This window comes from Hemicordylus capensis, chromosome 3, assembly GCF_027244095.1.
Source record: "Hemicordylus capensis ecotype Gifberg chromosome 3, rHemCap1.1.pri, whole genome shotgun sequence".
NCBI classification, from domain to species: Eukaryota; Metazoa; Chordata; class Lepidosauria; order Squamata; family Cordylidae; genus Hemicordylus; species Hemicordylus capensis.
In genome coordinates, this window is record NC_069659.1 from 146,481,652 (window position 1) to 146,553,740 (window position 72,089).

The 72,089-nt window shown below is 43.8% G+C and overlaps 1 long non-coding RNA gene across 4 annotated transcripts; it reads left to right on the forward strand.

Annotated features, from left to right (window-relative positions):
* The first annotated feature begins 1,286 nt into the window (after window positions 1–1,286).
* Window positions 1,287–50,137, forward strand: LOC128352398 (uncharacterized). Of its 4 annotated transcripts, XR_008320376.1 has the most exons (6): window positions 1,287–1,570; window positions 17,151–17,239; window positions 26,433–26,461; window positions 28,039–28,154; window positions 41,109–41,188; window positions 45,202–50,137. It is a non-coding gene; the product is annotated as an uncharacterized LOC128352398 (long non-coding RNA). The 4 variants fall into 4 exon arrangements; XR_008320375.1 differs by lacking the exon at window positions 26,433–26,461; XR_008320378.1 differs by lacking the exons at window positions 26,433–26,461; window positions 45,202–50,137 and having other exon boundaries at window positions 41,109–41,444.
* Window positions 50,138–72,089: the final 21,952 nt, after the last annotated feature.

Sequence of the window (72,089 nt, forward strand, 5' to 3'; positions counted from 1 at the left end):
CCAGGAGTCATCCAAGAAACTGAATGGCAGGAGACTGAGGACAGGCAAAAAGAAGTTCTTCACACAGCACATAACTATTCTAAGGAATTCACTGCCACAATATGTGGTGAGGCACATAAAATATTCTAAGGAATTCACTGCCACTAGATGTAATGATGCCATTAGCTTGGCTAGCTTTACAAGGGATTTTACATATTCATGGAGGACAGGCCTATCAACGTCTAGTGGTCTTGATGACCACAACCTACTTCCAGGTTCAAAGGCAATGCACCTCAGTCTGAACACTACCAGTTGCAGGACAGCAATGACAGGGGGAGAGGGGGATGTCTTTATCTCCTGCTTTGGATTTCTTAGTCCTCTGACTGGTCACGGTGGGAAACAGGCTGCTGGAGCAGAGAGGCCTTAGCTTTACCCAACAGGATTCATCTTATGTTCTTAAGTCCAGAGCAGTTACCTGTAGAGGATTTTTTTTTTAAAAAAAAAAGAATAGCTAGAAAGCCTTCTGGGAATTTTCTGATGGAAGTATTCTGTGTCTAACTGACTGAAAGTGCAGACAGTTACATGATGTAAAGGAAATCCAACCACAAAAAGCATATAGACTGATGGCAAATATTCTATCCTCAGCTGCATCCAAATCTAGTAGGACACTTGCTATTTTTCTGGAAGCTTATGTGTTTTATTTGCTATTTTATGTGTATTGTATTATATTGTATTATTGTTTGCCATCTTGTGAGGTCATTTCACATGAAATACGGGTTACAAATATTTTAACTTACTAAATAAGTAAGTTATAATACTCTCTTACTTGGTTGTATTATTTTGTAGGGGAAATGCTACATGTGAAAGCCTTCCTATATTCACTGATACCTTGTACATTAAAATACATGGAGACTTTCTCCACACAAAACCCCTACCCTTCTCTCCTTTTGTTACTCATACAAAAGGAGAGATGGGCAAGATGGGCAGGCAGGGCAGGGCAATAGCTCTAGTAATATAACTGCAGTAGCATACAGATGAGAATCGAACAGGCCAGAGGCAGCAGAAAGAATGAAACAAGAGCCAGATCAGATAGACAAAGAGCAAAGAAGAAACGCCAGAGGCAAAGTCACGGTCATGGACACGCAGCAAGCAAGACTATGCTCTTGCTCAGATAAGTGACATTGCTCAGAAAAATGAAGAACCAAGCCTGGAGCAATTGTTATACAGGGCCAGCAACTTGATCCTGATTGGTTCTTCAGGTCACCTGAGCCAAAGAGCTGCTGTGCTAGTTCCAGTCGTTATGTGGATGGGGTTGCACTGCAGCCGAGATCAGGCTGAAAATGGCCTCTGCTTGGGAGCTGCTGTAGTGACGCAGAGAGTAAGGAACCTAAGCCCTTTTGCCAGAATCCTCTGTTTTACAGCCCTGGCACCTTACTTCCAAGAAAACTTGCTCAAACACTTCCTCTTTGGGCCTTGAAACACTGGTGGAGGCACTTCTGACTGTAGCTTTTTATACCTAAATTAAGAACTCAGACTGATTCCACAATCTGAACTGGAGCTCATTTTGGAAAATGACACACAGAGACTGGAGGTAGGAAAATACCCCCTGAAAAATACTCCCTGAAATCTGCTGCCTGAAACAACCGTTTTGTGCTGCTTTAAGTATGGCTGGAACTAGATAGAGGATAAGAAACACTGCAACTAAACAGTTGGGGAAACTGGAGTAGAAGGGTTTAACAGTAATATAAGAAAGGGCATGTTAACTTGCTTTGGCAATGAGCAGGGACAGGAAATTAAAGAGACTGAAATATTGTAAACTTGAGAGCACAGTAGTGGTCAGCTTCATTAATGGCACAGAAAGTAGTGAGGCTATTTTCTTTCTTTCCCCCCAGTCCTTAAGATTTCTGCACGAGTTCTTAAGATATTTGCCCCTGCACTCCCAAACAAGCCTAATTAAGAATATTCACATAATGGAGGAAAGCATTGCCTATGCTTAAGCACACCAAAGTGCCCTGTTTTGTAATACATAATTGAACCAATTTCAGTTTAACAGGTGCTGATACTTTGACAGCAGGAGGGGTCTTCCTTAGAACTAGGAGATCCATTGGCTCAAATATGAATTGTTTAAAATTAGAGGTGTGATTCCAGCAACCTGAAGCAATTTTAGGTCTCATTTATTTCAAGAGTGAAGCGTTAAGCAAGTGCTCATGTTCTCATTAAAATGAATGTGGGCTCTTAAAAATGCGTCCGTTTGGTCCGTTTTGGTCTTTGTGCTGAAATGCTTCAGTTTTTGCCCTGGGTCTTGGTGTTGGACCAAAACCGGTATGCAGATACTTCTTAATTCAGAGCAAAAGGTTTCTGTTGTGCTGGGCAGTCATAGAATAGGCAATTGTCATGCATATCACTTGTACTTTATTGCTATTTATTATTCAACGGTACTTTATTGTTGCATACTGTGACTGGAACAAAATGGCACTCATCCGCCACTGGACCAAAAGACAACTACAGAAGCCTAATAGTTCCAAAAAGGACTAACATGAAACACTGCACCTCTTAGGAAACATGCGAGATTTGACTTCCTGCCTTTTGTTCTGCAAAAGGGGCTCACAGGAGTCTAAGACAATGGAAAGATTTTACTCCATGCCAAAATTCATGGGATAAGATTATTATTCACTACTATCTAAAAGGAAACGGTGCATTGCTTTTGCGCCTAATTTTTTTTCCATATTTCTCATCTAATTTAATCTAATTTTATTGCCCTGGGGTCCCAACACAAAGGGCAGTATATAAATGCCAATAATAAATAATGGGTGTTCAATTGCCATCTCATGTGGTGGAATATTTGGGCGTGTATTAATGTTAAAATTTACCTCAATTCCTTTTCATTATGCATCTCCTACTTCACAAAAAAGAGCAGTGCAGTATCCATTAGGTTCAGGCACTCCATGCCTGATCAAACAAACTTTTAAAACATTATAAAGCAAATTGCTTTAAAATGAGGGTAATTGAACTGTGCCAGATTATAATAAAAAGCTGGAGAAGCCAGGTCTGAGGAATGCAAAAGGAAATGCAGTTTCCCTTGCATATTGTAATTTGAATCACAAGTGGATCATATGAATTTCCCCAGGCTAAGTTAAGGAATGGGAAAGAGTAAGAGAGATAGTATAAATGCTTGGTGTTGGTGGGGTAATGAAATTAAGTCTTATTCCAAGGCAATCCTACAGGCCTGTGTTTCCATGCACTGGCCACCTGTATGGAGGCAACAACTTGCAGTGCGGCCATCTCCATGCAGTACTGCACGCTTCCACTGCAGTGAGCAACTCCTTTATGGGAAACTGAGCCCCACACTGCCCTGGTGATAGTTGGGATGATCAGCAGGGTGTGTGGTAGGGGTATTCCTTCCATGCGTTTTCCCTATTCACCCCTACTTGGGTACATTGTACCCTGTTTTAACAGGGGAGCATTGCTGGTCTTGTGGAAGTGGACATGAATTGTCCCCTTTGATAAGCAGGGTTCACCTTGGTTTGCATTTGGATGGGAAATTGGTGGGCCACTGTGTGAAACAGGACTGGGTAGGCCTTGGGCCTGATCCAGCAGGGCTGTTCTTCTATTCTTAACTGCATATGAGCACTGTAAGATATTTCCCTTAGAGGATGGAGCCAGAGCTCTGTAGAAGAGCTTATGCATGTTTGAATGCAGATGGTCCAAGGTTCACTTTCTGGCATCTCCAGGCAGAGCTGGGAGAGACTATTGCCTGGAATCTTGGAGAGCCACTGCCTGTCAGTATAGACCATGGATTCTCAATGTTGGGTCCCCAGATGTTCCTGGACTTCAGCTCCCATAATTCCCACCCAAAGGCCACTGGGGCTGGGGATTATGGGAGCTAAAGTCCAATAACATCTGGGGACCCAACGTTGAGAATCCCTGTTATAGACAATATTGGGCTAGATAGACCAATGGCCTGACTTGGTATAAGGTAGCTTCCTTTGTTCCTCACAACTGAACAGGGCTATATTTGCACCAAAAGAAGAGACAGAGATCTTATAGAGGTAATGTTGGCCAAAAGTATTTCTTTTACAGGGTCTCTCAGCCTAGAGTGCCAATGGAGATAAAAGTTAATATTCCAAAAAAAAAAATAAAAAAATCCTTCAAATAGACACCGTGGGAAGGGTATTCAAATCTCAACCTTGGAAATAATTGATTTATCGGCACTGGAAGTATGAATTTTAGGATTCTTACAAATGTAACTCTGTTACAAGTTATAATATATAACTTCTAATATATAATTCTGATATATTGCCCACACTTGTTTTTCTTTGTTGCATTACCAGCCAAAACACAAGATATAATTGCTTAACAATCTTTCATTTGCTTCACTTTAGACAAATGGCCCCAGGTAAAATACTGGAGCAATAATTATCTTCTCACCAGTGCCATATGCTGAGTTTCTAATATTTCAGGATTCAAAAATTCAAAAATGGGGAGCTTTAAATGTCCTGTGGAGGATTTCATTATCAATATCATGCAGAGGACCAAATGAAGGACAGTTCCTAAAACGTGGGGTCAAAATGCAAAGTTGCAAATATAAAATGTATAAGTGTAACAATAATCTTTCAGTTTTGAAAACTCCACAATTTTTAAAACTTTAAAAGGCAGAAATGAAGAGGCTGACAGGCATTCATTTATTTCTTTGTCAGTTATGTCAGGTTAAATATTGACCATAATATCCATTTCATGTAGCCTCGTCTACATTTACATCTTTGCCCTTACTGCTCCTGGAGCAGATTTCTAACACAGGAAGATAAAAGCTATCATCTCTAGTAGGAAATGATGATACAGAGTGTGATCAGTCACTAAGAATAATTTGAGAACCAAAGTGGTGCCATGGATGGACCTGGACTGGGAAGGCCTAGATTCAAATTCCTGTTCCACTATGATGTGACCTCAGATCAGGCACTATCTTTCAGCCTAGTTTACCTCACAGGATGGGTAATATGGGATAACCCCATGGAAGAACTCCTTTGAGGAAGGATAGAATGCAAATGTGAAAGTGAAAAGGGGGAAAATGTATATTTTGCAGTTCCAACAGGTTCTTTTAACAAAATAACTGACCTGTCAGGGTAATGCACAATATGGAACTAGTTCTCTTCTTGACTGGGATCCACGTTCACAAACAAGTGCTGTGTGCTCCCTTGCCATCCATAATCAGCACATCTAAATGTCCTGGTTTAACCCACCTTCATATCTATGCCATAACATTCTCTCTGGCTTTCAAAACATGGGAATATACTTTAAATGATTCTTGGACATTCAAATCTATACTTTTGGTTATTCAGTTGTGCTAAAATAGAAAACTTCTGCATGTGGAAAAAATTATTCAAGAAAGCCAAAGCCCCAAAGACAGTTGCAGAAAATTACATTCAATAGCAACTACTACATGTAGCAAAGTGAACAACTAAAGCTGGTAACTCAGCCTGTCTCAAGTGCATCTCGCTTTAATAAGGACAAACTTTAAAAAAATTCATTTTCAAGATTACCTTAAATATCTAGAAGGTGTTGCAGTGAGCTGCCTGGTTGTATTACACTCTCCTCTGTCTCCTGGATTCAGTGTCCCCAAAGTGGAATTCTGGAATGTCAAGCAACTGGAAAAACAGAGAAGAAAAACAATGAGGTGCTATTATACATATCAAATCCAAATAGATCGTGATGTCACCAACTGGGTAATCAGTCAGTCCAGAATACAGATTTCGCATTCTCATAACATACGACTGTACAGTAGTGTGACTGTACAGACACCACTCTCCCATATGCCTTTTGTAGCTCAGATAATAATTCAAAGAATTCTTCTCTCCTGCTCCCATATACTTATTCAACCTGACCTGGCTGCTCTTGTAGCTATAGCCTTAAGTACTGACATCAGATAAAGGTAAAGGTAAAGTTGTGCTGTCGAGTCGGTGTCGACTCCTGGCGACCACAGATCCCCGTGGTCTTTGGTAGAATACAGGGAGGGGTTTACCACTGCCATCTCCCACGCCGTATGAGATGATGCCTTTCAGCATCTTCCTATATTGCTGCTGCCCGATATAGGTGTTTCCCATAGTCTGGGGAACATACCATCGGCATCAGGTACCCTAACAAAATAACTTTACCCAGGGACTTTGGCACTTTCAGGTGCCAGGGAAGGAGAAACCTCTGTCTCTTACATCCCCACACAGGCAACTCTTGCCACCATCCCAGCAGCCAAGCAAGGGGGGTTGTGGATTCACCGCATAGTAGATTGGGGACGAATCTTGATTCCCATCATGCTCCTGATGAGGTTCTCAGGAGTATGATGTGGCCAGAAAAAAATTTATCGGCTGAGGCTCCAAAATGATTCCCTTATTTCTTAAAATGGCAGCAGTCAAGCTAAGCACAAGTCCAACAAAAGCCCAGCTTTCCTCCAAATAGCTTATAGCAACCTGCATGGGGTGACTGACTGTGTTTTTATCCTGACATCAATTCTTTGAGAGAGATTAAGATGGGAGATGGTAGGACTGTTCACATGATCCTAAGCAGCTACTGGGTCAGATGACTCCCTCCTGAATGAAGTAGAAGGGAAAGCCCTCCAGCCCAGCTGCTGCTTAGCACATGAGCAGTTCCATGTGTAGGAACAGACACTCTAACCTTTGTTTTAACGGACAGATGATGGGCAAACAGAAGCACACAAAGCTCCCGAATTAGGGTAGGAGGCTTCTCCTGCCCTAACTATGATCGTGTGAGCTGCCCTAGTTCCTTGGCGAAGAAGGAATCTGAATACAGTTTAGCCACCTTCTTCCAACTATCTATATGAGGTATCAGACTGGTTTCATTAAAGTGATTCTTGGAATCCGCTATCACTTTTTGGAGAAAAGGAACTGGTTGGACTTTCTTCCTTCCTTCCTTCCCTCCCTCCCTCTCTCTATCTATCCAGTGTTACCGTGCACGATTTCTTTTGTCTTCCCTGCCAAATTTACATTAGTACTTATTTCTATCCACAAACATTCCCCAGGATCTAAACCACAAACTGAGCAAACTAATACTTCAGTAAATTGTTGCTGCCTCCTGTTACATCTGTTGTGCTCTATTCACTAATTGTCTGTCACAGCCACTGAGCCTTCATGCCAGCCACACTGCCACTTCCTGTTTGGTCAGCTTGTCGTCTCCTATTAATCTGATTCCTACCACTTTTTCCCCAAAGCAACTGTTTTTGCTGACAGACATAATGAACATCTATTACATGGCACAATATGAAATCCACTAAATTAAATGCATAAGAGGGAAAGAAAAACATTATATTCTGAGCCCTATCATGCTCTCACTAACCCCAATCAAGTGGCAGTGGTGTGGTATCTCATCCCTGCATACAAAATGCTGATAGCCTTGATGCAAGAGGATTACTTTTATAGTGATCGCCATCTTTTATATAGTACCACAAATGAACATAGTGTTTTACACAGTAAAACCAAGATTACAGTTCTTTGCCCGAAGAAGCTTACAATTTGGTGGCTCTCTTCTATTCAGTATATTATATACTTCAACTGCCCTGTTCAGTCCAGCATCAATCCTAGTCGCTCTTGCTGTTGTCTCCCTGGTGTTTCTTTTCAGATTGTGATTCCCTTTGGGACAGCAAGCCATCTTTTTGTTGTGTAAACTGGTTTTTTTGTTTTGTTACATTTGTATACCACCTCTCATTAAAACAGTCCCGAGGTGGTTAAACAATCCCAAGGCTTTGAACATTTTGTTGAAAAGAGATAAATTCATGTTTTGAACAAAAACAATAAAATTTGACATGGGGTGCAGTGGGAGAAGATTGTTGTCCCCTCTAAAAAAAAATCAAAGTAGTGCAGATACGTGCTTTAGTACTGTTGAGTAGGGGTACACATCTTGTAAAGACATTAATAATGCCTTTATGCATAACATTTTGTTTTGGATCTGGTGGGGAAAAAATCAGGTGTATAAATTATTCCCAGTTGTTGTTGTTGTTGTTGTTTGAAAACTTCCAAACAAACAAATCTTGTCCTGCCATGTACATAACTAACTGCTTTTGTATATAGTTTTTCTCACCTCACCTAAAAATACATAACACAGATTTAATTATTTGTTGACTTGAAATTAATATGGGTCTAACAGCATATGAGTTTTTAAAGGGTTACAAATATCAGTTTTCTTATGGTCTGTTTGGTACCCGGTGTGATAGAACTGGACTACACATACTATAGTTCAGACATAATATTAAAATATCACATGTGTAATAAGATAGTATATTTCCATTAACTTTGCCAGCCAATCCAGATGCAGGCAAATCAAGCAATATTCTAGAAAGGAATGTCATTTATAATAACTCATTACTTGTTGAAGAATAAATTCTGAGAATGACTGGAAACTAAAAGTATGATGGCAGAAGAAATGACTTTATTTGCCGACTAGCTGAAATCCTGGCAAGGAGCAAGTGAAAAGGGCTATTTTCTGTTCCATTTATCTGTTCTTGGGTTGCATATCATGCCTCTAGCTAACCCAAGCCTATAATTTAAGGAGTGCCCTTTCTTTGGGGCTGGTGGGTGGGTGGAAATGTGAGAGAATGTTCACCTTAGTTTCAGTCTGAATTCCACCCCCTGCAAAAAGAATGGAGTTCTTTGTATTTTCTGAACAGATTTGTAGAAGATATGCATTCCTTTTTGACACTATTAACTTTAACAGAGTGTGTTAAACTTAAAGAGGAAGGAGCAGTCCAAAGGCATCTCTCTGCCTAGATGGCCCTTGTGCTTCAGAGCTCAGGAGGAGTTTTTCTAGCACTCTTGTCCTCCTCCAAAACCTGGTCGTCGCTTTAACCTGGCCCCAGGAGCCCAGGCTCTCAGTCTCATCTGGTCAAGCACCTCTCAATCCTCCATGCTGTCTCCATTAAATAACTCGGGACATTATTCCACGCACATCCTAAATCTGCTTCTGGTTTCCTGGGAGGCTTCCATTTGCCCTTGCAGTAGCGTCTACATATTCCATCTTTCCCTCTCCTCCCAACTCATATGCACACTCTTACTCTACTGCTGGCAACCATAAACTCTGCTTACCTTGTTCATCAGTTTTGCAGCCATGGACAGTAGCAGTTGGATCATACTCCTCTTCCCCTGCCGCAGGTGAGTCCTGCCACATTGGTGGCACATAGCCCAGACAGGCGGGAACTTTGTCACATGAAGTTACTTTATACTGAATCAGACCACTGATCCATCTAGCCCAGTATTGTCTAATCTGAGTGGCAGCAGCACTCCAAGCCCTGTTAAATATGTGAGAACAGCAGCGCATACTAAACTGCTTCTAAAAACTCAATTATTTATTGATAAAAACTAACTGGCCCATAGCAGAAAAACTTAAATCAGTGAAATAACAGACTAAAAATATCCTGCCCTGGTTACTTGCTCATCTGGCCTAGGAACTGCTCAGGTCTCTGAGGACATTATGCAGCTCAACCACTCATACAAACCTCTGTAATACACTCAAACCACCTCTGTTGCAAAAATAACACCATTTTCTTCCATTCTAAACATGTCTTGTCTCACCTTGAGGCCTTCTGGGCATGCCTCTTAAAGAGGCAATGCACAACACATTTTTGCCAAGTTCCTACCTAAATTTGCCTGAGATTCTTTAATTGGAGCCAGCATGTGCACTTAAGGGCTAACATAAATTTTCACTTTAATATTGTCCATCCAAGGAAGACCGTCTTGGAGGAAACTGATCATTTAGAGTAATTTCAAACTGGCTTTTGAGCGGGCTATGGGGTAGAGACTGCCTTGGTCAGCTGATGGATGATTTCCAATTAGGTAAAGACAGACACAGTGTGACTCTGCTGATCCTTTTGGATCTCTCAGTGGCTTTCGATACCACCAACCATGGTAACTTTCTAGGTTGCCTGAGGGAGGTGAGATTAAGTGGCACTGTTCTACAGTGGTTCCATTCCTACTTATCTGGTAAATTCCAGATGATGTCACTTGGAGTCTGCTGATCTGCAAAATGAGAGTTACGGTGTGGAGTTCCACAAGGCTCCATATTGTCTCTCATGCTCTTTCATTTCTATATGTAGCCACTGGGAGAGATCATCAGGAGATTTGGTACAGGAGGGTGCTGTCAATATGCTGATGACATCCAAATCTATTTCTCCCTATCAACTTCACCAGGAAATGGCATAACTTCCCTAAATGCCTGCCTGGGAGTGGAATTGGGTTGGATGAGGTATAAATGGCTTTAGGAATATTTAAGATAATGCTTCCTTTATCATGAACCCTGCTGCCTATTAAGATCATCTGAGGAGGTCCGGTCACGGTTTCCACTGGCTTGTCTGGTGACAATTCAGGGCTAAGCCTTCTCTGTGGCTGCCCCAAGGCTTTGGAATGCACTCCCTGTCAAAATAAGAGCTTCTACATCCCTTCTGAAAAGACCCTTAAGACACACCTATTTTCTCAGGTCTTTAATTAAAACTAATTTTAATGGTTTAATTGTTTTAATCTCTGAAATTATTTTATTTGTTTTATTCTGTGTATTGTTTTAAATGGTTTTTATTCTGTGAAATATTTTAATTGTAACTTGGGTTTTGTACACCGCCTAGAGAGAGAGATATGAGGCAATATATAAATTAGATAGATAGATAGATAGATAGATAGATAGATATTTTGTGTGTAATGCTTAGAAATACAGAACAAACTAGGATAAGAAATCATATTGTGGGTGGATTGCACAAGCAACTGCTAGGATCAAAGAAATCACATAGTACAGATATGGCTTTAAATAAAAGCTATATAATTTTATATGCAACATCTAAGACTTAAGTCTCTGCCATGACCTTTTTCTTCAAGTCAATGGTTTCAATAAATTCTCAGCTTCTACAGCCTCCAGCTGTTGTTGGACTACAACTCCCATCATCCCTGACTATTGGCCACTGTGACTGGGAATGATGGGAGTTGCAGTCCAACAACAGCTAGTAGACCAAAATTGTGCAGGCCTGTTTTAAAGGTTTTGGCAACATCACCCATGCCTCTAGTCTCCCCAGTCCATTATTGATCCCAAGTATGTTTTCCAGCAAACAAACAAAAAAATACTAGTCAGCCTTCTTTTTTAATTCGACAATATTAAATACTGTATAGGGAAAATAGACTTTTTTCATTGGCCAATATTAAATCATCATTCTTCCAACCACTATATGTTTATATTTATTGCAGTTGCATAAACCCCTATGTTCATATTTACCAGATAGCTTTCCTATTCAGTTACCATCACAAAGGCTGGAAATACAAATACCTTTCAATTTCAGCAGGGATCTCTTTGAAGAAAATCTTGGTTCCATCTAGAATTCCCTCAACTACCACATTGCTTAATTGTTGATGGCAGGGAATGAAATGGAGCTGGACAGAGAACAAATTGCTTCATTAGTGACACAAACCCAGTACCTGAGAAATTGTAACCTGCATCTCAAGCAAATATAATTTGATCATTTATCCTACATAACTAGACCATGTGAATGGAACGACAGACCTGGAAAGTACCATTTACAGTAGCAAAGGGCGTAGCCTTGCTGTTGGGATCTGATGGGATCTGAGCTGTTGGTGACTGACCAGGAGAGGGATCTTGGGGTCATAGTGGACAGCTCGTTGAAAGTGTCAATTCAATGTGCGGAAGCTGTGGAAAAGGCCAATTGCATGCTAGGGATCATTAGGAAGGGGATTGAAAATAAAACTGTTAATACAGTGGTCCCTCTACTTACGAACTACTCGACATAAGTATTTTTCGAGTTACAAACGGCAGTTTTAGATCCGGTTTTAGATGCGGTTTTTTCGACTTACAAATTTTTAGATGGGGTTTCCTCGACTTACGAATTTTACATGCGGTTTCCTTGACTTGCCTGCCTGTTTACTGCCTGTTTATTCTTGAAAAGAAATGTTCCTGTGCAGTTTGCAAGCCTTACTGGGGGTCTGGGTCTTTTTTCTAGGCTCCGGAACGCATTAATCTGTTCCCAATGCATTCCTATGGGAAACCGCTTTTCGACTTACGAACTTTTCGACTTACAAATGTGCATGCGGAATGGATTAATTTCGTAAGTAGAGGGACCACTGTATTATAATACCCTTATACAAAACTATGGTGCGGCCACACCTGGAGTACTGCGTACAATTCTGGTCACCACATCTAAAAAAGGACATTGTAGAACTGGAAAAGGTTCAGAAGATGGCAAGCAAGATGATCAAGGGCCTAGAGCACCTTTCTTATGAGGCAAGGCTACAACACCTGGTGCTATTTAGTTTAGAAAAAAGATGACTGTGCGGAGACATGATAGAGGTATATAAAATCATGCATAGTGTAGAGAAAGTGGAGAAAGAGAATTTTCTCTCTCACACACGTAACACTAGAACCAGGGGTCATCCCATGAAATTGACAAGAAATTTAGGTTCAACAAACAGAAGTACTTTTTCACCCAATGCATAATCACCTTGTGGAATTCTCTGCCACGAGATGTGATGTTGGCTACTAGTTTGGATGGCTTTAGGAGGCGTTAGGATAACTTCATGGAGGAGGGGTCTATTAATGGCTACTAGTCTGGGGGCTATAGGCCACCTCCAGCCTCAAAGGCAGGATGTCTCTGAGTACCACTTGCAGGGGAGTATCAGCAGGAGGGGGGCATGCCCTCAGCTCCTGCCTGTAGGCTTCCAGTGGCATCTGGTGGGCTACTGTGTGAAACAGAATGCTGGACTAGATGGGCATTGGGCCTGATCCAGCAGGGCTGTTCTTATGTTGCTCTTCCAGCTTCATAGAAACTTGCTCAGAAAAGAATATTCTACAAAGAAGTCTTCAAAAATAAATAAAGGTTTCCAAATGACCAATGTGGCAAGAATGTAGGAAGGGAACAATATGGCCTTGCTGGTGTTGGCCACTTAAAACAAAATAGATGACCACTGTAGCTCATCTGGACTTGGAGTCATATGACAGAGGGAGGCATGCATACTCCATAAATAACTGAAACAATAAGCGAAAAATAAAACAAAAAGTAGTGCTGGGAGGCTGTGTAACTCAGCATTAATAATATCACAGGCAATATCAAAGGAGTAGTGTGTACTACTTGCACAGCATTAGTGATGAATACACTACATGGCAGAGATAATGCATTTTTCAAGATGCAAAATTTAAGATGCCTTGATATCCCCTATAAACAGAAGTTCAACCTTGAGAGAAGATGTGTATCAAGGACTCTGGTCTCTGAAAGAGGAATCTTGTCAGCCAAGGCTAATATTTAATATAGTGAAATTCCTAGTACTGTGTAAGCTACTGTACAAGCTCTGTGCAGTTTATATGGCACAAGCATGGAAGTTAAGTTGGAAGGTACGGCATGGAAGTTCAGACTTAACTTGCAGTCTCCATGCTTTTAGAGCACAAGTTCAAAACTGATAATGGTAGAAGGTGGAAAAACTCCTCATTTTAACTATACTGGTACTACCATGTCAGTATAATGATGGAAACATTATAAGTCAGTATTATGGTGGAAGTATAATCGTGGTACCAGTATAATTGTGGAAGTACCAGTGGAAGTACCAGTATAATGGTGGAAGTACCAGTATAATGGTGGAAGTATAATGGTGGTACCAGTATAATGGTGGAAGTACCAGTATAATGGTGGTACCATTTCTAACTCCTAATCCCACCTACAACATAAATTAATTTGCATGTTATGTTTTTGTAGTCCTTCTGAATTTTGTTAGCAAGCCCCGAATACCCACCTAGGCTTTTGGCACACAAATTTTGCTTTAGTGTTGTGGGTAGAGCCATGCCAGATCTGGCCAGATGTTCAGGCCCTTTGTTCTTCCAGTGTGATTTGCCCTAACTATATGGACTCTGTGCTCCATCCCAATTAATCCACCAAAAATAATCAGCTTCAGCAGAACTTGATAGAAAATATATGCAGTGCATTGAACCCTTGAATGCCCAGAAGAAACCCCTATTCTGTCTTTAAAGCAAAGGAGAATTAAGAAAATGGGGGGATCCTACAACACCTATATCGGGCAGCAGCGATATAGGAAGATGCTAAAATGCATCATCTCATACTGCACGGGACATGGCAATGGTAAACCCCTCCTGTATTCTACCAAAAGACAACCATAGGGCTCTGTGGGTGCCAGGAGCTGACACCGACTCGACGGAACACTTTACCTTTGCATGAAGAAAGCCATAATTTCATTTGTCTCTCATTTCAGAGGTAATATTAATTCAGCACAAGACCAGTTCAAGTATTAACTTTTGCCTGGTGTCATTGAGTTTTGATTTAAAAACATTGGGAAAATTACTTTCCATCTGTTTAAAAAAAAAGCAGAAATACTCAAGGCATACAGCAGCATATGTAATAAAGTTTAACACCATTTGTCAAAACGAGTGGACAAGTAATAACACAAAAACATACATATCCCCGTGAAATTTCAATCAAAACCCTTCCTGACAGGTTTCTGTGACAGATCTCTATTTGTGATGAAAAAAAATGAAGATTAAAAGAGAAAGTGGATTGGGTTATTTAGCCCTATTACATATTTTAACCTGACATCCACAAAATTAATATAATATAAATTATTTAATCGTATAACTTATCATTCTGATAACCCACAAAATCTCCACACAATATCAAATGATATTGATCAAATATCAATATCAAATAAATTTCACAACTGGCTTCAATCTCTTTTTAACTCTCCATTTCAAAATCCTCTTCAGGTCACCGTGAAAACTTGAACCAACAAAAATGAATTTTTGGTTGATTTGTACTATAGCCAGTCATGGTATTCTATTATATCAAACACACATATTATTTTGAAATTATTAAACTTTATTTAATGTTATTTCTATCCACACCCTGATCAATATTACAGGCATGGCTCCAAGAAAACCTGTAATTCATGCAAATATGCTGAATTACAAACTCTGTCTCCTTGGATAAAACTCTGTATTATGAAGGTATTATGAGAAGCGTAATACCTGTATTACGACAAGCAGGGGCAGGGGGAGTCTGTAATATCTCTCTATTTGTTTTAATTTTTTTCAGTGTTACTCCACCACATGTCTGGTCAATGCAGCATATACACTTTTAAAAATGTATCAAACAAGACATACTTTAAAAGGATAAATAAAAACAACAGAAACGTTTTTTTAAAAAAATCAGCAACAAAACAAGCAGAAACACAAACTCCAGCTACGCTGACTAAAATGAACTTTACTGATTAACCCCTGCTAATTGGGCTAAGAAGCCACCTAATGGCACAGCAGGGAAATGACTTGCCTAGCGAGCAAGAGGTTGCTGGTTCAAATCCCCAGTGGTATGGGAAACACCTAAATCGGGCAGCAGTGATATAGGAAGGCGCTGAAAGGCATCATCTCATACTGCATGGGAGAAGGCAATGATAAACCCCTCCTGTATTCTACCAAAGACAACCACAGGGCAATCTGGTCTCTTGGAGTCGACACCAACTCAACGGCACAACTTTACCTTTACCTGGGCTAAGAGGCACCTTTTAAAGTTGTGGCAACTGTTCCTTTTTATCCCAGTACAGTGTCCCTTCAATGGCCATTGCTGATGTTTCCCTTGTGATTCTTTTTAGACTGCAAGCCCCTTTAGGGACACAGAAAAAAAAATTTTCATGCTCTTTGCTACGTAAACCACTTTGACAACTTTGTTGAAAACTGGAAATAACAACAACAACAACAACAACAGTTGTGGGGTTGGAAGGGAAAGCTGAGGAACATTTCCTCTTCCTCAGCATTAAGGGGAGAGAGAAAGGGAGAATTTTAGAGAAGGGCTATAATGGAGACTTAAAGCTATAGGAGGGAAAGAAAAGGAACGATTTGGAGAGTGGACCTACATGGTTATTTAATTATTCATGAATACCTGCTCTTCATGATCCTTTGGGCTTTGTCAGAAATGATGCTGGAAAACCATATGAAAGGTCTATGATGCATTCCCTTCAACAAAAGCTTCACAAGCGGCAAGACACTCCCACAAGTCTAACCGGAGCGGGGTGGGGAAAAGACCAAGGGGCTCTTCAGCTCCACATCTGAAACAATGTCTGAACATCTGAACCAATGCCATGCCACTGGACTGCATGACATCTAACTCCCAATGTGGGATAATTAGATACATTTTCAAGATGACTGTTTTTTTTTTTAAAAAAACCCACCAATATTCCTAGCTTGTTTGGGATCTCAGTGAGGGCAGCAGGTCAGAAAGGGAATGACTATTGCAGTTCCTGATTGGTCTTGGGTCTGTCGCAGTACGGAGCAGATTCAGCAAGGGGGAAAACATTGAGTGTCTCTTCCCAGACTTTATCATTATTCTCCAAATGGGTCAGCCAAGGGATAACTTCTGTTTTATAATTTTTAATTTCCTGCAAAAGGGTGAATTGGGAGGCTCTTTGGAGTATTGGAGGACTAAGTATGGCACCATCTGAAATTATGTTACCGACAGCATTTAAGTCATAGCTATATGTTATTCAAAGAGAAGAATGCATAGAGCTTAATACCTGAAGAAGATTTTGCACCTCTTGATTATCAATCTTGTATTCCAAAACTGAGGTAATTTTTAATTTTGGCTGGAAAAACAGCTTGGAAAGATAAATGCTGTGCCCAGTGAAGAAGAGGGACAGGAAGAGATTGGAATGGTCAGAAATAGTTCTTGGGAAAGTAGCTATTTTATTGTAATAAGGAGATGGACACATTTTTTCTATCCCTGTAAATGGAAATGGGATTAAAGGCATGCATTAATCATCACTGGCTCCTCATCTTCTCATGAGGCACAGCTTCTACTATACTAGATGCTGAGTTTGTATGATGTCCTCATAAAGAGATATGGGAATAAGTGATTCAAATTTCTCTTGTAAGAATGCCATTGGGAATTTCCTGAAGAAGCAAAGCTGCTTTTCAAGCAGCTGTGGGATTTTGGATGCAAGACCTGAATTGGCTAGGTTTAAGGCTCTTTGATTCTTATCTGAAGTAGCACACCTAATCCTATTTAATATTACTTCTAAAATTAGGTGTTAACAAATGGATGTCTATCACGGTTCACATTATCTTTAAGTAAAGAGGTAAAAAAACTAATCAGAAGTCCTCAAATAAGCCACCTCCAACAATTCTTGTTTTGACAGATCTGCGTCAGCAGGGGTAAATGACACAGATGGCGACCTGAGCAAGCCCAAGAAGACTACATTGTTATTTTGAAAGGAGTGGGGAAAAGGTGCTATAATTTTAACATTGGTACTTTATTGAAAATTTCTCTGGTTTTTTAGAGAAAATGGGGGAAATATTGCAACAGATCAGATTAATGCAACTATTTCTTGACAACAAATATTGCATTAGAAGTAGCATTATCATGATTGTTCCAAAACGTAGGATAGTCATGATTTCCCAAAAGATAATAGAGATTAAAGATCAGCACTGTAATTATGCAGGATTTTGCTTGACATATACTATTAACCGTTTAATAACAGAAGCAGGGGCGTAACTACCATTAGGCAAGGAGAGGCAGCTGCCTGGGGCCCCCACGCCTCAAGGGCCCCCCCAGAGGCAAGTCACATGACTCCCCAACACCCGCAGAGCTTTGGTGCCGTGGAAAAGCCAACCCCAAGTTCGGAGCAAAGGCGGCATGCATGCAGCAAAGTCCTTGTCTGCAGAAGCAACTCTGAGCTGGGAGCGCTCTTCCCCATGGGAAGGTGGAGGGACGGGGTTAAAGCGAGGGAGTGGAGTTTTCTAGAGAAGCTGGCATACTGGGGATGTGAGTGTGAGTGCACTATATATTGTGAAGTGTGTGTGTATCAGCAAGGGGCCCATTTTAAAATTTTGTCTCTGGGCCCACTCCGGCTTTGTTACGCCCCTGAACAGAAGGCTGCCATTGTAAACTTATTTTCTTTTTCCTAGAGTCCATACTGCAGACACCAACACAGAAATGAATTCAGAGGCAGTAAAAAGAAATGAATGCTTGCTCTTGGCTCTCTCCCTCGCACTTTTCTAAAGAAGGTTGGGTGCAAAGGCCCATCTTCACTTTTTGTCACAGGGCCCACAGTTTGTATTCCACAAAATAGATGAGGCAGATTCTCAGGCTTCTCTGCTGTTTCAGGACTCAGTCTCTTAGAGCTGGTTCTACAGCTGCTTGACAGTGGAAAGCTGCCACTCTCTAGGGGTGTGAACAGACCCAATTTGGAACCAAACCCAGCCCACAAACCAGTTCAGTCAAACCAACTGGGCCAGCCATTTGATTCAAACCATCTCAAACTGGTTCAGTGATTCGAGTCAGGCTTGATTGAGGGCAGCCAGAGGGGTGAGGGCGAGAGAGGTGAGTGCTGGGGGCTGGATGAGTCCTGGAGCTGTGCCACCATGTGGGCTGCTTGGAGGAGCGCTGCTGCTTCAGGCAGCTTCGGTACTGCTAGACCACCACCAGTTAGGATTTCAATTACTTTTAAAGATGCCTCTCACCATGCCACCCTCACTCTCTTGCCTTCACCCCTGTCACTGCCCTCAATCGAGCCTGGTTCAAACCTTCAAACCCATTTGCTTCTAACCGGGTATGGTTCAGTTCGATCATGAACCAGCTGCCTTTCCTGAGGGCCAGCATGGTTTACAATTGAACCAGATGAACACACACCTACCACTCTCCTCTCCTTCCAGTTTCCCCATCCCTGTGCCTTCTCAGATCCCCCCATTCAATCCCTTCATATTCTCTCAGAATCCATTTTCCTCTCCTTACAAAACTTTGTGTATTCATTGTTTCCTGGTAGTTGACTGTGCTTTATATCTCTTTCTAGAAGACCTTAATTTGGAGCTATTCCATATATGTATATGAATAATTTTCATACTACAATCTTTCCAAAATTTATTTGTCTGGGATATACAGTATAATGGAGCATAATACCACCTTCAAATCATTTATCATGAAATTATTAATATCATGCCTCTCTTTCAGTCCAAATACTGGTTTTTCTGTCTGTTGCCAGATCCTGTATACGCTTATTGTCCTTACTTTCAAAACTCTCCATGGCCTCCTCCCCTATGTCTCTGAGGTCATTTCTGGAAGCAACCCTATGACATTCACTAATCCAGTTCTAGGGATGTGCACAAAATGGATTTTGTGTTTCATTTTGAGCTCAAAATGAAACACAGAATGCTCAAAACGTTTCATCGAAACTGTGGCCTTGAAAAACTGCAAAAGCACACAGAAAAGGGGAATCTTGTCCCTCCCACCACAGAACACACATTTCAAACACAGTCCGAATGGCCAAAAAAGAATCACTGAGCCAGAATCCACTGCCAGCCAAAATGCCTGCGTTGCAGTAACATCATTATCACAAGTTGCTCTTTCTCACACAATTATGTTTTTTGAGCGCCTCCAATTTGGCACTTGAAACACTCGAAATGTTTTGACTCAAAACGGAATCATTCTGTTTCAAGCTCGTGACAGGCCATTTACTGTAAGGGTGTTCTGTTTCAAGCTTGAAACACTCAAAAAGGCCCATTTCAATTCGAAACATTTCAAGCTCAAAAGTCTTTGCATATCCCTATCCTGTTCCAGCATCCTAATCCACCCAAAGGTGTCCTGCTCCATCATATGTGTTGTATATCATGTTCAGGCTCGGTGCCTAGAGGCTGTCAGGACCTGGACGGGTCAAGACAAGCTCAGGCTTAATTCTTCCAAGACCAAGTTGCTCTTGTTCAGTATGCGAACTTGTTCAGTTTGCAATCTCGCCAATTGCTGTGTGTGAGTTTATCTCTTGACAGGGTTGCGCTTCCCTGAGAGAGACGGTTTGTGATATGGGGGTCCTTCTGGACTTGCAGCTCCTGCTAAAATTAGTCCAGAATGCAGCAGCCCGCCTCCTCATGGGTGGCTTTAGATTTGATAGTTTTACACTTCTTTTACGGTTGTTGTACTGGTTGCCTGTTTTGCTTCTGGGTTCAATTTAAAGTGCTGGTTCTCACCTATAAAACCCTTATGGGCTTAGCACTTGTATGTCTCCAGGATCGCCTCTTTCGGCCAGTTATATCCTGTCCTGTGAGGTCTTCTCAGTAGGCCCTCCTTAATGTCCCTGGTCCTGGTGTAGTGCGTGGTGCCTGGGCCCATAGCAGGACCTTCTCTGTGGCTGCCCCTCTTCTTTGGAACACCCCACCCCGATTTGTTCAGCCCCCTCCTTAGTGGCTTTCAAGGTCCTTCTCAAGACCTACTTTAGCAACCCATGGAGGTGGTTGGCACCCTCGCTCTGGGCCACCCCAGCACCCCCCAAGTGCAGTTATGGGGCTGCTGAAACCTGCATTCTTCCCTATGGAGAAAAACCTTAAAGCCACTTGTGGGGTGCTGGGGTATCCCAGAGTGAGTGGTGGTCTAGTGCAAAGAGGGTGCCAACCACCCCCATGGATTGCTAACCCATGGGGTACTGGGTTTTGTTGTTTCTGAAGTGTTCTGAGTGTAGATTCTTTGGTAGCATATAAGATTTTCAATGACAAACCATGAATCCACTCTCATCTGCTAACCTTAAAGACACATAAACTTCAAAAATCACTTAAAAATCAGCCCTTTACCCAATTCCTTTCAAATAATTCTGATAGCTTCCTGGGCCCCCTTGGGCACTACCACCCACCACACTCTGCTCTAGGCCACCCCTTTGCCCCTGACGTGAAGCTACACATTTGCTGGCACCTCCATGCTTCTTTATGGAGAAAAACCTTAAAGAAGCATAAACTTCAAAAATCACTTAAAAATCAGCCCTTTGCCCCATTCCTTTCAAATAATTCTGATAGCTTCCTTGCACACCTTGGGAACTACCACCCACCACACTCCACTCTAGGACACCCCTTTCTCCCTGACGTGAATCTATACATTTGCTGCAATCCTCATTATTCTCTATGAGGAATTCCAAAATACTTTTAAAATTCACCAGTAATCAGAGGAGTGTCCGATTGCCTTGGAACTTTGTGGATAGTAGGCACCCCTGGTTGTCTACCACCCACCCCACCTTTGTGCCCCTAGGTGCTCCATAATAGGGGATATAGGCTGGTTCTGGTCCCATTATACATTATGAGAAAAATAATTAAAAATATTTCAAATATTCTTAAAAAATCAAAGGGGTGTCCAATTGCTTCAGGGTTTGCATGCTTGTTGGCACCCATAGGTGCTCCTCAATAAGGAGTAATAGGCTGGTTTGAGTCCCATTATACCCTATGAGAAAAAAAAATGTTCAAAAATTCATAAAAAAAATCGTACGAGTGTCCGATTGCTTTGGGGTTTGGGTGGCAGGTACCCCTGGGTGTCAGCTACCATCCTACCAATTTTTGGATCTCCAAACTGGTTTGAATCGAACCACCCCCTGGTTCGGTTTGAATTTGAACCTGCAGCTTGAACCTGATGGCTGGTTCGGTTCAAATTCGAACCTTTGAACCACCCTGGTTCGGATTTGAACCGGTTCGAATTCGAACCGGTTCACACATCCCTACTGGTGGCTACTAAGGACAGGCCTTCTCCATTCCTGCCCAAGGCGTTGGAATGCACCCCCTGTTGAAATAAGAGCCTCCCCATCTCTGATAACGTTTAAGAAGGCAGTAAAGACACATTTGTTCATCCAGGCTTTTAATTAGATTCATGGTTTTAAATTTTTAATGTTGATTTTAAATGATTTTAATGTTAATGATTTTAATGTTAATGATCTTAATGTTAATGATTTTAATGTTTAAATGATTTTAATTGTTTAATTGATTTAGTTTGATTTTGATTTGATTTTTGATTTTTTAGTTTTGATTTACAGATTTGAACATTGCTTTAAATTTTAATGTTGCTTTGATTTGTGCTGTTTTATTGTAAATCAGCCAGAGACATGAGTTTTGGGCAGTATATAAATATGTTACATACATACATACATACATACCCCTTCTGTTTCAAAGCTTCAGCTCTGGCACGCCATATAAACAGCCAAGAATTGTGACCCCCAGAAGTAAATATTTCCAAAGCTGGTGCAAAATAAAGTACAAGTTAAGTGAATCTGCCCAGGAATGAGGTAAAACACACAGACATATCCTAAGCCTCTAACTGTATGCTGTGGCTTCCTTCCATCCTCTGGAGCCTCATGGCCAGAACTCCACAGCATACACCTGACCTGATCCCACCTCTCCCTCCTTCTCAAAGCAACTGGCTGCTCAGCCCAGCCCTCTCTTCATCCTGACTGACAGGCTTAGCAGCAAGGAAAATGCCAATCCTTTGTCAAGTTACCCCTGCTAACTTGGCAAAGAGACACTTTTTAATGTGGTGATTTCTTTATTTAGCAAGGGGAGAGTAACTGGCCCTATTCACCCCCAGCACAGTCCCTCCAGTGACTGTTGCTGGTGTCTATCTTGTTTCCTTTTAGATTATGAGCCCTTTGGGGACAGGTATCCATCTTATTTGTTTGTTATTTCTCTGTGTAAACCGCCCTGAGCCATTTTTTGAAGAGCGGTATAGAAATCGAATAAATAAAATAAAATAATAAAATAAATCCTAAGCATCAGCCAACATTTCCCTTGCTGCCAAGTCTATCAATCAGGCTGAGGGAGGGTGGGCTGAGCCTGAGCATATAGCCAGTCAGTGACAGGGAGGAAGAGGGAAGGAGGGATGCTGCCTGACACTCCTTCTCCTCCCCTCCTGGAGAAAGAGCCAAAAAGGCAGCATGTAATTGAGTTGGGGAGGTGAGAGGGTTCTGTGTATCCCATGTACACCCTACAAGGCTTAAAAGTACCCCCAAGGTATTTTCAACCCCAGTTGAAAACTCTTGCTATGCAGTGACTAAGCTGAAATAAGCATAAAGTAATTATACATTCTTCTGTAGTGTTTCCACGCTTCGACTTCATTTCCCTTCCTTTGTTGTTTGTTGTTTCTGAAACAATCCTCATTTCATTGTCTCATTTTTGACTACACTGTAATTTAACCAATTTTGCAACATTGCAACATTTCTCTCAAATCCATCTGGGTGCACTACATGCCCAGAAGCAGGGTTCAACAACAGATCAAGTGTGCACTGAATCTTGAGAGCAGCTAGGACTCTATATGTTGAGCTCCTTCAAAAAAGTTAAAATCCCACTCATCCCCCCCCCCCGACCCATTCTCCCCCAACAACTGACTGGTTGTATTTATTTCAAACGTTTTTGACAACTGTCAGTGTGTGCTCTGCCTCACCTGCTCTATATGTGCTCTTGTTAGATTGAGGTGTTTGTATTTAAGAAGAATCAACAAATAGGTAGTGGCCACGATTTATTTGTTATTACTGCCCAATTTCCCCATGGCAGAAATTGCATTTGAAGAATGTTTTAGCTCAAGTCAATTACAGCCTGCTTCCCAGCCTACTAAACTAAAATTGTAAAGGAATCTGCCTTAATACATGTACTCTGGCTTAACTACTTTACAGGACTGTTTTGTTGAAATTGCCATTACTCTAGAATTTATATAGAAATTGGCTGACTTTACACATAGCCTGACTTTATTCTGCAGTCACCTTAAACTCCTGAAGAACTGTCATCATAATTTCCCCTTTTCCATGGAGCTTTCCCATGCAACCTAAAAATTCAATATGCTGATGGAGCCAAAGTAAATCGAAACAGTGAAATGCATAAAGAGCCGGATTCCGAGCACAACCGTAAGGATTTCTAATAGCTGAGATCTCATTAAAAGATAGTGTTTGCATGTAAAGCCCGACAATACTAAGGCCTCATAGGCCTAGTGATTGACAGAACAACTGTACTCCTTGTCCACTAGAGACCTCCATGTTTATGGTTCAGTAAGCAAGGGCATCATGCTGCTTAATTTATATTGCCGAAAACACAACACACTGGTACCAGTTTTCCTCAACTACTTTATTCCTACACATTGGTGACCAGGGCAGGGAATAGGGGTGCACGACTTAAAAGCCCCAGTAGGCCAGAACCAACCACAACTTGGTGTGCAGAACCCAAGGTCAATTTTCAGCACATGATTACAGTAAAATTAATTATTAAAATATTAATAAAAATAATTATTAGTTACTTATGGATCTTTCCCCCTGTCAAGGGACCCACAATTTTAACAAAGCGCAGTGGACATAAAATAGACCCTGCCCCTGCTCAATCAGTGGCACCTGGAGTGCGTGCCGGCCCCAAACAAATGTCAATGTTCTTCCCTCTCCATAACTTTTTGTTGCTTTTAGGCTGGAATCCCAGGTATGCAATCCTAGAGGTTTCCATGGCTCCTGCTGTTGCTGCAGGATATTTCTACCTGTGAGTCAGCAAAAAAAGTTGCAAGTTACCCCTGCTAACCTGGCAAAGAGGCACCTTTAACATGGTGATTCTCTTGATTTAGCAGGGGGAGAATAACTGGCCCTATCCACCCCCAGCACACTACCTCCAGTGACTGTTGCTGGTGTCTATCTTATGTTTCTTTTTTAGATTGTGAGCCCTTTGGGGACAGGGATCCATCTTATTTATTTATTATGTCTCTATGTAAACTGCCCTGAGCCATTTTTTGGAAGAGCGGTATAGAAATCGAATGAATGAATGAATGAAAAAAGTTCCTGTAAGCTGGATCCAGCCATGGGTCTTATGCTGTACAGCCTGTCATAGAGAAAGACAAGCATAGTCCTTTCAAGAGCTTCTTGAGTCCTTTCAAGTTTCCCTTGTGGGTAATTTTGAATGAGACACCATCTCTGTTCCGGTCTGTGGTAGCAATAAGTGAACCTCAGCCTTAGTATCTTTATTAAATAAGGCAAAAATAGTCTGTAGAAACATTCTGTGGCCTCATTATTCAGTTCACATTTACCTATTAAATTTTGTGATATACAATTTGTTGCAAGAAGTCTGTTTCCACCTAGACTGAGCCACTAGAGCTATTACATTAGTTAAGTTTGGATGTGACCAAGACATGAAGACTGTGGCCAAGTCATTCTTTTTCAGGAAGTCTAAGCTGGTAAAACACTGAGCCTGTTCTCATGACCAGTGTTCCCCCTATGACATGTGCATGTTCTCTCTAAGACATGTGCACACAAGTTTTTTGACGTCCACTCAGTTAATTTTAGATCCCACTCAGGTTGAATCGGGAAAGCCCCACTCTGAATGCACGTGTGCACACACTGCCTAGATACTGCCGCTCAAAATAAAACTCATTCCCCACACAGATGGAAAAAATTAGAGGGAACACTGCTTCACAACCACAGATCCCTAGGTAGGATGGTATTAACCCTGGAACTTGTGGTTGTCTGGGGAGCCAGGAGGCTCCTAACCAAACAGCCCAGGTCTGCTAACCAGGTTAAAAGCTAGGTACGTGGGAAATTGACTGTCCTATCTTATTTTCTGGTTGTCTGTGCTGCTATGCAAGTTTAAAATGCTCCTGGGCAGCCAGCAGCCATGTTAACCATAGAGTCCTGTGGCTTTCAAGACCAGGGAAAGGAGAGCTGCTGCAGTACTACTGAGGGCTGCCTCTCCGTCCCTCCTGCAATGCATTATGGAATATGTGGAGGCCCCAGCTCTCAATTTCAGCAATGGAGAACACCACTGTGACAGTCATGTGGGCACACAAGTTGCAGAGCCCAAAGGATCTCTGGTCATCTGGGAGGCACAAGCCTTCCCTCCAGCCCACCCCCATATGGTTGTGAGAACAAGCCTTGCAGGAGATCTGCCTTCCAGGAAGGACCTTTACTCACTGCAAAATAATGTCCTGTTACAGACCAGGCCTGATTTATATACTAAATATGCTCATTGGCTAGTATACAAAAAAAGTCTGTCTCATAAATAGTGTCACCAACGTGACCAAGTTCTTTTATATTAGTGACCACGTTGATCTGGATGCAAGGAAGAAAGGAGATCAAACCACTCAAAGATTCAATGGGCTTTATTGAGTATAAAAGACTAATCTAGAAAAGCAGAAAGCAGAACCCTCTATCAATATTAGCAACAGTATTTAAACAGAACATCCTAACCTGTACCAATATTCACCCGTGTGCCTAACTAACATATGTGTGTGCAATTAAATCTTCCTAGTTTTAATACAATTCAGATACAGGCAGAAAAGAGGGGGGGGGAGACTGAGGGCTGGCATGGTTTTGGAATTAGTAGGGGGAAAGAAGTGGGGGAGGAGAAGGGAGCAGGGAAAGGGGGTGGGATGAGGGAATTCCAGGCAGCATATTTACCAGGATCAGAGACTTGAGCGGAGATCTTTTCAGCTGAGGTCTTTGGCAGAGACAGGAGTTGTTGCAGTGCTCAGATCAGGCATCTTGGGCAGCAAAACTCAGGCATTGCTGTAGTTTCTGTTCATGGACAGAATTCCTGCTTTGCCCCGCGGCTTAGCAGCAAACTCTGGGATCCTCGTGAGCAGCTTTTGCTGTAGGCAAAAGATTGCTAAACTCTCTGTCTAAAAGCCTCATTCTTATACTGTATTTCTCTTTGATCTCTCATAGATCTCATCTTTTCCTGGGTGTCCAAAAAGGTGACAACTTGCTGCTACCTTCTGAACAAAGTCTTAATTATTCAGGATATTGGCCAGTCCAGAGAGATCTCTGAATCTCATCTTCTGTAAACTCTGTGCTGAGAAGGGGGGGGGGGATCTGCATCTCAGAGCTGCAAATTGCATCTTCCCCCAAAAGGTGTTAAAAATTCAGAGGAGTTAGTAAGAGAATTGATCCTATTTGGTGTGAGACAGCCATTACATTATTTCTTGTATATCTCTATCTAGTGTTTTTCTTGTAATTGAAAACAAGAGAATATTTACAGTAACATATATGTGTCAGACATCCAATACATTTAGCTAGGCAGTGAGTTAAGATTTTAAAGTCTACAGGTATTTACTTTGTATTCATGTGAATCGCTATAGAGAGCAATTGAGCTAATCACTGGCAAGGATTAGCATGGATTTCTTGCAACAGGAAGGGGGGAATCAGCCTCTGGCCTCCTTCACAGACACCTGGTAGTCAGTTGCATTTTTGCATATGAGTAGCCTAGGCCAAGCCTTTGTATTCCTTGGATATCCATTTTAACAACACAATGCTGGATCGCCTCCTCCCTTCACAGAGCAGGGAGAGCAACATCCTAGTTCACCTTGAGCTCAGGTATCATTTCTTAATATAAAATGAAATCAGACACAGGCCCATACTTCTGAGCTGGTACCTCTGGTTCTGATATGTTATAGACTGTTCATAACAGTCCCTCATCTCATCCCCACAAGGCAATGAAGGAGGATACCATGGCTCGTGGTACTGAAAGCTCTTGAGAGGTTCAAAAGACCCGAAAGGGATGTACTCATACTGTTCATTATTTATTTATTTATTTATTAGATTTCTATACCGCCCTTCCAAAAACGGTTCAGGGCGGTTTACATAGAGAAACAACAAATAATTACCCATTGTAGATAGCCCACCAGGACACAAAGGAAGTGACTGTCCCAAAGTTGAATTAGAAGCCATAAGAAAAGCACCTGCATATCAATTGCATCCAAGAATCCCTAGAGCTGGGAATATCATTGTATCTGTGGTGGGCTGATGGGTAGATGCATCTACCTTTGAGCATTGGCTTGGACTACATACTCTGTAGGCCTTTCTGGCTCTACAGTAATAGAGGTGGGGAAACCTGTGGCTTTTCCCCAGTGGCAGCACTGAAAAGATCACACAGACAATGGAATTTCACTGTATAAAAGCTTCTTGGCTGAAGAGAGAAGTTCTATTCTCTTCCTCTTTCCCTTGCCCCCAACCCTGCCAGTCAGTAAATTAGCTAATGCCACAGTTTATCCAAGGTTGAATTTCTTAGGGGAAATCCCTGCTGAGTGCAATGAATTACTAATGGCTACTTGCTCTTTTCCTTAAAATGGTTTTCTGATGCATTCCTTGTAACAAGCAAGATAGAAATTATCTCTGCATCGTTACTTGAATTAGCCCTGCAGAGATGTACCATAACCCTGGCTGTGCAACAGGCCCTGTTCAGCTATCCAGACTGACTATTATTGCTACCTGAAACACTCTAAATTAAACTTTGAAAAGTCTCATTTTCTTTTCTGGTGAATTTAATTGTCAGACCACGCCCTCAGTCATGGAAAGGGATGAAATGAGTGAAAAGCAAGCAATACCACTTCTATGGAATTCTATGGAAAGACCAATCAGAAACTCAAGCCAGGAGAGAGAGAGAGACTGGTATGTTAATAGAACAGCTCTGGGGTGCTGGATGAACATTCCTGTAGTCCTTTTTGACTAGTGTGGGGAATCAGCATGACTATATGGATCAGTTCATTACAGTACTAATTTGTGCAAAGTTTTGGACTAGAAATGATGCAGAGACAGAAATATAGTACAGATTTATTTAGGGCTAATTGGGGTACAGGAAAAGAAAAAGATTGATTAGGCAAAGTGAGGAGGCAATAAAATCTTAACTAACAGTATTAATCAGAGCCTCACTTAGAAGTGTTTCAGCATATGGTCCAAATTGTCAATTAAATCAGCTTAAGACTTGAAAAAGGACCCAGATGTAAACTTAAGGTGGAGAGAGAAGGGAATGAGGGAATTTAAAGGGACAGCTGGTTAGTATTACCGGTCCCAATCCATAGGTGTGTTGAGTGCACTTGCAGGTAGGTGTGCACAGGTAGACTTTCTTGCAGGAGCAAAGTAGAAAGGCAGGAAAGAGAAGAAACAAGTGCACAGTGTGACAACTCATAGGCTAGGGAACCAGGTTAACATTTGGTTCCTGGACCATTTGGTTCCATGGGTATGCTGTTCTCCAGGGTCCTTCTGGGTTTTTCCTCCTCCTCCTTCTTCTGACCATGTGTTGGAATCAGTACAAAGACAAATTCATGCCCTGGGGCAATGCATAAGTCAAGCGCCCTGACTGCAGGGACTGAAATTCACATGTAACAAACAAGTTCATGTTTGCATTAACAAATCAAGCGGGTGTGATTTTTAAGAAAGAAAAGATGGAATAGAAGTGTGTAGGGAGTACTGAATGGTTGAACCCAAGCTCTATCTAAGAGTGGGACATCTCTTCCTGGAAGAGAGATAGGTTTTCTTTTCTGTTAATGATCCTACCTCTGGGTCCTTGCCAGCTCATTAATGTTGTGATAGGGGTGTGCCATGCTTATCTATGTAGCTCTGGAAGCAATTAGTGACGCTATCCCATTGCCTCTTTGGTCTCTTTGACCCAGGTCTGCTTGCTTCCTCCCTTGTAAAACAGCCGGTTGGCTCTTGAGGTTCTCCCTACAGTCTGATTTTGGGCAATGGTGCCTCATGTTTGCTTGTGCTAAGCAACCAAAATGCATATTTTGCCAAATATGGGCATGCGCAGAATTCATGATACCATGTGCTCAGCTATCCAAGATGGAGGTTGAAAGCCTGCAACTCCAAATCACATAGGGGGGTGCTGTTTGCAGCCCCAAGACAAGCTGTTTCGGCAAGAGATATGTGGCTATAGCCAACACAAATGGAGGCTCATGAAGCTTCAGTTTCATTAATCTGGGTTCTCCTCAAATCTCCCCAATTAGAATTTCTGTCCTGTCCAAATCTAATCCTATTTCAGAGACACTCATTGCCATTCCCAACAGTGTGCATCCCTCCATTGCCCCCTGGTGATTTCCCTGTTTCTCAGCATGTCCTGTTCAATAATGCTGGTAGCTATAATCTATCTTTAGATCTGGCAATACTCAGAACAACTGCTGGTGTTCAAATGCCTTCTACTGCCAATGCACAACTTATGCCTTCAGCATAAATAACAAAAATTGTTCGCTTTGTTTTTTAAAAAAACGTCAGTCTGAAACAGCATGCCTGCTGCCAAACTGACACTGTTTCTTCTACCCAAAAAAAGTGTAAAATAGAAAATTAGTGACATATGAAATAATGCACACCTTGTCTGGTTATCTTTTCCAGAACGGACTTTTCACTAATAATGTAGCCTAGGTTGAGATTTGAGACTCATGTAATTTCCATCAATTTTGCATTTGTATAACTATTTATTATTACTATGGTATTTAAAATCGATCCTTTTGATTTACAAGTATTCAATACCCTGCAATAAAATAGGAAGGCATATAAAAGGAGGGGAGCAGGAAAATGAATTACTTGCTAATATGAACTGATGAAACATTGTTGTATCAAAAGTTATAATGTTCATATGATCCTCAAGAAAAACACACATAAGACATTCAAATGCTCCTCCAACCTAAATACTACAAACCTCTCCAATCAGAGTAGCTGTAGACAAGGTCTACACAACACCTGTGTTTGTGAAAGGGAATTTAAGTACCTTTAAAAATCATGCCATGCCAGCTCTTCTTCTGACAGCAATGGCACCACTGCCCCACCTCAAAGAGCCCTGCACGCAAATAGTCCCATATAAGCACGATCAGGGGAGTGGGCTGATGGGGCACTATTTCCCTGTTACTAAGAAAGGGAGGGGGAAATGGAAACTTCCAAAGAGGGGATATGAATATAAGGGAGGACAAAGAATGGCAGGGGTCTGTCCCACGATGACCTAGGATGCTGTTGCAAGGGCATCTAATCAGTCCATGCAGATCAAACTACGCTCCTGCTACATGGGCAGCTTGCTGCTGGTAGGTTTGCCCTCTCATGAGAGGGCCAGGATACTGGGGAGGACCATGGGGCTGTGACCTCTAGGTCTCCCTTCAGACTGCATGCTCATGAGTTGAGCTAACCTAACAAAGGGGGCACCTTTTGTGTGGGGCCCCCATTCTTCATGGTAAAAGATAGAAGTGCTGCAACCCCACCCCTCACCCCCATGAAGCCCTGCACACACCCAAAGGAGATTTTGGCACTGAGATCAGAGCTGGGCCACGTGGGAGGCTGGGGGGAACACCGGCTTGGTGAACAGATCTATAAAACCCATTTAAAATTCCCAGAATTTAAATTTTCCAATCACATACATCATTGTGACTTCCTTCTTGGGGAGCAAAGCACTTGGTGCCTGTCCAGTCATCCCATCCCCTTTCCCTGCTACTTGCCAGGAGGGGAGAGCAAGGGACAGTGTGGGAAGAGGGGATGCTTCTGTGTGACTGGGCCACTTGAGAAACTGACACGCCTGGGATGGAACATGGTGGCATCCCTGTTCTTGGGCAACTGCACTGCTGGATTGAGGAGAGAAGGGGCTTGGAATGGCAGCCACCAAGAAGCACCACAGGCATGGAGCAGGCACTATCCCTGGCACCTGCTCTATTATTGCAGTTTGGAAATCGGCATGCAACTGCAGTTATGGCTGTGTCAGGTTCTGAGGTAACCCTCTGATGGCCAAACCGGATGTCTCAGCAGCGAACCTTTGTGCAAACCAAAGGTCCATTTGGAGTTTGTCAAGGCAAACCATTAGTCATTTCTGCTGCAAAACTGCAGTTCCACGAATGTTGATGTACTGGAGTTCCAACCTCTGCCCCATTAACTCTGGTTTCGTGTTACATCTGAATCCAGCCTAGCTTTTTCTAATCATAGGGATTGCTAAAATTCTTAAACTGAAAAGACACATAGGGAATTCCTATACAGCTGAGAGGCACAGCCACCACTTCAAAAATTCAGCTCTCCTAGCACTTTTCCCAACCACATCACATGGCCCACCGGTTTTTCTCTGCTTCACTTCCACCCTTGATCAGAAGGTTCTTCATGATATGTTTAGGAAACCACTTCAGCTGCCTGACTACATTTTTTACTAGAGAGCCCTGATGCCATTTTTTAGGAAAAAAAGAAAAGGGGTTCAGAAGAGTAGGACTAAGAGCAGAGACTGCTCTGTGCTTAGCCCTTTCCCTACCACTTTCTCCACTTGAAATCACTCTCCTTCTGTGGCTTCCTTCCCATCCCGCCATTCCCTGTTTGAACCGCAGGCCCACAGTCTTTACCACATGGGTAATTCAAAGGGAAGAGCAATGTCTGGAAAAGAAATGGCCCAATGGGCCCTGTAGAAATGAAAGTGAAGTCATGAAGTTTTCTCCTGTCATTCATAATGCAAATGATTTTGTCGCTTCAGACAACTTGTTGGCTCCTTAATCCTACTCACTAGCTCTATGTTATGTTTTGTTATGTTATGTTATGTTATTTATTTATTTATTACATTTCTATACTGCCCCATCCAAAGGCTCTGGGTGGTGCACAGTAAGTAAAAAACAAAAACAAACACCATTTAAAACAAACTGCTTAAAACCATATAAAAACAAATTTAAAACAGTTCAGAGCCATTCAAAACCAATTAAAAATACAAACAATTTAAAAACTTTGGAAGGCCAGCCCAAACACATGTTTAGGGCTCTCTTGAAGACCAACAAGAAGTCCAAACTACGGATATCTGCTGGGAGTGCATTCTACAGGCCAGGAGCAGCTACAGAGAAGGCCCAGTTCCAAGTCATCACCAGGAGCGCTAGTGGTAACTGGAGACGGACCTCTCCAGATGACCTCAACATGCAATGGGGATCATATAGAAGAAGGCACTCTCTAAGGTAACCCGGACCTAAGCCATTCAGGGCTTTAAAGGTGATAACCAGCACTTTGTATCCAGCTGGTGTACCACTGTTTTGAGATCATTCTCTTCAAATAATGGACGCAGCTGTCGAATCAACCAAAGTTGATGGAAAGCACTCCTGGCCATAGCCACCATCTGGGAAACCAGGGTGAGGCCAGGTACACTCCCAAACTGCATACTTGTTCCTTCTGGGCGAGTGTAAACCCATCCAGCACAGGAAGATCTAACTCATCCCTCAAATTCTGATCCCCCACAATGAGCACCTCCATCTTGCTTGGATTCAGCTACAGTTTGTTGTCCCTCATCCAGCCCATTACTGCGCATAGGCAGGCATTTAGGAAGTGAATGCCATTTCATGATGATGATGATGATGATGATGATAAGGAGAAAGAGATTTGGGTGTCATAAGCATACTGATTACACCCTGCATCAAATCTCCTGATGACCTCATCCAGCAGTTGAGAAGAAGTTAAAAAGCATTGGTGACAGAATGGAGCCCTGAGGGAAAACAGCTCCTGTTTCAAAGAGCAACCATTACCAAGCTCCACCTCCTGGAATCTGCCTGCGAGATAGGATTGGAACCACTGCAAAGTGGTGCCCTCTTTCCCCAACTTCCCAAGGCAATCCAGAAGGACACCATGCTTGATGGTACTGAATGCCGCTGAGAGATCCAAAAGAACCAACAGATTCACACTCCCTCTGTTGATTCCCTGGTAAAGATCATCCACCAGGCTGACCAAGGCTATCTCAAACCCATAGCTTACTCTAAAGCCAGTTTGAAATGGGTCTAGATAATCTGTTTCCTCCAAAACTGCCTGGAGCTGGTTAGCCACCATTCTCTCAGTCAGCTTGCCCAACCATGGGAGATTGGAGACCAGCCTATAACTATCCATTGCTGAGAGACCTAGGGAAGGCATCTTAAGAAGTGGTCTAATAACTACATCCTTCAAACAAGGAGGCATCCTACTCTCCCTCAGCAATGAGTTAATGATATTAACTAGGCCACCCCAAACAATTTCCCTGTTAGACAGAAGCAGCCAAGTCAGGCAAGGATCCATAGAACAAGTGGTAGGCCGCACTGCCCCAAGCAGCTTGTCCACATCCTCAGGCATCAAAGATTGAAACTGATCCTATCTAATACTGCAAGAGGGATTGCTGGACATCACCTTAATAGACTCTGCAGAAACAGTGGAGTCCAAGTCAGCCCTAATAGAAGAGATTTTGTCCACAAAGAACCCATTAAAAACATTACAGCAGAATGCAGTCTTCAGGGACTGGATCAAAATGTAAGGTCCTGGAACTAACTGAGATAGTCCCATAGTTATCACGGCCACTATGAACTCCAGAGCTGCACCAGACAAGTCAGATTCAAAGTGGATATTGAAGTCCCCCAACACTAAGAGTCTGGGTGACACCAAAACCAACTCCAAGACCAGCTCCATCAGCTTAGTTAGGGAGTCAGTTGGGCAGCAGGGTGGATGGTATGCCAACAGAATACCTAATCTATCCCTTGTTCCCCGCTTCAAAAATACACACTCAGTATAAGTCAGCTGCCTCACAGGAGCCCTGATAAGGGAGATGGTATTCTTATGGACCACAGCCACTCCACACACGCCGCCCACTTCCCCTAGCCATCTCCACAACAGAGTAGCTTGGTGGGATAAGCTCAGCCAAAACTGGGCCACTAGCCTCAGTTATACAAGCCAGATCGGCTCCCTCATCCCTCATAATGATCATGTCATGGATGATTTCAGTCTTATTCTGAACCAATCTGGCACTGCAAAGAAGCATGGCTAGGTTCTTTGGGTAGTTGGAACTACTCCCTGAGGCCTGAAAGCTGACAGGGCAGCCGGAAATGGAAACAGTTACTAAATTACTAGTTTCCCTTCCCCTGTAATATCCTGCTGCTCTGCCAACACCAATTCTTCTATTCCACACCACAACAATGATAGCTGCACCAGAGCTGCAGGACTCACCCCACTGCATCACCTTTCCCAAGAGAGCCCGAACACGTGATAGCCAAAGGCCTGGCACAATCCAATAAAAGGAGGACTAACAAACTTTAACCCAGACTTCCACACCCGCCTTAATCTAACCCCCCCCCCCCGACCTCAGTATTAACCAGAGGCATATCTAGGGAAAATAGTGCCTCGTGCAAGCACTGAAATTGCACCAAACATCTGACACCCATCTTTCAGAAAACTTTACCATAATATCAGCTCAAAAATACAAGTCAAGCTCATTAATCTTTTAATATTTCAAAAACTATTTAGCAGTGGCCGTAGCCAGACCAAAAAATGCTGGAAAACTACAAATTTCAGTGTGCTGGGGCTCATGAAATACCCAAATACTATGTGGAGGTGTACCTGGAAAACTAAACAGAAGTGCCTGTCTAATTCTTTACTATGCATTGTAGCATCACTATTACATAAGTTTTAAAAATAAATGGAAAATTTGACTTTTCCCAGATACTCTGAAAATAATTAAAGGATATGCAGAGTAAACTGTGTGACTTCTTGGAATATATTCTAGTATTTCAGAAAGACAGTTAAAATGAGAGAGAGAGAGAGAGAGAGAGAGAGAGAGAGAGAGAGAGAGAGAGAGAAACTCCCAGTGGGCCTTAATACTAAGGATTCCACACTGATTCAAAGACAAACTCACCATTAATAGCCATATTATTAAGACATCACATTTAACTCACTTATCACAAGAAGCAAAGTAAGAGCAAATGAATACAATACTAGCTCATAAGCTTCAGCTCAGTATTCACAAGCCCTGATTCTCTGTACATAGTGCCAAACTGAATGTGTGTATAGTGACATATAGTTAGATAGATAGATTGATATAAACTGTAACCCCTTTGGGAGTCTTCCTAAAGGCTGGGGGGTCTGCAAAGGTTTCCCCTCCCCCCACTGACATCTAGGGCCTCACAGGGACCATTTGAGCATGTGTGGTGGCCATTTTCTAAATTATTATTTTTTTAAAAATGGCCGGTGAAAACAAAATGGCCACCATGCATACTCAAATGGCCTCTGTGCGGCCTGGCATGGCCTAGGGCCTCACAGAGACCATTTGAGCATATGCAGTGGCCATTTAAAAAAATGTTTTAATTTTTAAAAATGGTGCCCCCCTTCAAGTGGCGCCTGGGGAATGTGCCCTACCTGCCTCACCCTAGATACGCCCCTGGTATAAACACTGTGCTGCTTGCATACTTGGGGGGACATGGGATCACTGTGGCAAGCCATACACCCCAATATAAGCACACCATCTTTACAAACCCTGCATGCTTACAAAATGTATGTACATTGGTGCTGTATATGCAGTCAAAAAGCCTGCAAAAATATGGTCTCTGACAACCAAAATGAAAGACAACTTCGTAAGCACCATGCAGACAGAAAGGATTTGCATGAACAGGTTTGGAGGCCCTTTTATGGGCCTCCGAACTGGTTCAAACCTTGCCCGGCTCAAGGGTTTGACAGTGGGGGGGTGGCTTTAAGGGTGGGGGAGGATGCACTTACCCCCACCCCGCCACATTTCCCCCACCCCCACACGTTTCCCTAGAAGCCTGTCAGGGCGGCAGCATACCTCCCAGCTGCCCCACTCCAACGTTATCTGGAAGTAGTAGGTGTGACTGCATGCATCGCTCATGCACACACATCGCACACATTGTGCAACACGCACAGTTGTAGCTACTACTTCCAGTTACTTCCAGATAACATCAGAGCGGGGCAGCAGGAAGGTATGCTGCTGCTCCGATGGGCTTCTAGAGAAACGTGCACCGGCAGGGGAAATGCGGCGGCAGCGGGGAGTGCATCCTGTCCTGCCCTTAAAGCCACCACCACCCCACCATCAAACTGGCCTCCACCATCGAACCGGCCCCCACCAGTTCCATGCACATCCCTAGCAGATGGTCCAGTGATCAAAAAGCGTGGCAAGCCCCTTGCCACCACAATCCTGCTTCTTCCTTATTTCACTATACATGAATTCACTGTATTTGTGTGCTATCAGGAGTATAACGCTACTGCTGCCTACTAATCTAAGAAAAAGAACATGAGATAAATGAATGCACACAACAGCAGACAAGATTTGGCAATTAGTTTACAAGTAAAACTTTGGGGCTATAAAATGAAGTGTACCTCTAATTAGAAAATCTCACCAGCAGGATTTGGGGAAATATTGCCTTAGAGATTCTAAGCATTTTCTGACATCTTTAAGTACAGGTTTTCTTATCTTCAAATGTAGAATACCAATCAACAACAATAAAAATAGTTTTCCTATAAAAATATTTTGAACACATACTTTCTTTGGAAAGTATTTCCATATTTCCTCATAATCCACATACTACCATTTAAAAACCTTTCATAAACAGATTCTCACATATGTATGCTCATTTGATTGTGCTAGAACCATATTCCTGGAAACCATCCAAAGTATAATGTTATTTTTTTCATTCATATATTCATTCATTCATTCATTAAAATTCTATACCGCCCACTCACAATCTAAAAAGAAACAAAAGACAGACACCAGCAGCAGTCATTGGAGGTACTGTGCTGGGGGTGGATAGGGCCAGTTACTCTCCCCCTGCTAAATAAAGAGAATCACCATGTTAAAAGGTAACTCTTTGCCAAGTTAGCAGTAGGGCTGTGCAAACAGGTTCAGGGGTTCGCGGTTCAAGTTCGGGGGGGTTGATGGTTCAACCCCCAGACCAAACACCCCCCTGTTCGGTTCTGCCTAGAACCAAACCACCCTGATGGTTCAGGAGGTTCATGAACTTTTTCAAGTTAAAGGGGGGGAAATTATTTTAAAAGTTATCATCGAGGTAGTGGTGGAGGTGAGCGGAGGTTTCTCCCTCCCCCCGCTGGCCTACAAAATGTCTTCCTCAGGCCCATTTTTCAGCCCGTTTTTCAGCCCATTTTTTGGCCCATTCGTTCCTTCCTAAAATGGTATGGCAGCCAAAACAGTGACTGCCGCGTATGCACAAAGGGCCTCTGCAAGGCCTCACATGGCCCACGGCCTCGCAGAGGCCATTTGAGCATGCGTGGTGACCATTTAAAAAAAACATTAAAAATGGCTGCCAAAACAAAAATGGCCACCGCGCATGTGCAAATGGCCTCTGCAAGGCCGTGGGCCATGCCAGGCCTCACAGAGGCCATTTGCGCATGCGCAGCAGCCGCTATTTTGGCCACCACTCCATTTTAGGAATGCCCAAACGGGCCAAAAAATGGGCCTAAAAGGCCTAAGGGTTTTTTTTTTTTAAGGCCAGCGGAGGGAGGGGCAACCTCCCCGCACCCCCCTTCCTCGATAATCACTTTTAAGGTTTAAAAAAATCTTGAAAAAGTCCACGAACCTCCCCCCTCAACCAAACGAAACCAGGGGGGATTCGAGGGGTGCCGGACCAAACTGGCCCGGAACCAAACTGGGCCAGCCAGTTTTGTGCACACCCTAGTTAGCACATATTGCCAAGATTAAATATTGATTTTTCCATGTTCCTTTAGTTACTTAGGCAAAGCTGCATTCTTTTGAAAGCATAGGATTTAGAATATTTCCTGCCACCTTAGATTTGTTTTACTGCTTTAACATGCAAGAAACACAGTGAAAAGTTAGCAATAGAATTACCATGATATTAGGCTTGTCATTTAATAATGACAAACATGTCATGTTTTACTGGAAACATAATGGAAACATTATTATTATTATTATTATTATTATTATTATTATTATTAATTTGATTTCTATACTGCCCTTCCAAAAATGGCTCAGGGCGGTTGAGCCAACATGACATTCAGTACAATTGTATTGTTTGTGTTTTAGAATAGGTTTATATCAAAATGCTCTTTGGCTTCCAGGAATATGTCCCTGAGAGCTGTATGACCCTCAGGAGCATATTTCTGGAAGCCAAAGAGCACTTTTGGAAGGAGGGAAAATCAGTAAATATCACTCCTTCTCTTCCCTGAATCATCTTGTATGTACTGCTTCATTAAAAGCCACTTGGAAAAGTAGGGCCTGAACTGTGGTCCCTACCCTAATGGACGCCTTTCCCGGGAAAAGTAAAAAGATGCAAATTGCACTTTCTTTGGCAACTTTTTGTTAGGGAGCTAAGACATCTTTTCAGGAGGCTTTTTATTTGTAAATAATGTGGTTTTAGCCTCTGGATATTTTCCTTGTAAATAACTGATGGTCCCTTTACGTATGTTTTTAATTAATAGTACCATAATAGCTCTATTGTTAGTCACCTTGAATCATTCATAAGAAAGATGCAGCATAAATTTAAAAAATACATACACACATGCACACATAACTAAGGGTTGCAAGGTTTGACCTGTGTTCTATTTGTCCTGTTGATAGAGAAAAGCTGCTGATTCTGTTATCCTATTACAACTATTTACTGCTGATGTTTTAAATTGCTTTTTTAGATTTATTTTATTCTTGTTTTACAATCTTAGAATTCTTATGAACTGAAGTACATATTATACATTTTCAAATAAATAGATTGATAAAGGTACTGAATGGTTACATAAAGCAATTTCTTCCTAACAGTTCTCAGAGCAGCTATGCAAGCCTGAACACAGATGTTGTTTCATGAATTACAGGACAGTTATATATCAGATTCCAGCAGCATAAGAAACCAAGATTAGAGATCACTATAATGTTCTTTAAAACTAAGTTGCCTTATGTTCATGCCAGAAGGAAGACAAAAATAACTTTCTTTAAATGTCCCAAAGTCTTGAGTTGACACTTAGAATTATCATCCAACTTCATCTGCCATTTCAAAGATCATCTCTTTAGCCCACTGATAATAAATGCCATGTAGACTTCATATCCATGTCGGAGAAAAAGAAAAGTAATCTCTCTTCAGTGACACTTGCCTATCATTTTAAGAGATGAAAATGTTATCTACTGTACTGGAGGATACTGCAATACTCAGGAAAGATCAAGGTCTTAAACCTCTGGTCTTTTTAAAAACAACAACAATCTAATATATATGGAAAATTCTCAAGTGTCTTACTTATAAAACTGATATATGAATTAGTATTGAAATGTCTCCACCCATATGCGAAGGTACATCGTAGACAATGGGGATTTATATGGGAAGATTTCAATTGTTTTCAGTGAAATCGCTTACGCTTATTCTAAGAACAACTTTTTTATTTGTTGGCCACCCATAACAAATTGTTCTCTTGGAGGCTCACCAAGTAGAACAATAAAGCATTTAAGTAAAACATAGAATTAAAACACATAAAACAAAATTAAAAATTTGCAGTAAAATCTCAGAATCTTACAAAGAACATCAACATGGCTGGGAGTGCTCCTGGATCTCAAACTCTCCCTGGCTTCTCTGGTTGAGGCTGTGGCCAGGAGTGCTTTTTATCCGCTTCGGCTGATATGCCAGATACGTCCATTCTTGGAGAGTAGTGACCTTAAAACGGTGGTACATATGCTGATAACCTCTAGGCTTGACTACTGTAATGCACTCTACGTGGGGCTGCCTTTGTACATAGTTTGGAAAATACAATTGGTACAGAATATGGCAGCCAGACTGGTCTCAGGGTTTACCCAAAGGGACCATATAACACTGATTCTAAAAGAACTGCACTGGCTGCCGATAGGTTTCCAAACGAAATACAAAGTGCTAGTTATTACCGATAAGGCCCTTAACAGCTTAGGTCCAAGGTATTTTAAGAGATCACCTTCTCTGTCGTGAACCCTGTCGCCTATTAAGATCATCTGGAGAGGTCCGATTATGGGTGCCGCAGACTCATTTGGTGGCAACTCAGGTCACCGGGCCTTTTATGTGGCTGCCCCAGGGCTTTGGAACACACTCCCTACTGAAATAAGAGCATCTCCTTCTCTGTTTGCTTTTAGGAGGACCCTAAAGATGTACCTGTTTTCCCAGGCCTTCAACTGAGATTCAATTTTTAAATTTTAATGTGTTTTTAATTGATTTTTATCTTTTTATGAATTTTGAATGTGTTATATTTTATGTTTTAATTCTGTGCACCAACTAGAGATTTTTATACTAGGCAGTATATAAATTAAATAAATAAATAAATAAATAAATAAATATTGAGCCAGTTCAGATGATACTTTCAACACGTGATTAGATTCCACTATACATGTACAAATGATCGTTTGAATTGAAAAACATACATTCTTTACCCAGGATTTAAATACTAGATATAATGCAGGATTTAAAATGTGTCTTAGTCACTATAATATGGTTAGATGGTTGTCGGGATTGCTAAGTAGTGTCATCGTCCCCCCCACCACTGAGTTTGAATTGTAAACACCAGGATAGGATCATTCATTCTACCCATATTGGTCTGTTCATCTGAATTTGTTTTCCAATTGGGTATTAAAAAACAGAGATATACTAACAGTATGTTTAAAAGTATCATCTGAACTGGGCCATTGGCAGGAAGTATGAAGTCTTTGGCAGGAAGTATGAGGACTAGTATAAATACAAGGAGCTTGTCCTCTTGTCTTTGCCTCATCAACAGAGACCATACCTTCTTCTGCTGCACTCAGTATTTGAAACTGCCTAAAAATAAAAATGTGCCAAAGTGTTGTACTTTAACCATTTTATATCAAGAGGTCTATAAACTCTAAACTTTGAGGCAATTTTGCTATCAAACCTATACTTACAGATAATAGCAAGTTCTACTGGAATGTAGTAAAGTGAATACATTTCTCCCATCTGGACTCCTTCTCTTCCACCTACATCCAGGTAATTGAATTAAGATCTCTAGAAGAGTCCCTGATCCAGGTACCAACTCTTAAGGGAATACAAGTGGTTTTGTTTTGTTTGCAGTGTGTGTGTGTGTGTGTGTGTGTGGTGACAGACTGTTGTGTGCATGGCATCAAAAAGAAGACCAACCATGCCAGGGCCTCCTCCTGTCTGTTTGTTTACAAATCTGAGTGGAAGAGGAGCTACTTAGCTATTTCTCTTATTGCCACTTGTCTTCTAAAAATCTTTCCCAGCTGCTTTTTCCCCTGTGAGGGGAGAAAAATATATATATATATATTCATGTTTTGAAGGAGGCAAGCAGAAGAGGAGAATTTTTAAGTAGACAAACAGGAGGAGGTGAAAGGGTTAAGGCATTCTGTGTCACATATAGTTTGAACCTGGAGTCTCTCTCTTTTTCTCATCTCTATTGGTAATTTTCTGTGTTTACCGAGAAGATGTGGCTTCTCTTTCCTCATTTTCTGCCATTAGTAAATGTAATTCCCTAGCTGATATGTTTATCTCCTTACAAAACCCTCTCTCATTATTAGAGCCCTGAAATAATTTCCCAGCTATAATGTTTAGAGCTCTACTTCTCACCTTAGAAAAGAGGCTCAGCTTCCATCTCTGGCTCAAAAATGCAGTGGTTGTACCACTGATTCGTTAGAGCCATTTTGCACATTATGAGAAGCACATAGAGCAGAAGTGCATATGTCACACTTCCGCTGTAATATGCAAAATGTAAAGAGCTCTGGGATCAAAACCAGAATGCTTATAGCCTAGGTGAGACCTGCATAGGATCAGGTTTTTGCAACATAAATTAGCAGGAAATATGAAGCTGTTGTATTAACAAGGACTGGTATAAATAGTAGGAATGTGGCCTCTTGCCCTTGCCTGCTCTACATATGCCATACCTTCTTCCTGTTGCGTTTCAGGTGGTAGCTCTTAGCTTTTCAAGTTCTCCAGCCACTTACTTACCTCGAGGAACCTGGACTGGAGAATCTGTCCTTCAGAACTATAGCTCCAGACTGGCCCTGACTCAAAGTAGTAATTCAAGCATTTCATCCATGTTAAGGTGCAAGAGCTACTGGAGTCATCTGACTGAAGTCAGAGACTTACCCTTGGTGTTCTACTAGTCACATAATGGTGGAGAAAGGCAGCAGAAACAAAGACGAGAAAGAGACAGGGGGAAGGGGGATCTCTTTCTGTTACAAAATTACAATAGACCAAGCTGAAGATGGAAAGGAAGATTAGTCTAGCTGAGAACTTGCAGGGAAGAGGAAGAATCCTGAAGAGGGGCTGTTGGCAAGAAAAGGCTGGCAAGCAGGGCTGAAAGCTATGAAGGAGACTGAGGTGAAACAACTCATTACATGCAACCTTTTCAATAGTTTGTCTCATTTTTGTTTTCTAAATAGCAGTAATGAGGATATCTGACAGGGCTGTGGCGGTGGGTTGGCTTTCCCCCCACAACACTCCCAATCTGAATCCCACCCACTTGTATCTGTTTGCTGTATACCCTAAGTGAGAAACTCCCATTGCAGCCAATGGATAGTTCCCTCCCAGGACTAACAGTAGCCATAGCAAGCAATCTTGACTGGGGCAAAGGGTTAAAGCTCCTCTTTCCACATTGTATTCCCAAACTAGATCACCCCACACCTGGCTGTATTTAGAAAGCAAAAGAAAAAAACACATGACCAAATAACATGTTAAAATTAAAGAGGCTGTGCACACGAGCAGCCCTACCCAGGTTAGGGAAGCCCTACCTGGGTAGGGCTGCTCATACACTGTGCCAGGATTGAGGCTGATCCTGGTGCTGCAAGCCCAATTTTTTTACCCAGGCTTTTACCTGGCTTAAAGGGTGCAAGCTCACTCGCCCTTTACCCCAGGTACAGGGTTCCTTCTGTGTATATTCGGGCTGCATGAAGCCTGAGCATACACAGAGTCAGGCACCTAGAGCACCCAACTCCAGAAGAAATCCCCCAATGCATTGTGCTGTGCACTGTGGGATTCCTGGAGGCTGGGAAAATGAGTCCTGGCCTCCAGAGATCCATGCTGCTCTGTGCAGCATGGTTTGTGTGGTTGTGATAAAATAAAATACTCTTCTAAAATCTGAATCCATCATATATGAGTCCTTGGACTGCTGGGATTGTGTGGGTGCTGAAGGAAACCATCAACGATCACCTGAGCAGAAGGAAGGTCCATCTCTGCCTTTCCCTTGCCCGCCCTTCCTGCCCCAGTAATGCTCATGAATACAGCCTTAAAGTGTAATTTGAACTCAGTGTTTCCAGATGACAAGAGGAAGAGAAGTTTATGCAAACGCAATGCTCGCCCTAACCCTATTAAGGGCCAACTGTGCAATATATTGCCCCAGGGCGATGGATAGCCTCTATTGCTGCTGCTTAAGGAATATTAAAGGTCTTCCCTGAAAAGGTTCTTGCCACTGCTATTGCTGCTGCAGGTCCAGGAAGAGGGAGTTCCTTCCCCACTCCTAAAATAATTGGGATGAACCTACGAAGCTGCCTTATATAAGTCAGAGCACTGGTCCATAAAGCTCTGTAATAGCAACTCTGAGTAGCAGTGGCTCCAGAAATCACAGACAGAGGACTTTTCCCAGTCCCACTTAGAGATGCCAGTGATTGAATCTGGGACATGTGTGTGCACGAACCAGTGCTCGCACACAGTACATATTTTATTTGTTTGCTTTACAATAGAAGGAAACATTCCCCCCCACCCCACCCGACTAGAATTCCTGCTGGCCACTTTTCCTGGGAATGGAAAATTCCACCCATTATAAAAGTTCCTGTCATTCCAATCAGCTGCAGCTGCTGGGGAATGCCATCCAACCTCTTTTCTTATCAAACCTCCTGTTGCTCTTGCGGTTGCTCCATGGAAGGAAGGGGAATTCCCCACCCCAAAGCAAGTTGTTCTAGTAAGAATTAATCTGCCTACTTTCCTTTCACTATCCCTACAACCAGACTAAATTTGGTCCAAATCATTTAGGCAGTCAACAAATTAGCCCACTTGTGCATCAAATGTTCATGTGTCCACCATCTTGAATCAGGGTGGATGACCTCATTACAAACTATGCCCTTGAGCCATCCCTGTGTGTCCCTACACCTGTAGAAAATTTGGCTCAAATTGGTTAGGCGGTTCACAAGTTAACCCAATTGGCCTCAAATGTTCCTGTGTCTGCCATCTTGAATTGGGGTGTATGACACCATTCCAAACTACACCATTGAGGTGTCCCTATGTGTCACTCACTACAACTGTACCAAATTTGGTTCAAATCGGTAAGACAGCCCAGAAGTTACCCCACTTGCACCTCAAACATTTACACGTCCACGATCTTGAATCGGCATGGATAACATAATCACAAACTACACCACTGAGGTGTCCCTATGTGTCTCTACAGCTGTAGCAAATTTGGTTAGGTGGTTCACAGGCCTACTTGTGCCTCAACCATTCACATATCCACCATCTTGAATTAAGGTGGATGACATCATCCCAAACTATGCAGTTGAGGTGTCCCTATGTGTTCCTACAACTGTATCCAATTTGATTCATATTGGTCCAGGCACTGAAAGGTGATGGGGGTGGGGGTGGGATACACATATGGACACATGGACAGACACACATGTGGAATGCCTGGTGATCTCATAAGCCTACTGGAAAGTAGGTCAGAAACAGGCTGTGCACACTCCAGTGCTAGAGGAAGGCAGAGGCTGGTACATATTTTAATCTGTTAAAAAAAGGGAAGGGGTTGGACAATGGAAGGTGACCTGGGCAATTGTTTGAACTGAAATAAATGAGAGTACTTTCCCAACAGTTTCTTGATGCACTTTGAATATATTTCTTCCTAACCTGAGACTTGGGAAGATACTATTCAGAAGGTTTGATACAGCAGATACTATTTGAAGTGAAAAAAATTAAGTTCAGGGATTAATTTTAACTAAATCTCCCCTTAACTTTGAAGATGAAAACAAGCATTTTCTATGTCAAATACTTTTTCTCTACAGAATACATATTTTGAGGAAATGAAACAGCTACCATTTCCACTCTTATGTTGCAATCTGAAGATAAGTCAGAGCAGAGCCAGACAAAACTGCCCATGAAATGGACTTGCATGAAGATTGATTGTTATGGAGAGCAGCTTCTAACATATCTAGGATGGCATCATATTGCTGGACAACCTTTTTTGCACCTTGACTTAAGCATGCCACCGTAAATTGCTTTCCTGCTCTGTACGAGCAGATTCTGTCAAGTTAAGATTTCTTGCATTCAATGAAAAATCAATCTGTAATGGTTAAACATTATTAGAACATATTTGATGCATATTACATTTTCAAAAAAAAACACCCCAAAACCCCACCACCCCATATATTTCATTAACACCCCATTTCCACCATATCTAGCTATTTGTCTCAAAACTGTCTTCTCTCAATCTAAAGCTGTACCTCAGCCCCATCACACTTCTTAAAATATAGGCTGAAAACAATCTCTTAGGGCAGGGATAACCAATTGATAGGCTAGAGGCAGTCAGTGAAGCAATTCCCATGCTCCACAAAATTTCAACATGTTGCAGTAGAGTGCTCACAGTTTCATTTATAAGGGGAAACATTTCTATGTTATGAGATGGAGATATTCTACACTTTAATGTTACATCTGTCCTTGAATTTTCTTTAGTTATGCTTCCTACTTCTCCAAGGGGTCAGACATCCAAGGGCAGCCCTGAGAGTTGTGCTTCCCTTTGGGTGAGCGAGAACACTGAAAAGAAAACTTTCTAGGAGGTAAAGTATCAGGTTGCAATGTAGGCGGCAGAGTTGGTACTGCAGGGGGCTCTATTACAAGTTCCTGCCTAAAAAATTCCCTTAGCCACTGTGTGGCTCTAGGAGAGAACGGATCTTTACTCACAACGAGAGACGCGGAAGGAGCCGGTGCAGGAAAATCCTCGTTGGCGGGTTCGCTGGTGGTGACGAAGCCCACGAAATCTCCCCCAATAAGCCCTCCGTGGGTAAGGGGTCAGTCGCCGGTAGGATGCCCACTGGGCACCGGCCGCCCTGCTCTGTCTTTGTGCACTTCTTATGGCCATCCTTGTTCTTGGCACCATTGGTTTTAGAGCGGCAGCAAACAGCCTGAATCAGTAACTGCTCGCGCGCTTGTGTCCCTCTGCTCTGACCAGGGACTCTTTGCGTTTCTTTTTCTTTTTAGTAATGTGTTCCCCTGAGTGCTTGAATTTTTTGGTTGCCTTTGTGGGTATTTGCCCCGGCATGGTGGCCTCTATTGCCAGCGCCACCGGCGCGGCAGGAACAGAAGACAAGGTCAGAGTCGCATCGGGAGAAACCGCTGAAGCGGATTGATCCTCCTGCGCGTTGCCCAGGTGCTGTGGGAACAACGAGGCGACCAACATCAATCCCTGCAAAAGCTCCTTGGCATGGGCTGTGTCCATGAGGACCATTAGAGAACAGTAAAAAACAACGGAAAAGACTAACTTTATATGAACAACCAATAAAGCCAAATTTAAAGTTAAAAGTCAATTTAGGAAGTCAATTTTTCGATACCGAATGGAGTGCAAACTGTCCTCCCACCCTTGCACACGCTGGGTGGGAGAGGAGAGGAGGCAGACAGAATAAAGAGAGGAATAGCAGTAAATTTTTAAGCTGAAAAAACAGACTGGAAAGTAGTTTGAATAAATCGACAAGATGAGCTCTCTCTGAAAGGTCTAGTCCCGAGCGAGACAGAACTGGAACTAGGGAGCCAGCTACGCCTACAAAGAGTCACACGGTCCAGTTCTGTCTCGGGCATGCACAGTTCCTAACCCTTCCTGAGGATCTCCTACCACCAGGGGAAAAATAATGCTTCTGGCTCCTGAAACACCACCTAGAGAACAGAGTGATTTCCAAGCTCACAGGATAGGCCACTGTCTAGTTTCAGGACAGGCATATTGGCACCGTCTATACCTAAAGCAGGGATGATCAGCTTTTGCAATCTTGGGAATCACCATCATGACCCACAGCCTTGAGCAACAGTCTGACCCTGAGGAGTCAGGCCAGAGGGGTGTCACTTCTGCCATTTTCCACACTATGTACTTCTCCACACCAACAGCAATGGCCAATCTGCACACCAACAGCAATGGGCCTGGAGAGACTTGATGGAGTGGGAAAGTGCTAGATTCCAAGCCAGAAGACTGCCCCTTTAAATCTCTCACCATTTCAGGCAAGCAGGCAGAGCCTGGGAGGTTTAGTCTGAACCTAATGGTATTTAAGACTAGGGATGTGCACGAATATATTTTTTTCTATTCGATTTATACCTGAAGCGAATCACCGCCAATTTGTTTTGGGTCCAAATCTGGTCAGCTAGCACAGGGGTGATTTGTTTTGTCCCAAAATCTTCCAAAACAGGTAGATTTGGGTACAAATCATTTTGTAGACAAATCGATTCACACAAACAGCAGGTGCAGGCAGTGATTCTCTCAGCAGCAAGAAGGGGGTAAAAAAAATTCTCTTTTCCTCAATCATGAAAGCAGGAACAACAAAACAGAGAATCCACTCCACGCAGCAGGCATGCAAGGTAAAGCAAAGCTCCTCTGGCTCTCTCTCTCTCTCTCTCTCTCTCTCTCTCTCTCTCTCTCTCTCTCATGAGGCACGGTGACTGGCTGCCTCCTTAAGTACATTTGAAAATCCCTCCTTTGAACTCCCCCCAGCCTTGTCCTTTCTTTGACCCTTCCCTTAGTCCAAGTGGGATCAGTCAACCATGGCAACACAAGATTTGAATGGAAATGAGCCAATCTGGAACCAGGGGGAATCGCCAGCCCATCGTTGCACACTGTAAGTCACCAATTTGAAGCTTAGGAGGGTAGGATTTTCAAAAATATTTCCTGACACAAAATTGATACACAAAATGGAGGTCTGAATCTACACATTTTTCAGGTCCAAAATCTGGGCAATTTGTTTTGGTCCCGAATCTGGCCAGCTAGCACAGGGGCGATTTGTTTTGTCCACAAATCTCCCAAAACAGGTACAAATCATTTTGTAGTCAAATCAATTCACATATCCCTATTTAAGACCTCATTCCAACTCTGGTCCTCATCGGAGCAAATTGCTCACTTGCAGTTACCCAGGGTTCTCCAAGCCCAAGTGCCTTGACAGTTCCTGATTATGGTACAGGACAATTATTTTATACATCTCACCTAGCAAAAACTCTTCAGCAACAAGCAAAAACTACATGGGCAAGAATAATGACTCAGTTAATTCCCATGCCAGTGCTGCCTGCTCCTCAAGCTTTATTGTTTATTATTATTAGAATATTTATATACTGCTTTTCTACAAAAACATTTTCAAAACAGCTTATACAGAAACATTTCATTGATCTATCCTTCACTCTGAAACTGATTGATTCCTGAAAACATGTCCCTGGGGGTCATGTGGCCCTCATGGACATATTTTTGGGAGTCACAGTAGGCTTCAGAGAGAAGGAGAGATGAACCAATATTGCCCCTTCCCCATAGCACCAGTGCAGCATTAGCAGCACTAGTGCTTTGTTAGTCTGGATGTCAGTCATTAGACAAATTCATTTATTTTGGGGGAGGTCAGAAGAACAGAAATCATTTATACCACTTTGTGCAATGCTTCTATATTCTATACATGACGTCACATCTTTTTCAGAAGTGACATCATGACATTACATTTCTCCTTCCTTCCTTCTTTTCTAATATCTTTCTTACATTTGAACTTCTTTCCTAATTTTCTCTGGTTATCTCGATTTTATTCTTGTATTCTGTACATTGTTAAAAAATGAACATTAAATTTTAAAAATCATTTTTAGGTTAATTTCCTCATTTTTAGGTTAATTCCACACCTCAAACACATTCTCCTCCAATGTTTATTCAACTGCAATTTTCAAACTGTGATTAGGCAACATAAATATCTCACAGCTGAAGTACTCGATAAATAGTTATTAGGTATATTAACTATCAATATACGACACTTTGTGTTTGCTTACTAATTTTACAGCTAAGTATATGTTTTATCATATAAAGGCTTTGAAAGAAACAAAAGAAATTATGAAAAGTGAGGCATTATTATGCTCTTCCCACTCAGAGGCCTCTCTGTTCATCTAAATACATTAATTTGTATGGTAAACATTGGCATTTGATGGGAGAAGGAAGTGGGAATCAAACGTATGTCTATTTATTTCTTTTTTCAGGCAGTCCTGCAAAATTTGTGCTAAATAGAATAGGGATAATGGCTGGACCTCTTTGGTTTTTTAAAAAAATCCAAAATGGCACCTCCATATGGTAAATATTTATTTATTTATTTATGTATTTATTTATTTATTTATTTATTTATTTTATTGGATTTATATACTGCCCTTCCAAAATGGCTCAGGGCAGTTAATACACTAATAATTGGACATTTGCTGCCCTTTAATATAATCAAGAACTGCTTCCTGGGCTAGATGCTTCATTTTTCTTTTTGGTATGGCTCACAAGGACAAACCCCCCCCCCCCCCAGGTTCACACTTTCACTCATTAATTCTGACAAAATCAAAATGACAAGATCTCCACAGAGGAGATAGCAGTTCTTTTTCTCATGCAAATGCCCCTTAGCCTTTGGAGTGTAGGGTGCTCCCCAGAGGTCCTGAGATCTATCTCCAGAGCTCTCATTTATGCTGATGTGTTGAGAAGGTAAGAAACTGTAGGAGTCTCTTCCAAACAAGAGAAGAGATTCCTGCTGTTTGTTTTTTTTTAAAAAAACTTGTTTCCATATCCTAGCACAAATGACTCTACCTCTCTCCTGAGCCCTCTGCACATGCCAGAAGACTCAGGGAGGGGAAGGAGTAGGTGGTGACAACAGACTATGGCTGGCTAGTAGACCAAGCCAATATTTGTTGACCTTTATTCCCTTCGACCCCAGACAATGTCCATCAAATGTATTTTTTCATACTCAGTTTATTTTCTATAACTATGGGATTAGCTTAAAGAGTAAATAAGTTATAAGCAGCACAAAGTGCTGGTTATAACTCATAAAGCCCTAAATGGCTTAGGCCCTGGGTATCTAAGAGAACATCTTCTTCATTATGAGCCCCACCGCCCATTGAGGTCGTCCAGAGAGATCTGTCTCCAGTTGCCGCCAGCTCGGCTGGTGGCCACACAGGGACGGGCTTTCTCGGTTGCTGCCCCGAGACTGTGGAATGTGCTCCCTACTGAGATACGATCCTCCCCATCTCTGATAATTTTTAAAAAGTATTTGAAAACCCACCTCTTCACCCAAGCTTTTTCAGTTCTTTAAAATTTTAAGGGTTTTTAGGTGATTTTAAATTGTTAAATTGTTTTAAGTTTTTGTATGTATTTTAACTTGCTTTATGCTTTTGTTAACCGCCCAGAGACAGAAGTTTGGGGTGGTATACAAATTTGATTGATAAATAAAATAAAATAAAACAAATATTATTTCATTATGTTCTATCCTTTTTTTTTTCAGTTACTTCCATATAACATACTCTTGCAAAAACATTATATTTTGGGGAACAAACTAATTTTCAGTAGTTCTGAAGGTCTCAGGTACCTGATGTATAGCTGACAATCTTGTCTTCGTTTGTAACTCTTTCTTCTGATCAACTGTCTGTGTGTGGGAGTGAGAGTGTCTTGCTTTCATTATCTGCATAGATGGATGCCTCATTTACTCCTATAAATTAGATCAGCAATCCTGGCTAGGGTGTAGAAAGTGAAGTCTTTATCCTGTTCATGATAAATATGCACCTGGAAAACTGTTCCAGAATCTGCTAATTATACTTATTGAGACATGTGTTATAACACAAAAGCAATTCTTCTTATAATCAAAGGACACTACCCAGGTTCTTTGTTTCCTCAAATGATTTATAGCACTGGATAATGGCCATTAGGCATGCCCTATTTTTTTCAAGACCACAAAGACCTTTGATTTTGTTGACTGTGCTAGAGTAAGGACTTGATTTCCTAACTGGACATTAAAAAAAGAAGACAATCTTCAGATCCCTTCTTTTTCATTTGCCTTGTTATTTTATTTGTTTGTTTGTTTAAAATATTCATTCCCTGCTCATCCAGTACACTACAGCTCGCAGCAGCTCACAACGATAAAATAAATACGATGTAAAATAAAACTAATAAAATTAACCAAATTAAGTGAACAAGTTAAATATCCAGGTTAAAACCACAAACAGAATCAAGTGGTTTTATTCTTAAAGGTGATCTACACAAATTGTCAAAAAAAGACAACCAAAATATTGTCAAAGGATTATAGATTTCCATGTACCAGAGTCTTGGTTCAAGTGCTGAATCAAAATGAATGGATTTAGATCTTCTCTGTATTGTGTATAAGGCCTGGAGTGACCTCAGTTAACTTTGGCCTTGGAAAACCTTGTGAATGTTAACATATGACTAAGCAGCTGTGCTTCGGTTATCTTCCACAGAGCCTCACCGTGGGAAGCAATAGAGCAAAAAACATATATAGAATCTAATCAGGAATATTTTTAAAAAATATATTTAAGTCTGAATAGCTTGAAGTCATGATTTGGAATATGAGCTGTGCTGGAAGAAATATCCAGAACTGGGACACAATATTGGGAAATTTCTGTCCTGGGCACCAATACATTTGATTTCCTGAAAGAATAGCACCTAGAACCAAGTGCCCTACAAACACAAGCACACACACACACACAGAACCCTACAACTAATGCTGATTTAATGGAGATTTCTATGGGAGAAGACATTTCCATGGCTACCTGGACTCTGGTTGTTATTTATTTACTGCAAAGATTTCTACATCACCTTTCAGTATAACATTTCCAAGGTGACTTACAACATCATTTAAAACGAAAAACAAATTGCTATTTGAAAATGCTGTTGCTTTTTCTTATTTTACTGTTATTTGTTATATCTCAATTCCCAAGTATTCTGGATAGAACTGAATTTGATAAACACTTGCCCTAGTTGCTGCTATCGATATTGGCAACAGTATTATGTGCAATAAAACCCAATCCATATATAATTACAAAGGACTGAAACCCTTTTAGAAGACCTTTTGATATACCATGGGCTGTTTGCTGAAATGCATTTCTTCCTGTCACAGATGTTTTGCTTAATGTCAGCTTCTTAGGATATCTAAGATGAACACCTGCTTTATGGTTTACTTCTAATTAAAATGTAATCGTCTGCACGTGAATTCTTATGCTAATTATTTTATTAAACCCATTTCAAATTCTTTACAGAGGCTTTACAGAGGCAGAGCCAACAAATTGGTGTTGGTGATGCAGCTCCTGATGGCATCAACTCTTAGCACCAGTAACCCTATTGACCACTAGGGGCAGTAGGGGTAGAGATAGCCAGTAAAGACATCCCCCCTCTGACCATGCTTTCTTCACTCCATTTCCCCTTTGTTAGACTGATAGTCACAGGTTTCATTCTCTCAACTGAGAGCGAAAGACTTTCATCCTGTCCCTTCCCCACTTCCTTTATGTAGCAAACAGCTAGGCATGTAGGCTTATCTATCTCTCTGATGTATTTCCTAATAAACTACTTTATTTAAAACTTTAACTCAATGTCTCCAGACAATATAACTAGCAGTGCTCTCCTTACCTGTGCACTTCTGTTGCAGCTGGAGTAGATAAAACAAATCTCTCCTCCAAGCTCTCTAATAATTGATACATAGAATATGCATAAAATCCACTTCAAATTTCACAACTTTCCTTGTTTATTTTAATTTTTATACAAATAGCTGAATTTAAATTATACTTCATTATTTAGATTAGTATACCAAAGGCCCAAGCAGCTTACAAGAAAAATAAATAAATAAAAATGGGTTGCTGCTGACCTCTAGACGTATTCAGGTTCTGGTATCTCCTCCACAGATTGGAGAGTGGGGATTTACCAGATTCTGAAATGGATTCAAAATAGGTCTGGATGTCCTCCACTTCCTCCAGCACAGGGTTCTATTTGGCACTGGTCATGGCTTAGCCTACTGACAAGGATCAATGGCATCACTGTCTACATTGGCATGCCAGACCTTGGTCATCTTAATGACCAGAGGTGCCTCAGTTTGAAAGCAGCTCTTGAAAAGACAAGACTCAGACTAGAGGAGACAGCAAACTTTCTTTCCTAAAGAATAATGCAAGCAAGCAAATATATATCAATCAATCAACAAGGAAACAAGGGGCAAAGGACAAGCTAGGTTTGTTAGGGCTAGTCCTTTTTAAGGTTTGGTTTCTGGCTGGCTAGAGGTCTGTTTCTTGGCAAGGCAGTTTTTCGGTTGTGCTTAAAGAGGCAGGAAGTGGGAATTAGCTGCAGGTGAGTCACACAGCTTGTGGGAGGGGCCACATTCCAAAAGTACCTCAGTTTGAAAGCAGATCAGTGCCTCAGTTTGAAAGACAAGACAAGAGGAAATTTGCAAACAGGAGTTTGCAAACAGATATCAGAGTTTCACATGGAGTTTAGTAGGGAGGCACACAAGCTGGTCCCCTTTGTGACAAATGTAGTGGGCAGCCAGCCAGTAATTATAGTGTTAACTGCATCAAATGGTTTTCCTTGACTGATAGTTTGTAGACCCTGTGTCATGACCAAATAGGTTAAGAAATTAGGTGGAACTAATGGGCTCCTTAGGGTCTACTGTGAAGAAGAAGGGTGTGCCCAGTGAGAGAAGAGTGATGGAGTCTTGCCAAATTCTCTCTGGGCAAGTTTTGCATGCCTTTGCGGGGGGGGGGGTCAGGGATTGCAGGGTTGATCCCACCTAGGTTTTTGGTAAGGTCCAAGGGAAGGAAGCCAGGGCTTATGACTTCAGAAAGTTCAACTTAGGGGTAAGTGTTTTAGTGAGACTTGCGTTAGAAGTTATTTTCGTGTGTGTGTGTCTTTGCAGTACCCATCTATCTACTTTATAATTTTCTCACTGCAACAACAGCCTAGTAATGATTAAGTCAAGTACCACTTATAAACATCTTGGTGATGGGGGGCAGACTCTTGTAACTGCTAAGCAGCTAATCTTATTTGCGACAGCTACACTTGGAATCCGGAACCTGCTTATTTTGTATAAAATCATTTCCCCCCCTTTGTTTACAAGCTCTCTCAGCGTTTGACTGACTCTGGGAGAGGGGGGAAGCCTCTAGTTCACCCCCCCTACCCGAAGGAAAGCAAAGCCTGCTATTTCCCCACTTAAGTAGGACTATGTTTTTATGTCTGCTAGCAATATAAAGAGGGAACTAAAGGTTCATTGCTCCCTTTCAGTCAGAGAAACCCTGCTAACTATAGAGTAGTTGGTGGCAGTGATACAATCTACCAGAGATTCTTCTAGTTAATTTAAAACCCAGTCAAATCACGAGGCTCAGTGAGTGATGACCCAGCAGCGGTCTTCTCCCAGGTGGGCTGTCTTGGTTCTTTATGACAAAGGACACACTCAGAATGAAGAGAAGGTGAGTACTACTCCACTTTTGTAATTTTATTGGAAGACAGAGCTTGAAACCTTTAATTAGATGACAACTTTAACAAAGACCAAGCTTTCAAGTAAACAAGCTCTACATGTTCTAAACAGCCAATACCATAAGTTATGAAGGTAGACTGCCAGCAGGGGAGGGGGTACTTCCCAGTGTATTGCACAGAATTTGCATGTATGACTATCTGCTGGAGGGGCATGAGTGTATGCTCGGTACAAAGAGCTCCTTGCTCTCAGGGAGCAACTTCATTACCTCAAAGCCAATGTGACTGACCTGGAGGAGCTCAGGGAGGCAGAGGTATGTGGCTGAGACCCTCAGGGATATGAAAGAGACATCTCACTCCCAGGCTGACTACTATTATGGAGAATGGAGGTCTCAGGGAAGGAGGACATCAGACTGAGAAAGAAGGGAATGTTTCCTTAGAAGGCATCCCTTCCTTGGGTGATGCAACCATATCCTCTCACACAGAGAATATGTTGGGGGCCTCTTTGCAGTGGGAGATTCAGTTGTTAGGGGCATGGAGAGATGGATTTGTGACCACAGAGACCACACGGTGACTTGTGTGCCTAGTGCAAAGGTTGTGCACCAGGTCTCTAGATAGGCTGTTAGGCAGTGCTGGGGAGGAGTCCACTGTTGTAGCACCAACATTGTTGGGAAACTTTGGCACCAACAATTTTGGGAAATGCAGTTGGGAGGTCCTTGAAGCCCAATTTAGGCTGCTAGGTAGCATATTGAAGTCCAGGATCCCCAGGATTATGTTCTCTGAAGTGCTACCTGTTCCACACGCATGGCCAGCGAGACAAGCGGAGCTGATGGGTGTCAGTGTGTGGATAAGATGGTGATGCAGGGAAGAAGAGGGGTTTTTGATAGGCACTGGGATACATTTTGGGGCAAGCAAACGAGGGGACAGGCTCAACTTGAACCAAGCTGGAACCAGACTGCTGGTGCTTAAAGTCAAAAAGGTTGCATATCAGCTTTTAAAATGACACCTGGGGGATTGCTGACAGGAACTGGGTGGTATCTGGTTTGGCAAGCATATTTCCCTAAAGTGTGAAGATTTTCAAACTTTTCAGATAAACCAGAAGGGTACAGAGAAGAACTAGGAGCAAAGTAGATGGATAGCTGATCAAAAAGGTCAAACGAACATAAAAACAGCCCTGCTGGATCAGGGCCAAGGCCCATCTAGTCCAGCATCCTGTTTCACACTCTTGTCCAACAGATGCCGCTGGAAGCCTACATACAGGAGTTGAGGGCATGCCCTCCCTCATGATGTTACTCCCCTGCAACTTGTTCTCAGAGGCATCCTGCCTTTGAGGCTGGATCTGTCCTATAGTCCTCAGACTAATAGCTGTTGATAGACCTCTCCTCCATGAAGTTATCCAAACCCCTCTTAAAACCATCCAGGTTGTTGGATGTCACCACATCTTGTGGCAGAGAATTCCCCAAGTTGATTATGTGCCGTGTGAAAATGTACTTCCATTTGTTGGTCCTAAATTTTGTGGCAATCGTGGCATGGGATGACCCCTGGTTCTAGTGTTAGGGGAGAGGGAGAAGAATTTCTCTCTATCCACTTTCTCTATACCATGCATGCTTTTGTAGACCTCTATCATGTTTCCCCATAGTCATTTTTTTCCTAAACTCAATAGCCCCAGGTGTTGTAGCTTTGCCTCATAAGAAAGGTACTCTAGGCTCTTGATCATCTTGGTTGCCCTCTTCTGCACCTTTTCCAGTTCTACAATGTCCTTTTTTAGATGTGGTGACCAGAATTGTATGCAGTACTCCAGGTGTGGCCGCACCATAGTTTTGTATAAGGGCATTATAATATTAACAGTTTTATTTTCAATCCCCTTCCTAATGGAATTGGCCTTTTTCACAGCTGCTGTACATTGAGTCAACACTTTCAATGAGCTGTCCACCAAGACCCTCTTCTGGTCAGTCACCGACAGTTCAGATCCCATCAGTGTATACATGAAGTTGGGGTTTTTCATACCAATGTGCATCACTTTACACTTGCCAGCATTGAACCATGTTTGCCAGTTTGTCACCCACTCACCCAGTTTGGAGAGATCCTTTTGGAGCTGTTCAAAATCTGTTATGGATTCCACTACCTGAAAGAGTTCGGTATCATCTGCAAATCTGGCCACCTCGCTGCTTACCCCTACTTCTAGATCATTTATGAATAAATTAAAAAGCACCGGTCCCAGTACAGATCCCTGGTGGACCCCACTTCTTACTTCCCTCCATTGTGAAAACTCTCCATTTATACCTACCCTCTGTTTCTTGTCCTTCAACCAGTTAGCAATCCACACATGTACTTGTCCTCTTATCCCTTAACTGCTAAGTTTTCTCAAGAGTCTTTGATGAGGAAATTTATAGAAAGCTTATTGGAAGTCCAGGTATACTATGTTAACTGGATCACCTTGATCCACACACTTGTTGACACTCTCAAAGAACTCCAAAAGGTTTGTGAGGCAAGATTTACCTTTGCAGAAGATAGGCTGGTTCTCTCCCAGCAGGACCTGTTCTTCTATGTGCTTTACAATTTTATCCTTGAAGATGCTTTCCATCAATTTGCCTGGAAGGGACATGAAGCTAACAGGCCTGTAATTTCCCGGATTGCCGCTGGATCTCTTTTTAAAATCGATGTTACATTGTCTACTTTCCAGACCTCCAGGACAGAGCCCGATTGCAGAGATAAGTTATATATTTTATCAATGAGGTTGGCAATTTCACATTTGAGTTCTTTGAAGACTCTTGGATGGATGCCATCCGGCCCTGGCAATTTGCTAGTTTCAGTATTTCCAGACATTTAGAACATAATCTATTGTCACTTCTATCTGACTCAGTTCTTTAGCCTCCATCCCTGAAAAACCTGTTTCGGAAACAGGTATATGCTCAGTATCCTCTGCCATGAAGATGGGCGCAAGGAACTCATTTAGCTTCTCTCCATATCCTCCTTAATAATCCCTTTCACTCCCTCATTGTCTAATGGTCCAACTGCCTCCCTGGCAGGTTTCCTGCTTTTGATGTATTTAATGTTTTTGTTATTCCCCTTGATGCTTTTAGCTAAATGTTCCACAGCCTCTCTTTTCGCCTCCCTTATTGTCACCTTGCATTTCTTTTGCCAGAGTTTGTATTCCTTTCTGTTCTCTTCATTTGGACAGGCCTTCCAATTTTGAAAGGAAGTCTTCTTCCCTTTTATAGCTTATTTGATGTTACCTATTAGCCATGCTGGCATCCTCCTGGACTTAGTAGTACCTTCCCTCCTTTGGGGGTATACAGTCTATCTGGGCTTCTAGTCTTGTATTTTGAGTATGTGTATTTTGAGTAAACTCCATGCATTTTGGAGCGAATTGACTCTCCTGATTTTGCCTTTCAGTTTTCTTTTCACCATACTCCTCAAATGACAATAAGGGAGATATCACACACCAGTGCCAGTAAGAGACTCAATATATAGGTGTTTATATACTTATGCCAGAAGGTAATATGGGTGAGCTTGAGTGCTTGTTGTAATGAAAACATAGATATAGTGGACATAACTGAAACATGGTGGAATGGTTACAACAAGTGAGGCACTGTTATTCCTGGATACAAACGCTAAAGAAAGGAGGGGGTGGGTTGAGGGTGGAGTAGTACTGTATATTAAAGAAGGGATAGAATCCAACAAGCTAGAAACCCAGAACAATATGAAGATTGAAATGAAATGTGTTGCTAGGAATATGCTATCGCCCTCCAGATCAAAATGCTGAGAGTGACCTGGAGTTGGAGAAGCAAATCAGAGAGGCATCAAAGAGAGACAGAGCTGTAATAAAGGGTGACTTCAATTACCCATACATAGACTGGGCAAATTCATGTGCTGGTATTGACAAAGAGGCCAGATTTCTAGACATGCTAAATGACTGTGCCTTAGAACAGTTGGTCACAGAACCAACCAGGGAGAAGGCAACCTTGGACTGAATCCTGAGTGGTGCCCAGGACCTGTTGCAAGATGTCAGAGTTGTAGAACCATTCAGGAATAGTGACCATAGTGTGATCCAATTCAGCTTATATGTGAATGAAGCACTGCCAAGGAAGTCCAGCACAGATACATTGGGATGTGGTGATGGCAACTAGCTTGGATGGCTTAGATAAATCCCTGGAGAACAAGTCTACAAGTCTGGTGGCTATAGGCCACCTCCAGCCTCAGAGCAACTCTCTCAATACCAGTTGCAGGTGAACTCTCAATACCAGTTGCAGGTGAACAACAGCAAGAGAGAGGACATGCCCTCACATCTTGCTTGTGGGCTTCTCAGAGACATCTGGCAGGCCACTGTGTGAAACAGGACGCTGGACTAGATAGGCCTTGGGCCTGATCCAGCAGGGCTGGTCCTATGTTCTTATGTAGTGCCTGTGGTTATTATGAAAGTGAAGTGGCTTCAATGGTGACTCACTGGACCTTGTCAGTGAGGCCCGACATGCTGCCACTGCTGCCACCAAAGTTGGAAAGAGCCACGCAACTGGCCTTAACCACATGGCTGCTTCCATTCACACACCTTCCCAAGCAGCCTGGGATTGCACTACAGAACATCTGCTCACATATCATTGGGGATACAAATGGCTGGGGCCTCATATACTTTGGAAGAGAAGCAGGGAGATCCAGAACCTTCCCACCCTAAGTGCAGTGGGCCTTTTTCTGAGAGTAAAACTTCTCTGAGCAATCCATCTCACCTTTATTCAGACTTAAAATTATAAACCATGTCAGCACTTACATATGCTACCTAGAGAAAATGATTTCCTGACCACAGGGAGTACTTCAGATTGTGACTTTTTATGTGAAGGAGCATTTAGCTTCTCTATTATACACAGCTAAATACTTCTGAGAGTGAATAAAGAATTAAATGTTTTAGAATTTTTTAATTGTACTTTAGATGCAAAATAATATGAATATACAGTCTCAAGGGTGGTCCTTAGGGCAAGCTCCCTGACATGTAAGGTCACAACCAAATCTATAATTCATTTTCTTTTCACAAATAGCAATTATGCAGCACGTAAAAATTAAAAAAGCTTTCTAAAAAGGTATTTTGAAAGGTCAGTTTCAATACTAATAACTGTTGTGTTAGACAGTAATATACCAGAAAGATTATACTTCACATCAAATGAGACATCTGGTATCATTTTATAATTCTATGAGAGAAATCTAAAGCTGTCCCCAGGGTTACCTTTCCTTAGATACACATGGGATGAAAGTCTGGCTGTCTTCATCCTGAGATATTTAAAAGAAATCACCATCAGAGACAATAATTTGTCTCAGATGGCTTTACCTTTAAAGCTCATTTATCTATGTTTTCATAATCTAATGGCACTAGCGACTGCTGAAAAGACCCATAAAAACCCATAACTACCGTATAGAAAGAAAGAAAGAAAGAAAGAAAGAAAGAAAAGCCATGTGACAGGTGTTAGTGTCTCTCTGACATGCCTTCACTGTCATAGAGATGTGAAGATGGGCAGAAAAGAACAAACATTTCTGCATCACAAGAGTTTCATGTGAAAATGACAGTCAAATGGCAGCTTCCAAGGGTTAGTTAACATGAAACATGAAAGCAATAAGAAAAGGAGCCTACATGACACATAAACAAACAGATTTCCAAGTGTCACAGAGCAGGGAGAGATGCAGATAGTAAGATGTGTGTTCTGTCCATCATGGAGTGTGGAGGGAAATGTGGTTCTATCCATCATGGAGTATGTACATATCACTCATTTACCAACCACTTCTACATTTCATGTGAAGGCATCCCTGAATAGTGGGGAAGAACAAAGTGGATTCCAAGAAGAAAATATCGTGCACATTTTATAATTTTTCCAAACAGAGAAATTGGGCCGATTGGATTTGACATGTTTATGTTCTGTCTGAATATAAGATATCTAAGGATGATGGAAACAAGGCAGGTACATCATGAGCAGGTCACACAGCCAGATGTCTCCCCACGTGATCCTGCTGTGCCACCTCCCAGCCAGCTCTTGTTTTCCATGATTAACCCACCACTTTTCAAAATATTCTGGCAAATGTGAACTAATCACAGAAAGCAAGAGACAGCCAGCAGGTGGCACAATGAAAATCACACAAGGAGCCTGCTGCCCATGTGCCCAGCTCATCAGATTCTACAGGGAAAGACAACAAAAATCTGCAGGTGTGTCTGGATGATAATTAAGCTCTCCCCTTCTGTTTATTTGCACACACTTTTCAAAGTTCATCTTCTTTCCATCTGGAAATGCCCCATGGTGCTGAACTGTTGGATGGTGCCCTTAATCCCACCCACTCATATACAGCAGTGTCCTCAGGTTCATCTGTGAAACATTGGGTGGTATGTCCACTCTTGTAGCAATGCCACAAGAAAGGGGTTTTCAGCAACCTCCATGTTGGGGCTGTAATATTTCGCATGAGGTAACTCCCCCCACCCACGTCATCCTAATCTCTTTAGAGGAATGGTAAAATACAAGTGTGACTAATTCCTATTGGCTCATACTTAGTAAAGAGAAGTAGGCCAAACAAATGTACACAATTTTCCAGTTAGAAACGATTTAAACAAAAATAGAATGAGTTTTCCAGGTCACGTCAAATATGTATGGCATCAGTTTCAATTTAATTTAAAAAAAAAAAAGCTTTCCAGTGCAAGAATTGCAGAAGAAGCATCACATGGACTAGTAATCAAAGTAAATGAATGCCCCAATATCTAGTGAATACGCTAAAATTATCTGCAAATTTTAGTAATAGCTAAACGTTTCTTGGGAATATTTTTTCAGAGGGTCCTATCTATTCACTGGTAGTTAAGCAAGATAAAACATTCCTTGTAATGTTAACATTCTTTTGGAAGTCTTTAAAGCAAAAGCGTAGTTAAGTGAATTTGAATGCTCTCTTTGAAAATTTATTTGTACCTTGCTGCATTTGTTAGACATTCGTGACAGATAAAAGCCGTTAGCTTATGCCCAGTCTCAGCCTTGGCAATTTGGTTTTAAAAGCCTGACATGGTACCTGTGCTGCTACAGCATTTTCTTTGAGTTTATTTGCTTTAGCTCCTCTTCAAATATTTGATTAATATGCCTACTAAGCCCCCATAACAAGTGCATTCTGGGTAACTATGCCATAAAAACCCATTAAAGATGTAAAGTATCAGTGATTTAAGGGATGAGGAGCTAATAGAAGTCATTAAGGAAGGTAAGAGGATCCAGCCACGGACCATGAAGATATAACTTCCACTGCGCTCAAAAAATAGTTTACCAGCAAAATAAATCAGAACACACTTCATGTAAAGAAGACACAAAGCAACTTCATATACTGTATAAACTGCCTCTTCATCTGCTCACAAAGAGAGCAGGTATTCAGTTGGGCAGGGAATGTCAGCTGGAGGTGAATCCAATTTGTTCAAGCGTTAGCAAAGTGACTGGTAATTTCCTGCCCTGCAATTTCTCAATACACTTGTGAATCTCTCTGTTTCACACTGGGATTAACGAAACCACAAACCCAGGAGATAGATTATGTCAGAATCCGAATTCCAATGAAATCATGTTGACCTGATATCTGATTGCCTATTGAACCCAATTACTGAGTCCTTAACTTGAGCTGGCCTAAACTGATAGTGTTTTGAATCAGTCTCAAGATGACACAAATGGCAGGAATTGCAGGGTGGAGAAATCATAATTTATTGAAAATTTTCCCCCTGCCTCCAAACATGGCAACCTGAAGAAAAACAAATGATAGGATACAGAGAAGGATCTAAAGCTAACCCTATGTTCAACAAGGCTTTGGACTTGTGTTTCTCAAACAGTAGCCTTCCATGTCACATGACAAGTTACTTTTGAAATGAAGTGGACCCTCAGAAATAGTGTGTGTCATAAGTATAGGAATCCCTTGTCTTTAAACAGAAAAGTAAAAATTTCACAGGATATTCCCAAACCAGTGTCAATTGCATACCTGCCAACTGTCCTGATTTACCCAGGACAGCCACAAATTCCCACCATGTTCCCAGCTCCCAACCATGCATCACAGTATAATGATTTCCAAATGCTCCCCCTCCCCCCTCCCTATCATGCCTCCCAGCCACTACAGCAGGCTTTGAGATGCAGGCAACCACACATCTTATTGGAGTCTCGTGAGAGGGGACTTTGGACTCTCACGAGAGTTGCAACAAGATCCGCAGCCTTGGAGGAGGAGGGAGGAGGACGCTCTCCTGACATGGGCAGCCAGTCATGTCTCCTTCCCCAAATTTCCAATGGCAGGGGAGTGGGTGGCCAGATATATAAATGTCTGGCCATGAGGCATTGTGTTTCAGAGCACATGAATTTGTGGAGAGAAGAGCTGACTGGTTGCTTTTCAGAACATGTCTTCTGTTTATATAATCCCTGCGGAAGGGTCTGATTTCTTTTGAGAAAGCACTGACTTTGCTTTTCAGAGCAATTTATCCAGTTATATTCCCTGAAGAATAGGGTCTGATTTCATTTAAGAAGGCACAGCCTTTGCTTTTCAGAACTACTTTCTCCAGTTATATAATCCCTACAGAATAGAGTCAGATTCCATTGGGGGGGCACTGACTTTCCCCATATCCATGCAATAGGGGAGGTATTTTATTAGGGAACTTTATCCTCATTGCATTATACCCAATACTGGGTATAATACTAGTGGTATAATACTGTATAATACTGGGTATAATACTCCAAACACCAGTATGCCTAAGGAGAAATCAAAGAAAAAACACCATGAAAACACAATCAACTTGTCATATTCTTCAGATAGCAGGGGATTCATAAAGCCATCTAAGAAAGGGAATAGGGTTGTGCACAAAACCAAGTTGCCTGGTTCAGTTCAAGCCTGGACCGGATTTGAACCAGACTGGGCATGTTTGATTTTGGCACCCCTGAATACACACACCACCACCCCGTTTTGGTTTGGTTTGCAATTTTTAAAAAAGCAACTTTAAAAATTAATTTTTACTTACTGCCACCCAGTTTGGGGGCTTAGATTTAGGGATGTGCATAAAACCGGTTCTCCCGGTTCGGTTCGGGTCCGGACCGGGTCCGGACCGGACCGGGGAGGTTCGGTTCTGGTTTTGCCGGACCACCCCCCCGGTCCGGTTCGGTTTCGAACCGGTTCGGATCCGAACCGAACCGGTTTGGATCACAAAAAGTGGCTGGTTTTGAAGGGGACATTGTGTACTACCTGCCACCCAAATTTCAAGTCGATTGGACCTTCCTCTGATTTTTTACAAATTTTTTTTAAAAAATTAATTCTTGCCCATAACTCACAATGTGGAGCCCTTAGGGGCAAAAAAGCTGGGGTGGGTGGTAGCCACCCATGGGTGTCCTCCACCCCAAAAATCCCAAGGCAATTGGTTGCTCCTAGTATTATTGGTGAATTTTTGAAGAAAATTTTTTTTCCATTGCCTAGAATGGGGGTTTGGGGCTGCCCCAGACCCGCCTCTGTGGGGTGGCAGCACCCCCAAAGTGGGTCCAGGGCCATGGCAAAAATGCCCTCAGTCCCTCCCTGCAATCCCCGTAGAGATAGGAGTGATGGTTCTGTTGTTTTTCTGAGGTGTTCTGAGTGTAGATTCTATGATAGCTAATGAGATTTCCAATGAGACACCATGAATCCACTCTCATTTGCTATCACAGAATCCACACTCACTCAGAACACCTCAGAAAAACAACAGAACCATCAGTCCTATCTCTACGGGGATTGCTGGGAGGGACTGAGGGCATTTTTGCCATGGCCCCGGACCCACTTTGGCGGTGCTGCCACCCCACAGAGGCGGGTCTGGGGCAGCCCCGAACCCCCATTCTAGCCAATGGAAAAAAAATTTTTCTTCAGAAATTCACCAATAATACTAGGAGCAACCCAACAATTGCCACCCCATCTTTTTGGCCCCTCTCTCTGGGCGCCCTAACACGTAACACCTAGTCAGTCCATCTTAATGCCTACCTACTACCACCACTCCTATCCAAGCAAGTAAGAGGAGGACACTCAGAGAGACAACACCCACTCTCTGATCTAACAAAAAGGCCACTGCTGTGCTGCCTGCCAGCACAGCAGCAGCAGCGGAGCAGCACACTAAGCACAAGAGCAGCACACACAGAGAAGAAGCAGGAGGCGGAGCAGCAGAGCAGCAGACCTGCCGCTCTGCATGATGGGTGACGTGATGCCCAAAGAAACCACCGCCTCACTCAGTGCCTGCCACTGACTAGGCCCGACAGACAGAAGCCAGCCAACCTGCTCTGCTCTGCTCTGCTCTGATGCTCCCCATGGATGATGCACACACACCCTACATCTGCATCCCAATGACCAGACCAGACCAGACCAAGTGCGCAGAGTCAGCACAGGCCAGCAGCCACCAGCCCAGAAACAACAACAGCTACTACTGCTACCACCACAACCAGTGTTGCCGCTACAATAACATTCCCAGTCCAGTCACGCGCGCCACACCCTGAGCCTAGCACACAGCCAACAGCTGCTGCCAGCCAGTGCCTGGCAAGCCCAGCCAACATGAGGAGGAGAGAGCTAACAAGTAGACGGCGCACGCACATCACCAACCCATCACGACGGCGCAACTGCAAGGGGAGAGGGCACAATTACAGGCAGGAGGAGGAGGAGGAGGCAAGGCAATCCTAGCACAGATTTGAAAGTTTAAAATCCACCAGGACATCTTCTAGAATCTAGACTTCTGTTTTTTCTACCACCAGCTGTAGTGTCTAGTTAGTCAGTGTGCTGTGCAGCTGAGCTGAGCTGAGCTGAGCTGCATGTGAGGAAGGGTGATTGTAGCTAGTTCTTTAGTTTCAGCAGACTGAGCATTGAGCATGGGCAGTGGCCTTGGGAAGCAACACAATTACACGACACTCACCTGCTGCTGCTGGTCCTAGAAGTTGCCTCTTCTCGTCTTCACCTCTTCGTGTGTGTGTGTGTGTGTGCAGTGAGTGCATGCCTTTTGCCTTGCTGGAAAGAAATGCTTCTCTGGTCCACCACCACATATCTGCTCAAGGACACAGAGGCCCAAGGCAGAGGTGGTGGTGGCACCAGTGTGAGTGCATGTGTGCTGGTGGTGTTTGCCACCACAGGTGTTTTGTGTGTGTATGTGTGCGCTGCTAGCTAGGAGGGGGGAGGGAGGCAGGGAGGGAGGCAGGGAGGCAGGGGGGAGGAAAGGGGAGGGGGAGAGGGATGTAGAGGGGATTGAAGGGGGGAGGGTCCGGCTCAGAGTTGGTCAGCCACATATTTGTGCACACACGTGCTCACGTGTGTGCTTCGGTGGGAGAGACCAGACTCTCATCATCTGCCAGACCGGGGTTGGGGGCAGGTGAGGCAGTGGTGGGCTGGAAGGGAGGGAGGATGGAAGGTGGTGAAGAGGAAGGGGAGAGGATGAGAGGGGAAGGATGGAGGGAGGCATGGGGGGGAGGAAAAAAAACATGTAGACAGACACACACCACACTACACACTAGGCATCCATTCACACAGACAGACAGACACACAACAGGAAGAGACAGACTGAGCCTGCACCACACACACACACACAGACCCAATTCCCCCCCTGCACAGTTATCAATCAATATGTTGTGTTGGCAGCCAGTTCATTGCTATTCTGATGGTTTTGGGTTTTTTGCCATCAGCCAACATCAACAGTGACCACAATCAAGATGAACATAAGATGATAATAATTCATTCGTTTCATTTCAAAAAATCACCCAATCATTTTCTCCATGTAAACCAAGCCCCCCACACATGATTTCTGGTGACATTTTCAATAAAATCAATTCATTTGGCATTCATCATTTTGTTCTCCCTTTGTCACCTTTTTTTCTTTCTTTTGCATAATTTTGAGGCTTGATTTTGACATGGGGTTTTTAAAGAAAAAATTATTTACATGTTTATTTACTAGTATTTACATATCTACACTGCATTTTTGAACGTATACCCGCCGCTGCCGCTAAGTCTAGTACTCCGTGGGCTGTGCTACTTTGGGGGGGTGTGCCGTGCCCACGCCAGGTCCCCAAATGCTGACAGGTGGATAGATAAAGGACCTGTGCTGGTCAGCATTGGGTTTCTTTTTAGGTGGGCGTGGGCATTGTAAACATCTGGCCAGTCGCAGCACTACAACTACTACTACAACTGCATCTCTGTGTGGGCACACTACACGCTGCGACTGGCTGGCACGGCTCAGCATCTGTCACGTCAGCTCAGCTAGAGGTGGAAGGGGGGAGGGTAGGGATAAGCAGAGGTCGAGCCAGGCAGGTGACCAACCATGGGGCAACCCACGGTAATCACTCGCCCGTCTCAAACTGCAGCTTGGGGTAGCCCAACAGGGGGAGGTTCACCTTAAGGAAGACCAGCTGCTCCACCAGACCAGGGTCCAAGCGGGAGCGAGAGGGTGTCACCACGTCCCCGGCACGTGAAAACACCCGCTCGCTCTGGACACTGGTTGGGGGGCAGAAGAGGAGGCGCACAGCCACCACCGCCAGGTCCGGCCAGACTTGGCGGCGGCTCGCCCAGAACTGTGCGCAGTCCACGCCATCTCCCTCCACAGGCTCCTCCAAGTACTGCGCAATGCATTGCTCAGCACTGGAGGGGGGCCTGGCAGGTCGAGCCTCCCGCATACCAGGCATGGCGCCATAGCAGAACCGCTGAAACCACTGGGCGGATCTCGAGTCGGTAGCAAATGGCTGCTGCGATGGCGCTGCCTGGGATGCCGCGCTGCTGGACTGGGAAGAGGGAGGGGAAGGGGAAGCTGACGCCGGCTGGCCGCCCATGCTGCTGCTGGGTGCGGGTTGGGCCGTGAGGGCTGCCCCCGCACCACTACCAACACCCTGGTCTCTGCGGGCCCTAGCGGCCTCCTCCTCCCTAACCTTCTCGACCAGGATGCCCTTCCACCTGGGCAAGTCGTCGGCACTCACGGCATTGCCCTTGAGGGCTGGGTGACAGAGACAAGCGAGGACATACTCCTCCCTGTCTCCCAGCACATCAACGAGCCGCTTGTCAACCCCAGACCTCAGCCTCCCAGCCAGAGCACGACCCTCTGGCGTGGTCAGAGAGATATGGAGTCCACCCATCAGCTTCTCGAGACCAACAGCTGTGGGCAGCGCCTGGCTCAAGGGAGTGGTGTCGCCACACAAGCCCTTCGTGGCAAGCTGGAAGGGCTCGAGTGCCGACACCGCCTCGGACATCTGCTTCCACTCTGCGTTCGAGAAGTCGCAGACATCCAAGGACTCGTCCCTCGCCAGGGCGACAAGGGCTCTCTCCTGCTCCAACAGGCGCTGGAACAGGAGGAAGGTGGAGTTCCACCGCGTCTCCACATCCGTAGGGATGAGATGGCGAGGAAGGCCAAGGTCATCCTGCTTCTGGCGAAGCAGTCTCCTGGACTTCTCGCTGCGGTGGAAGTGGGCGGCCAGCTTGCGGGACTTATCCACAAGCGTGGCCGTGGCAGCAACAGCAGCTGCGATGGGGCGGGCCCCCTTCTCCTGGGACGCCTTCAGCTCCTTAAGGCCAAGGGCGTCCCTGACGGTCAGATGGAGCGTGTGTGCCATACACCGTATGTTCACACAGTCCATGACTGTCTCGACAGCGGCGGTAACGTTGGCTCCATTGTCGGTGACAATGAAGCCGCGGGAGAGGTGTGGACACCCGCCAATCCACTCCTCTATCTGGCGGTCGAGTACGGCCGCCACCTCCTCCGCGGTGTGCCTCGTGTCCATCGTCTCCATGTGCAGGACGGCCCACCTGTGCCGTAGTGCAGCGGGAGCCGCGCCGGACCCGGAAGCATCGCCCGCGGAGGTCCCCTCACTCTCCGGTCCCCACCAGTGGGCAGTGAGGGCCAGGAAAGAAGCGTGCATCCCACTGACACTGGTCCAGAGGTCAGTCGTGAAATGCACGCTTGTCCCGGCCGGAGCTGCACGCAGCTCGGCCGACACGAGCTCCCTGCACCGGCGGTACAGGGAGGGGACCACGTTCCGGCTGAACGTCGTCCTTGAGGGGATGACGTATTCGGGAGCCAGGTATTGGAGAATACGGCGGAAGCCGTTGTTCTCGACCACCTGAAACGGCTGGTCATCGGTGGAAATCATCTCCCCTATGAGGCGGGTGAGGTGATGATGGTCCACGCGAACAATACGCTGGCTGCCCAAGGACTGCGTCCACCGCAGGACGGGCAGTGTAGCCTGCCTGCTGGCTGGCACACTGCTGCTGCCCGCCCTAGTGGCAGATGCACAAGGCGCACTAGCGCTGCCAGCCTGTCCCCTGAGACCTGGGTGGTGACGCTCTAGGTGTCTCCACATAGGCGTCGTACCCAGGTGCGCAGGGTCCCTTCCACAGCTGACAAGCATCCTGCAGTGGACACAGCGGGCGTGGAATGGGTCATCTTGAGGGACCTCAAAATGCACCCATGCACCACTGCCCTTGGCCTCCTGCGCCCTGGGCGCCGTCCTAGGCCGTTTCTCGCAGGGTGGCTGCAGTCCTGGGGGGGGGCGGCCGCCGCTGCCTGCCCACTGCTGCCACCCAACCCGCCCCTTCCGCCCTCCACAGCGGAGGAAGGGCCCGGCTCAACTGGCATCGGAGAGGCAGGCCTCTCCTCCACCACCTCGCCAGACCGCTCCCCACCAGAGTGTCGGGCTTCACGAGGGGGGGCCCCACTGAGCGGCGAAAGGATAGGTGGAAGGGGCCCCAGAGGGAGGGAGAACCTGGCTGCATCGCTGCCAGCCGCACGGTCCTCACCGCCCTCTACCTGCTCTTCCAACTCCACAGTCTCCTCCACCTCAACAACTGGCGGTAGCTCAGCAGCACCTGGTGCCGCCGGCGAGGAGGGACCCGCCACAGCCCTAACGGTGCCTCTGCCTCTGCCGCGATTGGCGGCAGCAGGCGTGGGGAACTGAATCCTGCGCACCAAAGATGGGGCCGGAGCAAAGAATTCTCCAATGGGGAGAACTGGGGTGTCCTCAGGCTCCCCGCGTCCTCTCCCTCCCCGTGCCGCAGGCGCACCCCGCACCTGGCCTCTCCCACCTCTGCCTGCCAGCCTTGAGCGAGCCCTGCCCGCCACACGGCGCTCAGACATGCTGCTAGGTCAGAAGGAGGGAGACTTTAGGAGGAAGGCCAGACAGGGTCAGAAAAATAATTTGGAGGGGCTTAGGGGCCAAAAAAAAGGCAGCTGATTTGGAGGCGGCGGGGGGGAAGTTTGTTTTCAAAAAAGGAAGCCAATTGGGGGGAAAGGAAGACTTTTTGATATGGGGGGGGAAGCCAATCGAAGTGAGGGGGAGGGTGTCCTTTTTGAATTTGGGAGTCAACCACCAAGCCAATTGGGGAGATGGGTCTGGGAGGGTTTTTTTTAGAAAAATAGGGGGTTAAAGGGTGGAACCCCGGTGTGGGAGGGTGGCACGGGCAGTTAGGTGGAGTAGTTCTGGTGTGGGTGGCAAGTTTTTAGCTTTTGGGGGGGGGAGAGTGGATGGGGGGAGGGCACAGCACCTACCGGGGGTGGGGGAGGGATGCAGTCAACGCTTGGGAACCTGCAGATCAAAGGAGGAAACCCTTATTTAGTGAACTGGAACACAAAGTGTGGGTTCTGGGGGGTGGTTCTCAAGTAATGCTCCTGTGGGGGGAGCATCAAACTCAATGCAGCCTATTTAGTGACTCTAAATTGCACACAACCAAAACCAGAACCCAGTCACACCAACACAGAGGTTGAACCCACCCACTCTGTGACTCTGCCTGCCCAATGCCATGGCAAGCAAGCAGCAGCAAACACTTGATGGCAGCCTCATGGATTGAACATCATGATCATCATCATACGTGTGTATTGGCCCAGCATGTAGTGGCAGCATCAGAGCCCAGCCAGGACCCCACTCAGACTGCCCCAGAGGCAAGGAAGCACTCTGGCATGGCATGGGCCCAGCATGTAGTGGCAGCATCAGAGCCCAGCCAGGACCCCACTCAGACTGCCCCAGAGGCAAGGAAGCACTCTGGCATGGCATGGGCCCAGCATGTAGTGGCAGCATCGCATCAGAACCCTGGACCCCACTCAGACTGCCCCAGAGGCAAGGAAGCACTCTGGAAGGCACCTGTTCAAAAACCACCTGCAAGACGCATGCAATGCAACGCAACACACAGCAGCAATTTCTTTACTGGGCATGGGCATGAAGACACAAGTTTTACAACAGTACATCTCCTCTCCAAGGTTCCCTCCCTCCTCCCCACACCCAAATGCATTTCAGAATAGGGGTGTCCCTATTTAAAACCGCCAGCTAGGGAGAGAAAGGGGCAACAAAAGGTGCACAATCGCACACGCACTAACCCCTCTTCTTCCGGTCCTTCTCCTGCCGCTCACTGCTGGTCACGGATTCGCCGCCGCCAGCCAGCCACCCTGGGCTGAGACACAGCAGGGCGGCCGCACGAGGCACACAGGCAACCGGGGTAGTTCAACAACGATGGAGGGGCAGAAGTGAGGAGACAACACTATTTGTGTCGCTCAACTCACCCCCAAGCAGAGACAAAATCAACCAAAAACTATAAAAAAAAAAAAAAACCGATGGCAGCCGCCAGGTGGGTAGGCTACTGTGTGCGGCTGCAGCTGTGGGAGAGGAGGTGGAAAGTGAAGGGGAGCAGAGAGAGAAAAGACTAAGAGAGAGAGAAAAGAGAGGGGGGGCAGGGACAAAGAGAAAGAGAGGAGAGAGAGAGAAAAGAAAGAGAGAGAGAGGAGAAAGAGAGATGATAGAGAGAAAGAGGAGAGAGGAGAAGCGCAGCGCAGCAGGGAGGGGGGATTCAGGTGTGGGGGGAGGACACAGCAGTAGCAGCAGTCCAAAGAGGTGGGGGGAGCAGAGAGGGTGTGTGTGGTTGGGGGCTAGTGTGTGGCAGGGGGCCTGGGGTAAGTGGAGAGAGTCGGGGGCAAGGAGAAAAAGAGGTGGGGTGGGGGGAGCAGAGAGGGGGTGTGTGGTTGGGGCTAGTGTGTGGTAGGGGGCCTGGGGTAAGTGGAGAGAGTCGGGGGCAAGGAGAAAAAGAGGTGGGGTGGGGGGAGCAGAGAGGGTGTGTGTGGTTGGGGCTAGTGTGTGGCAGGGGGCCTGGGGTAAGTGGAGAGAGTCGGGGGCAAGGAGGAAAAGAGGTGGGGTGGGGGGAGCAGAGAGGGTGTGTGTGGTTGGGGCTAGTGTGTGGCAGGGGGCCTGGGGTAAGTGGAGAGAGTCGGGGGCAAGGAGGAAAAGAGGTGGGGTGGGGGGAGCAGAGAGGGTGTGTGTGGTTGGGGGCTAGTGTGTGGCAGGGGGCCTGGGGTGAGTGGAGAGAGTCAGGGGCAAGGAGAAAAAGAGGTGGGGTGGGGGGAGCAGAGAGGGTGTGTGTGGTTGGGGGCTAGTGTGTGGCAGAGGGGTGTTGGGGGGAAGGGGAGGGGGCAACAACAAACAGCAAAGGAGAAACTGGAACAACTCGGGCAGCAGCAGCGATTAGGCTGGATGGGGTGGTTGGGGGAGG